At 44.1% G+C, this 72,089-nt stretch overlaps 1 protein-coding gene across 1 annotated transcript; it reads left to right on the top strand.

The window, feature by feature from the left end:
* Nucleotides 1–27,197: 27,197 nt before the first annotated feature.
* tmem174 (transmembrane protein 174) lies at nucleotides 27,198–39,978 on the top strand. The gene is made up of 2 exons (XM_068029548.1): nucleotides 27,198–27,890; nucleotides 34,190–39,978. Exons 1-2 carry the CDS (start codon nucleotides 27,247–27,249, stop codon nucleotides 34,311–34,313), a joined length of 768 nt encoding a protein of 255 aa, XP_067885649.1. The 5' UTR covers nucleotides 27,198–27,246; the 3' UTR covers nucleotides 34,314–39,978.
* The last annotated feature ends 32,111 nt before the right edge of the window (nucleotides 39,979–72,089 follow it).

Raw genomic sequence — 72,089 nt, 5'->3', positions numbered from 1 at the left:
TATACTGCATTCTTGCCATCTCGTCTCGATTGCTGGCCAAGTCCTCCAATACTCTAGCCACTCCTTTGGCGAGGTTCACTGCACCTTGACCCTTGCGATTGCTAGACGGCTTTGCTCCATAAATGTCCTGATGGTGGCTAGGGCCCTTTTCACCACTTCCCCGGCTATTCTTTCCGGGACATTGTCAATGTTTAGTGAACCATCCCACCATGGGCTGAATACATACGCACGAGGACCCTACCCGCAAGGTGAAAATCCCCCACCGTAAAGGAGTCACTTCAGTAGGCAGAAGGTATGGTTATTATCATACTCCAATCCTCTGTATAAGAACCTTGTCCAGTCCGTTAAAAGCACCACTGTGTTGGAGAGGTTTGCACTGCCTTAAAGGCTTTCTCGAGAGGGCTGATCGATACCACTGTGACAGAATCATTACTGATGGGTCTTAGAGTATTACCAGAGCAGATGATGTAATGCTGTGACTCAGTACAACATTCCCATGTTGTCATCAAAAGAGTACCATTTAAACCTGTAGTTATATACCCCTAGGATCCCACCAGATACACTAGCTCGTCCCTCACCACTCCCAGGGATATGAATTTGTATCCCCCTGTGGTAGCAGTTTTGCTGACATTGGGGTCTACAGCTCTTTGCTTTAATGACTCGTTTGTCTTCAGCAACCTGCTAAGCAAAACCGCAACCCACACAGACTGAGAGTAAAATTTATACATATTGGACATTGTTAAATTTTAAATTTCTAAATTGACAGATATAAGTGGACAAATTAACCCGTTGGGCTCAGGGGCAGAGCCACAATGGATTCTTTGTGTTTTTTTTAAGCAGGTGACGGCAGGTTCCAAGGCCATGTGAGAACTGATGCCACAGCAAGAGATCCAGCAGCTTTGAGAATTTAAAAATTTAATTGCAGACATTAAATGCCATAGCATCTTTATCAATGAGACAAAATGCTTGAGAAGGAGAGATAGTTGCAAGCACTTCTGTCTTTAACGTACAAAAAGTACAACCAAGTCTGGGCATAAGAAAATGGAATCTATCAACAAAATTTAATTGATATGAGTGGTTATTTAAAGCACTCAAAGGGAAATTTATCTGATATTTAAGAGGACAATCAAAGTTTTAGAAAATAAAAAAAACCAAACAGTCTAAGTGTGTTGGATATTAGCATTGGGATCTTTAAGTTTACGTTCCAGGGACAACAGTTCACCTGGACGTGTCTCTCCCAGGGATTTTATAATAATTGATCGATATTCCACCTTCCTCCAGAAGGTCAGAGTGAAGGTTAAGCTGAAAAAGGCACAGATAATGAAGGAAAAGGTTTCTTATTTGGGAATAGTAGTAACACAGGGAAAGCATGAGATAGAGCAAAAGTGAGTGCAGACAATCCTCAAACTCCCCCTAGCGCAAGATATTAAAGCTAAAAAAAAAGGACAGTTCCTATTCCAGGTTGTGAGATTAAACAGACAAAAAGCACCAACCCCCACGATTACCCCCACATCCGAATTACCGACGAGTAAGGTTACGACCCAGCAGTCACAAGTGACTGGTCTCCCTTGCCCTGCCTTAACTGCAGGACCAGAAACTGGACTTGCGATAATAAAAACTAATAAAATTGTATATGATAATATAAAGCTTGAGTTGGTACCAGTATTATTGAATATCTCAGATTGGAGGCAAATTGATGCAGGACAGGTGATCAATGACACCCAGTTGGAGGACTTAGCTAGTCACACAAATGATAAAATTACCAGGTGCCAACTCAGAAAACTTAAGGTATGGAAAGGTCAGGAGTGTGTAAATACAGGATCTATGAGTATTGGAGTAGTGTTGGGAATACCTGTAATTCTGAGATAAGTTAGGGATGCAATTATACAAAGTAGAAAATATAGGGGTGATGAGGGGAAAAGATTACATAAAATACCATGATATATTACCCTATGTTATGGAAATGTTATGGAAATTGGAAAAGAGGTAATTGGAACAACATTGTCCATTGTCTGAGTGTAGTCTGGAAAACCAGGTGGTGATATGTCCTCATCCTATAAATAAAATGGCAGAATCAAAATGTGGACCTACTTAATTTGTCAACTTTAGAAATTAATTAGGCGATGTAAGAGGATGTATGAACACATGTTGGACAGCAACACGAAAAGCAATTAGTGTTCGAACTTGCTCTGTCAAAGGAGGGACAATTAGTTATGCCATAAAAGGGTAATTGTATAACCTTTTCATATATACTTAAAATGAATTAATGAATGATCAATATACTCTAAGAATGGAATTGTATTATGTTTGTACAATCGATTATGTAACAGTGATGCTTAAATGAAATTGTAATTGTACAAGTGTACCACCTTTTATGTTGTAAACAAGTAATTGAAGCCCCTACAAAACTTATGCCTTTACAGAGTTCCCGCAGGCCCCTCTTGTGGCACAAGCAGGCAACGTATTGAGTGCGATCCCTCCGGGTGTTGAAGGCTGTTTCTAGACAAATAGAGACCATCAAAGGCACCTAGGTGGGATCAAGGGAAGGATTCTTAAAAGTGTTTTGAAGAATCAAAGGGGGGACTGTGAGAACAGAATTTTAAGAACAGAATTTTATGGGGACATTTAAGATGAAATAATTAATCAATCATGTATTGCTAACAAGCTAGCTTCAGTGCTGCAGGGAGGGACAGCTTATCAGAAATGACTTCATAACTTCAGGGCTGCAGAGGCAACTTTGCCTTGCAGCTGGTACAGCGCAATAGCAGAGAGAGACATTGTGCTTCAGCAACACTCTTCTTATCTCATCATCCAGACATGACACATTCCTAAGGAACAGTTAGTGTGAGACACATACTGACCAGGCAAACCCACGCCCCTTGTCCGAGGGTGGCTCAGCCTAACGTTCCCAGGGAGATAGGGGAATAAGAAACTACTTGAGGAGAGGATGACAAGGCAGTGCCCCAATCAGACCCTGAGGACTACCCTTCTGATTCTGAGCCTCCACCGCCGGATAATCCCCCAGGACCTGCTCCTTTGATCTTATGATCAAAAAGGAGGGATTGTGGTAGCAGTTTTGCTGACATTGGGGTCTACAGCTCTTTGCTTTAATGACTCGTTTGTCTGCAGCAACCTGCTTAGCAAAACCGCAACCCACACAGACGTTATGATTAGATTTAGATTAGAGATACAGCACTGAAACAGGCCCTTCGGCCCACCGAGTCTGTGCCGACCATCAACCACCCATTTATACTAATCCTACACTAATTCCATATTCCTACCACATCCCCACCTGTCTATATTTCCCTACCCCCTATCTATACTAGGGGTAATTGCTAATGGCCAATTTACCTATCAACCTGCAAGTCTTTGGCTTGTGGGAGGAAACCGGAGCACCCGGAGGAAACCCACGCAGACACAGGGAGAACTTGCAAACTCCACACAGGCAATATCCAGAACTGAACCTGGGTCGCTGGAGCTGAGAGGCTGCGGTGCTAACCACTGCGCCACTGTGCCGCCCGTTATCAACGGGCGAATGTGGTATCTGGAGTATGCATTAACTTAAGGAAAATAATAACTTGTTATGTACAGCCTTATGCGAAGCTGACCTCGGATTCTACATGGTGTATAGTCACGAAGGCCGGCCTGTGTCTATCTTGTAGTTTTGTAACTAATTGGGAAACTTTCAGCTTGGCATCTGTTGTACTATATAAATCCGCGGAGATCTGGAGAGCTTTGGAGTAGCACCGGACCGTGATTATGAAAGGTGTGCTCCCCATGATATCATGCAATAAAATTTGTTAATGCTCAAGGTCTGAGTCCGGAGAATTTCTTTGACAATCAAATTTCTTCAACATCTCCTGTATAAGTTCCATTGACAAGTTCTTAAGGTATAATCATCAGAAATTTGATTGTACTCCTCAATCCTCCCGTTATGGGCTGGGTGACTATCAGCTCCTGTCTTTCCTCATGCAAATTAATAAGGTCTACTCATTTCACAGCCTGATGTACGTGTCGGGGGGCCGTACCAAATCTTATATCTTCAATGTCTTTTCCACTCCCCTCGCGCCCCCACCCCACCCCCCGCCCCACAATGTTTGTTTTTGAGCCTATATCACCAAAATTAACATAATTCCCAAACCGAACTTTCTCCCCAACCTCGTTACATTTGCCCTTCAACCCTTTCCCACCATCCCCACAGCCAACACAAAGTGTTTTCCCTGCCCCCTCCCCTCCCCTCCCTCCCTGATAATTTCACTCCTCCTCCCCTCCGCACCAGTGTCACACCTTGGAACTCCGAATGGAGTTCCAAAGGCATGGGAGTTCTGGCCAGTGGCCAAAATATTGATGTGGGATGGCTGCCAGGACAAGGTAAGTTCATTTGCATTCATTTCAATTAATTTTAATATTAAAATGAAGGCCTCGCTGCACCGAGGCATTGCCGCCGCTGGCGTCGGGGGTTGTGGCAGACCTCTCCCGGAAGAATTTTCCAGGCCCCCCTGCCATGACCCCCGTTGTTGGAGGGCTAGTAAAATTCAGCCCCATTTCTCTGTAATGGCTATCATATCATACCCATTTATTTCTATTTGTGGCATCAATTCATCCTTCTTGTTACAAATGTTGTGTGCATTCAGATAAAGATCCTTTAATTCTGTCCTGTTACCATTTTTCCCTACTCTGATCTTATTTGCTGGTGCACTCTGTCCCTTCCTGTCCCTTCCTGTCACATTATGGTTATCATTATCCATCTCGCTACCCTCAACTACTGCCTTGTCCTTTCTCGTTAACTTTCTAAAATTCCCCTCACCTGAACCCTCCCCGCTACTATTTAGCTTAAAGCCCTCTCTACTGCCCTAGTTACACGATTCGCCAGGACACTGTTCGCATCGCAGTACAGGTGAAGGCTGTGCCAATGGCACAGCTCCCTGTTTCCCATGTACTGGTGCCAGTGCCCATGAATTGAAACCCATTTCTCCCACACCAATCTTTTAGCCAAGCATTTAACTCGCTGATCTTATTTACCTTATGCCAATTTGCTTGTGGCTTAGATAGTAATCCAGAGATTATTACCTTTGTGTTTACCTTTATTCTGATGAAAGGTCACGGACCTGAAACGTTAACTCTGCTTCTCTGTCTCCACAGATGCTGCCAGATCTGCTGAATATTTCCAGAATTTTTTGTTTTTGTTTCAGATTTCCAGCATCTGCAGTATTTTGCTTTCATTTTATTAGCTTTGTGGTTCTGCTTTTTTAATTTGGTTCCTAGTAGCTGCTCATACTCACTCAGCAGAACCTCTTTCTTAGTCCTACCTATGTCATTGGAACCCACATGGACCATCACAACTGGATCCTCCCCCTTCCACTCCAAGTTCTCTCCAGCCCTGAAAAGATGTCCTTTACCCTGGCACCAGGCAGGTAACACAGCCTCGGGACACACATTCTCAGCTGCAGAAAACAGTATCTATCCCCTTAACTATACTGTTCTCTACTACTACTACTCCATTCCTTTTTACTCCCCCCCCCCTCCGCATTTGAATGGCCACCAGCACGGTGTTGTGGTCAGTTTGCTCATCCTCTCTACAGTCCCTGCTCTCGTCCACACAGCTGTAAGAACCTTGAACATGTTGGACAAGTGCGAGGGGTTGAAGCTCCTCCATTGGTACCTTCTGGATTCCCATACCTGCCTCACTCATAGTCATGCCCTCTGTCCCTTCAGTTCTGAAGTACCTAGCCTAAGGGGTGTGAATGCCTCCTGGAACAAAGTAGCCATATAATTTCCCCCTCCCTGATGCATCGCTGTGTCAGAAACTCAGACCCCAGCTCATCAACCCTGAGCAGATGTTCCTCAAGCTGCATATGTGGTTCTCTGGAACACGTTGATGTCCATCAGTTCTCACATGCTACAGCTGCAACCCATCACCTGCCCTACCATCTTTATTGTGTTTTATTTAACTAATTAGGTTTTAAGTTTAGAAATATCACTGAATGATAATTTGTGGTTGTTTTAAGTAGTTTAGTTAAGCTACAAATTTAATACAATGCTTAATATTAAATACTAACACTTAAACTACTGCCCCAGTTTAAAAAGGAAAAAAAACTTAAAACTCATCAATCAGTCACCTACCTGCTCACTTAATTAGTGCCTCTCTTCAGCCCTCAGATCTCACTGTCACAGGCTTCCCCTCTGGACCACTCCTTGTTCTGTAAATGACTAGAGCAGCACCTCCTCCCTCACTGCACCGAATTCCCACACTAACCAAATTCCCAAGTTAACCACTTTGGCTGGAAGGACTCATTCAAGCTGAACTTCGTGCTACAAGGGCAGTCTTTCTTGCTGGAATTCAGCTGTTTTGTCCCTGTTCAGACCAAGACTGGACCGAGATCATGGGATAGGGGCATTGTTGGCAAGGCCAGCATTTGTTGCCCACCTTAATTGCCCTCAAGAAAATGGTGGTGAGCTGCCTTCTTGAACAGTGCAGTCAGGGAGGGAGTTCCAGGATTTTGTTCCAGCGACAGGGGAGGAATAGCGAATGTTACTTGCCAGTTAGCAGACCAGGTCTGAATATTGTCCAGATCTTGCTGCATATGGACACAGTCTGCTTCAGTATCTGAGGAGTTGCGAATGGTACTGAACATCATACAACCATCAGTGAACATCCTCACTTCTGACCTTATGATGGAGGGAAGGTCATTGATGGAGCAGCTGGGCCTAGGACACTACCCTGAGGAATTCCTGTAGCAATGTCCTGCTTGGCCTCCAACAACCACAACCATCTTCTGTTGTGCCAGGTTTTTTTTATTCATTCGTGGGATGTGGGCATTGCTGGCTAGGCCAGCATTTATTGTCCATTGCTAATTGTCCTTGAGAAGGTGGTGGTGAGCTGCCTTCTTGAACTGCTGCAGTCCTTGGGGTGTTAGTACAGCAACAGTGCTGTTAGGAAGGGAGTTACAGGATTTTGACCAGCAACAGTGAAGGAACAGCTCTGTAGTTCCAGGTCAGGATGGTGTGTGGCTTGGAGGGGAACTTGCAGGTGGTGTTCCCATGCAACTGCTGCCCTTGTTCTTCTAGGTGGTAGAGGTCACAAGTTTGAAAGGTGCTGTCTAAGGAGCCTTGGTGTTTTGCTGCAGTGCATTTTGTAGACGGTATGTACTGCTGCCATTATGCATCAGTGGTGAAGGGAGTGAATGTTGAGGGTGTTGGATGGGGTGCCAATCAAGTGGCTGCTTTGTCTTGGATGGTGTTGAGCTTCTTGAGTGTTGTTGGAGCGGCACCCATCCAGACAAGTGGAGAGTATTCCATCACACTCCTGCCTTGTGTCTTGTAGTTGGTGGACAGGCATTGGGGAGTCAGGAGGTGAGTTAGTCGCTGCAGAATTCCCAGCCTCTGACCTGCTCTTGTAGCCACAACATTTATGTGGCTGGTTCAGTTAGGTTTTTGGTCAATGGTAACCCCCCAGGATGTTGATAGTGGGGGATTCAGCGAATGTCAAGGGGAGATGGTTAGATTCTCTCTTGTTGCAAATGGTCATTGCCTGGCACTTGTATGGAACGAAGTTACTTGCCACTTATCAGCCCAAGCCTGGATGTTGTCCAGGTCTTGCTGCATATGGACATGGACTGCTTCAGTATCTGAGGAATCGCGAATGGTGCTGAACATTGTGCAATCATCAGAGAACATCCCCACTTGTAATATAATGTAACAAACATATCATACTGTGTACTTGAGGTTACAGAGGCCTTGCTGAAAATAGCACCTCAGTACATACACTTCTTAAAATTACACAGTGCTAACTGAAAATAAAGTAGAAATGTGCTTTTGCTGGGTTATTAAAGATAATGCATAAAAGCTGCCCCACAGTGGCACAGTGGTTAGCACCGCAGCCTCACAGCTCCAGCGACCCGGGTTCAATTCCGGGTACTGCCTGTGTGGAGTTTGCAAGTTCTCCCTGTGTCTGCGTGGGTTTCCTCCGGGTGCTCCGGTTTCCTCCCACATGCCAAAGACTTGCAGGTTGATAGGTTAATTGGCCATTATAAATTGCCCCTAGTATAGGTAGGTGGTAGGGAAAATATAGGGACAGGTGGGGATGTGGTAGGAATATGGAATTAGTGTAGGATTAGTATAAATGGGTGGTTGATAGTCGGCACAGACTCGGTGGGCCGAAGGGCCTGTTTCAGTGCTGTATCTCTAAACTAAACTAAACATCCCCACTTCTAACCTTATGATAGAGGGAAGGTCATTGATGAAGCAACTGAAGATGGTTGGGCCTAGGACATGTTGGCCAGGGGCTGCAAGAAGTATAGAGTCTCTAACAAACTGCTGGATAGTTCATGAACTAAAGTAACCGGAGCTCAGACACTAATGGATTGTTTGTGAACTATAGTAACCGGAGCTCAGACACTGGCCTGTGCTGGTAAAAACCAGTTTGAACTAATTAATTTATGTGACAAGACAAGGAGAGAGATCACAGGAATAGAGCCTTATTTGGACACAGTGTGATACCAGGGTCTTTGGGCCTGGGCCAATAAGGAGAAGATCATAAGATCATAAGAACTAGGAGCAGGAGTAGGCCGTCCAGCCCCTCGAGCCTGCTTCACCATTCAATAAGATCATGGCGGATCTTTTCGTGGACTCAGACTTACCCGCGCTCCCACCGTATCCCTTAATTCCTTTATTGTTCAAAAAGATATCTACCTTAGCTTTAAAGACGTTTACTGAAGAAGCGTCAACTACTTCACTGGGCAAGGAATTCCATAGATTAACAACCCTCTGGGTGAAGAAGTTCCTTCTTAATTCAGTCCTAAATCTGCTCCCTCTATACGAACGAGGTGAGCAAGCCTAAACCAACTGGAAAGAAACAGCACAGTTTTGAAGAGATAAGAAAGAGAATAAGTATGGAGAATCTCGGGCATAGAGCCAGCGAGAAACTCCGGAGACCAACCATCGCGGAAGTGGAAGACCCTGCGTGAGCAACGCGGCGACGACGTAAAAGATAGAGAGAACGGAACGCCTGGCCAGCGTCAGCTCTCCCCTTTTTCGGGTATTATCCTTTGTTTTCTGTGACTAGGTCAGGGATAGGTCAGAGGAACCTAGTGGGTGTGCTTATCGATTCTAGTTAGCTTTGTTATTAACTGTATAACCCAGTTTGAGTTGCATGCTTTTGTCTAACCAAGTGTATAAGCCTTATTCTTACATTGTACAACAACGTGAATAAAGTAAATTGATAGTTAAAGAAAGGACTGAGTTTCCTCCTCTTTGTACGAAGCCATTAACCGTAGCCGGTGGATTAAGTAGAGGGTGGCTCTCCTGTAACCCCAATATCCCAAACACCCAGCCTGAGCCTGAATTAAGAGGACTTAGTCCCACGTGATGGCCAGGATCAAGTGGGTGAAGGGAATAAAGGGGCCAAGGGGGAGTTGACTCCGTGCCACGGTTTACATAATTGGCGTCCCTGGGTGGGCACGAGGATCAATCTCACTGTTGAATCAGCGGGAGACTCGAGCTGAACCAAATTGGCAAAGTACAGAGAGAACAGGAACTTAGGGGTTAATTTGTAGCTACTAACATAAGATGACGAAACAAAGGGAATCTCCAAGCCCCGGAGACTCGGAATGATTTGATTGGAAGGGATTCCTCCAACAATACGTCATAGGGAAGTGGCCACAATACGGGGAGTATGCAGGTCACACTAGCAACAAGGGAAAACCCGTAGGAGAAGCCCTTTGGAAGATTGCACAAGCAAAGATGTCAGCTAGGAAATTTTTAAAAATACAGAAGTCAGTAGCTATCGGCTGTTTACTTGAGGAATGGATAGAATGCCAACAGCAGACTAAAAATGAGCAGAACAGACTAGAGGAAGAGATTTAAAAACTCCGTGAGGAGGCAGCCCGCCTTAGTGAACAAGTAACTGATTTGCAGGGACAGGGAAGTACGGATTTGATGCATATGAACCAATATCAGTTACAGTGTGAAAAACTAGTTACGGAAAAAAGTAGGCAAGAGGGAGAAGCCCAAGCAACTAAAGCTGAGGTGGAAGGATGGAAACAGCAATGTAGTGATTTAAAAATTGCCATGAATGTGATTCAGAGAGGAACTCAGGAAAAGAGAAGTAATACAGCTGATCACACAAAGTGTCAAAAATACATAGCGAGACTGCAAGAGCAGCTAGCCGCGCACAGAGGTATAATCTGTGCTTTTGCACCCGAAGGAAGTGAGGAGAAATGTGAAGGGGACATAGATTGGAATGAGTTAGCAGACAAAGCGGCTAGATCCGGCTATGATGACGGAGACTCTCTACCCGAGGATCCTCCGCCAGCATATGAGCCAGAGCCAAAGGAGCCGTCGGTCCCCATGGCCCCCCTTGTGACCACTAGGGCAGCAATAGGGGCAGATGGCCAGGTGGCAGCTGGCCCGCGTATGACATATTCCACTCCAATGGGGGTACAGCAATTGAGGGATATTGTGAAAGACATTGGGACGTGCGCACCCAGGGATGATCCTAGGGAGCTGTTCCAAGCAGTCAGTCAACAGAGAGGAACACACGGCTTAGATGATGCTGAAGAAAGAAAATTAATTATAAAGTGCCTACACCCTGCCCTACCAGAGGAGCAAAAACTCGGTAGAGGCACAAATGAGGCTTTAAAAGAACAAGTATTAAACGTCATGGGCGCTAACAGAGGGGACCCAGTGGAGGCGCTAACGAAATGCTATCAAAGAAAAGGTGAACACCCTGTCGCGTTTGCAGCCCGCATCTGGGCGGTGTTTCAAGGGGTATATGGCGCAAACCTAGTTAGAGCAAATCCAACGCCAGAGATTAGAAATCGATGGCTGAGAACTCTGGTGTCGCATGGCACTGAGGAGTCAAGAAGGGCACTAGATCAATTTGATCCCTCTGATGACACGCACACAGAGGCTTGGGTACTCAGGAGGATGGTTAGAGCATGGGAGAAGGAAATAACAAAATTCTCCAAGGCCCCTGGGGGAAAGGCAATGCCTGTAAAAGATCAGACAATAACCTGGAGAAATGAAGGGAGTGGAACTACACAGGGGCACCCCACCCAGCCTTTCAGACAGGAGGAAGGAGTAGAGGCATCGGGAGAGGAACCGTCCCAGGAACAGGGAGAACTCCGGGCGGGCCGATCCACTGCTATAACTGTGGCCAGGAGGGACATTTCAAAAGAGAATGCCCAAACCCGAGATGAGAAAATGTAGGTCGGGGAGGAGGCCAGAACAAACGCCAGAGTCTACCCATGGAAGGACCGAATAGGTCAAATCCTCAATGTAATATACTAGAGATAGCACCGTCTTCGAAGTCGTACCCCAAACTACAATGACGTTCGCAGGCCTCTCCTTTATGGGTGTGTGACACGCGGTGGGATAACACAGGGAGACCCCTAGTGAATGGTAGGGTTGGAGGCCGCCCTGTCATGTTCTTTTGGAATACTGGAGGATCCCGAACCACCGTAAACACCACCAATGTTAGTAAAGTAGACTGGAAAATTCAAAGTAAACTTGTATTAAGCGGATTCACAGGACATTCACAAGTGAGATATGTGAGTGTACCGTTGGAAGTCAGTGTGGGGGACGTAGCAAAAGTGCACTCAGTGGTTCTCATTAAGTTACCCAGAGAACAAGAACATATATTAGGGTGTGATTATATGGCTAAAGCGGGACTCTGTTTTAACCCTGTTAATTGCTCGATTTGGCAAATGCCCTTGGGCATGGGTAGTATAGATCACATATCTGTCCCGGTGGGGGAATACCAGGATAGGATATGCATGTTCGGGGAAATGTGAACAAGACCAGAAGAAATGTGTAGCGATCGTGAAGTACAACAAATTATCACACGGAATTCAGTAGTATTTGCTCGTCATAAACATGATTGTGGGAAAATGACTGGGAGTGTGTGTATACAGGGCCCAGACCCCAAACCACAGAAGCAGTATGGTTTTCCGAAACAGGCAGAAGAGGAGGTGGGAAAGATGATACAGAGTTTGCTGCTACAAAGGATACTAAGACCAGTGGCCTCCACTAACAACTCGCCTATTTGGCCGGTGAGGAAACTGGACGGTAGCTGGCGACTAATGATAGACTACCGAGAGTTAAATAAGGTAACCCCGTTAACGGCCCCCACCGTAGCAACTAGCCCAGAGACGGTAGTTAAACAAAATGAGGTTGCACAGTGGTTCACGGTTTTAGACATAAGTAATGGCTTTTGGTCTCTTCCACTGGAGAAAGAATGCCAATATAAATTTGCGTTTATCTTCCAAGGACAACAATATACGTGGACCGCCCTGCTGCAGGGATTTCATAATTCCCCGTCTATTCTTTTGGGCCTCCTTATCTCGAGAGACAATGGATACGCGCCTGGAGGTGGTCAGTGGTTTGTGAAGCAGCGCCTGGAGTGGCTATAAAGGCCAATTCTGGAGTGACAGGCTCTTCCACAGGTGCTGCAGAGAAATTTGTTTGTTGGGGCTGTTGCACAGTTGGCTCTCCCCTTGCGCCTCTGTCTTTTTTCCTGCCAACTACTAAGTCTCTTCGACTCGCCACAATTTAGCCCTGTCTTTATGGCTGCCCGCCAGCTCTGGCGAATGCTGGCAACTGACTCCCACGACTTGTGATCAATGTCACACGATTTCATGTCGCGTTTGCAGACGTCTTTATAACGGAGACATGGACGGCCGGTGGGTCTGATACCAGTGGCGAGCTCGCTGTACAATGTGTCTTTGGGGATCCTGCCATCTTCCATGCGGCTCACATGGCCAAGCCATCTCAAGCGCCGCTGACTCAGTAGTGTGTATAAGCTGGGGGTGTTGGCCGCTTCAAGGACTTCTGTGTTGGAGATATAGTCCTGCCACCTGATGCCAAGTATTCTCCGAAGGCAGCGAAGATGGAATGAATTGAGACGTCGCTCTTGGCTGGCATACGTTGTCCAGGCCTCGCTGCCGTAGAGCAAGGTACTGAGGACACAGGCCTGATACACTCGGACTTTTGTGTTCCGTGTCAGTGCGCCATTTTCCCACACTCTCTTGGCCAGTCTGGACATAGCAGTGGAAGCCTTACCCCGTCTATATTTCACCAACATCTAAGGGAAGGGTTAAAAGGGTTCTCAAAGCCTGAATGCCTGGTGCAGTATGTAGATGACTTACTTCTACAAACTGAAACGGAACAGGAACATTATCAGCTACTAAGTGACTTACTACAATTGTTACACGAATTGGGACTAAAAGTAAACCCTAAAAAAGCGCAGGTTATGAAACAGAAGGTTACTTACTTGGGAATGATCTTGACACCGGGAAAGAGAGAAATTGACCAACGACGGGTAGTAGCGGTTGGCAGACTCCCTCTTCTGAGGGATGTAAAAGTGTTGAGATCTTTCCTGGGTTTGGTGGGATATTGCAGGGACCACATTGATGGATTCGCTACAAAAGCGGCCCCATTAATGGAGCTATTGAAACAGAATGTGGCGTGGGAGTGGAAAACTGAACACACACAGGCCATTTCAGATTTAAAGCAGGCACTAGCTGCTGCGCCTGCTCTGAAAACCCCAAATCCAACTGAGCCGTTTTCATTGGAGGCAGTTACCACAGACACCACCCTCTTAGCAGTTCTGTTACAGGAGACACACGGGAAATTGAGACCAGTAGCATATGCCTCGCGTATGCTTTCACCGGTAGAGCAGGGGTATACGACGTGCGAGAAACATTTGTTAGCAGTTTTTTGGGCAGTACAGTATTTTACTTACATAGTGGGACTGAACCCACTTACAATACTGACAGAACATACCCCTGAACAGTTACTATTAGACGGTAGGCTCAAAGATGGGTCAGTAAGTCAGAACCAAATTGCTCGGTGGACACTATTGTTGCAAGGAAGAAACATAAGCGTAAAAGGGGTAAAAACTACCACTATGTTGGCAGACAACCTAGTGTATCAAGGAGAGAAACATGAGTGTCAAGTCATGATAACAAATGATCCCAAGGGACCATTTGTATCAAAACAAAGAGGAGGGGGTAGGAGTGGATTGGAGAAAGCAACGGGGCCCGAAAGCAAAGATGCAAAGGAAAAAGAACCCCACTTAAAAATGTTTGTGGATGGCTCCTCATCAGTACAGGATAGTGAGAGGCAAACTGGGTGCGGGATATATGTAGAAGACGAACACAGTCAGGAAAAATTTAGCGCAGCCTTAAAATTGCCTAAAACCATGAGCGCGCAGGCGGCAGAATTAGCAGCCGTCGCATATGTGGTTGGCCACCCAGAATACTTCCCTCCCAGATCAGTTATATATTCTGATAGCGTGTATGTCTGTAATAGCCTCACGGAACATTTGCCCTTACGGGAGGCAAGAGGTTTTGTCTCAGCGGATGGGAAGCCCCTTCCATCGGCCCCATTATTAAGTTACATCTTTGTAGGAGCACAGGGGAAAGGATATGGGATCACGAAGGTAAAAGCTCATTCAAAACTTACTCCAGAAGGGAACAGGAAAGCGGATGAGCTAGCCAAACAAGGTGCTGTTAGTGGGCAGGAATGGCAGCCACCGATTGAGGACATTGGGGAACAGAAAGGAAAACAGGTTAAGGTAATGGATTTAACAGAGGAGCAGAAGAAAGATGGAGAATTGAAAAAACTGATAGAAGGATTAGAGTCAGACACATACAAAGAGTACAAGGGGGTCTATATTCAGGACGGAGTGGTTTTGTGTGAAGGAAAATTCGTAGTGCCGGAGGGGGGACGAAACCAAATAATCCACTGGTACCATGACTTATGGGGACATAAAGGGAATGAGAGTACCCTGGAAAGGATAAAGGAGGTGTGCTGGTGGCCTGGGATGAAAGATGACGTGGAACACTACGTCAAGAATTGTTTGATCTGTGCGCAACACAACCCAGATAGGAATGTCAAGAAAGGGACCCTCCGACATACTAGACCAGTAGAAGGGCCTTGGACTAATTTACAGATAGACTATGTAGGACTCCTACCCCCCATTCCAGGAGGGTTTAAGTACATTCTAGTAATAGTAGATAAGTTTACCAAATGGGTGGAAGCTTTCCCAACCAGAACAAATACAGCCAAAATCACCGCGAAAATTCTGTTAGAAAGGGTATTCACTCGGTGGGGTTTACCCCGAAGCATAGAATCAGATCAGGGAACACATTTTACAGCCCAAGTAATGCAAAATGTAATGACCCTCTTTGGGGTCAAACAGAAATTCCACATACCCTATAGACCACAGTCTAGTGGAATTGTGGAAAGGATGAATCGGACATTGAAAAACATGATAGCTAAAATGGTACAGCAGCACAAGATGACCTGGCAGGTCGTTCTGCCCTATGTGTTGATGGTAATCAGGAATACCGCAGCTTCATCAACAGGCTATACTACCTATAAACTCATGACGGGAAGGGACATGAGAGGGATAGAGGGGTTGGTAGGTTTGGACTTGTCCGAACCCGAGGTGGACAGTATTATATCAGAAAAATGGGTGCAACAACTAGTAGAAACAGTGAGAGAAGCAAATTACGTAGCAGCTCACCAACAAGGAAAGAAGAGACAGCAAAGCAAGGCTTATTTCGATGCGAAAGCCAGCCCGATAGAGTTGGACCCCGGACAAAGGGTAATGATCAGAATATACCAGCCCACCTCATTCTTGAGTCCAAAGTTCACCGGTCCCTATGAGATAGTAGATAAAGCTAGTCCATCTATATACAAAGTATTGACGGCACTAGATAAGAGTGGCTGGTATCACAATAATCAGTTAAAGTTAGTAGGAGAAAAACAAGATAATCACAGTTGGCATGTGATGCTTGATGCTACCAATGTTTCAACCGAAGGTCAGGGAGATCAAAAACAGGATCAACTGCGGATCCAAGCGGAAGTGTTTGAAAGACAACCTGATGTTGTACATCCACATACAAAGAGAAATCGAGGGAAAAAACGAAAGAAAAATAAAGAAAATAGGGGAAGTAAGTGGGCTAGAAGAAATGGAAGGTTAGAATCAGAAACAAATTGGGAACAAGATATAGCCAGTCTGGCTCAGTGTATGTAGAGACTGGACTTAAAATAGGATAAGAAAGAAACTGTAAATAAGAGCAGAAATTACATTTATTTATTACAGGTCCAGTCCACAATGAAGAGGGTGATACATTTCATTGCTATTGGAATGACCATATTTGGGACTATGGGTGAACCCGCATCGGAGCTGTCAGGACGAATGAACGCGCCTGAAGCAGTGTCGACGTGGGAAGACTATCCCGTGGCCAGAAACAACTTTGCTCGGCAGATCAAGATAGTTCGAACCAACAAAGGAGAGCGAGAAGATTTAAATTAGTATTATGCGAGAGTGGATGGGTTGGCGTGCGCGGGAAAAACATTCGGTATACCAGAGGAACAGAAGTTTGACTTTAACTAACAGAGTGTTAGGCACCTGTGACGAGGATAAAGGAAGATATTATGTTGGAGCAGTGTTTCATATTCTCCGACACGGGAGTAATTTGACCTACCCTTTAAAGAGAGTCCATAACGTGGGCAAGTACCAGGAGGGTATTTGGATATCTTTAAGTAACCCACCATCTCATGCCATTGTAATGGATGGTGTTGAGAAAGGGGTAGATTTGTCAAAATGTCATCAAGGGGGGAATCACTGGGCCTGAACGGAAGAGACAACGAGACAGAAACTTACAAATTGTGGGCTCAGCACCTATGAAAATTGTTCATTGTCCATTCTGCCTGTAAATAACCAGACCTTTTTACAATATGCCCTTGTGGGGCAAACGTATTACATAGCCACGGCTGCTATGAACTACAACAAGGGATGGAAACAGTGCCCTCTGGAGGGACACAATGTAGCCATTCACAATGTAACCTCGGACTTGGTTGTTGGTGGACAAGTCCTGCCTAAGCCAATAACGAGGATAGTGATGAAGGAGAATCTCACGATCCAACGTACTGATACAGATCAAGAGGTACGGGAATGTATTGCCACTGAATTACCACCCATCTCACACCTAACAACAGATTGGGCACAAATAGCAGAAGAGGCAAAAGAGATAATTCATCAATGGAATAATCACACTAAAACAATCAGAACTCATGCCGACAAGGGAAATGAACTGTTGCGTGACCAGGGTTTTGGAGTAAGTTTTGGAATTGGGGATCTAATGTTCAAATACATCCATGGGTCAGAATTGTAGCACATATTGCTGTCATAGTGATTCTATGTGCGCTAATAATTGTTGTATTCAATGTATATCAGCTTAGAAGGTGGAAAAATGAAATTTTGCGAAGATTGGATGATGGGGCTATAATGAAACAGAAGGAACGGTTATCAATATAAACAAAAACTGTAAAACACAAAAAACCAACTGTATATACTAAGTTTTATAAACGTATCTTTTTGTATGTAAAGGTATTGCACATCCATTAGGGGACAATGACGTTCTCAGGAATGGTTCACAGAGAAGGGAAACTTGATGATCCTAAGATAAGTATCTTTGGATCATGAGGGGGGAGATGTTGGCCAGGGGCTGCAAGAAGTATAAAGTCTGTTACAAACTGCTGGATAGTTCATGAACTAAAGTAACCGGAGCTCAGACACTGTTGGATTGTTTGTGAACTATAGTAACCGGAGCTCAGACACTGTTGGATTGTTTGTGAACTATAGTAACCGGAGCTCAGACACTGTTGGATTGTTTGTGAACTATAGTAACCGGAGCTCAGACACTGGCCTGTGCTGGCAAAAACCAGTTTGAACTAATTAATTTATGTGACAAGACAAGGAGAGAGATCACAGGAATAGAGCCTTATTTGGACACGGTGTGATACCGGGGTCTTTGGGCCTGGGCCAATAAGGAGAAGATACGAACGAGGTGATCAAGCCTAAACCAACCGGAAAGAAACAGCACAGTTTTGAAGAGATAAGAAAGAGAATAAGTATGGAGAATCTCGGGCATAGAGCCAGCGAGAAACTCCGGAGACCAACCATCGTGGAAGTGGAAGACCCTGCGTGAGCAACGCGGCGATGACGTAAAAGAGAGAGAGAGCGGAACGCCTGGCCAGCGTCAGCTCTCCCCTTTTCGGGTATTATCCTTTGTTTTCTGTGACTAGGTCAGGGATAGGTCAGAGGAACCTAGTGGGTGTGCTTATCGATTCTAGTTAGCTTTGTTATTAACTGTATAACCCAGTTTGAATTGCATGCTTTTGTCTAACCAAGTGTATAAGCCTTATTCTTACATTGTACAACAACGTGAATAAAGTAAATCGATAGTTAAAGAAAGGACTGAGTTTCCTCCTCTTTGTACTAAGCCATTAACTGTAGCCAGTGGATTAGGTAGAGGGTGGCTCTCCTGTAACCCCAATATCCCAAACACCCAGCCTGAGCCTGAATTAAGAGGACTTAGTCCCACGTGACGGCCAGGATCAAGTGGGTGAAGGGAATAAAGGGGCCAAGGGGGAGTTGACTCCACGCCACAGTTTACGGACACTACCCTGAGCAACCCCTGCAGTGATGTCCTGGGACTCAGATGATTGACCTCCAACAACCACAACTATCTTCCTTTGTGCTAGGTTTGACTCCAACCAGTGGAGAGTCTACCCCTGATTCTCATTGACACCAGTTTTTCTGGGGCTCTTTGATGTCATACTCGGTCAAATGCTGCCATGATGTCAAGGGCAGTCACTCTCACCTCACCTCTTGAGTTCAGCTCTTTTGTCCATGTGGCCCTGGCGGAACCCAAACTGACCGTCAGTAAGCAGTAAGCAAGTGCCGCTTGATAGCAGTGTCAACAAAACCTTCCATCACTTTGCTGATGATCGAGAATAGACTGATAGGGCATCAATTGGCCAGATTGGATTTGTCCTGATTTTTTGCACAGGACATACCTGGGCAATTTCCCACATTGCTGGGTCGATGCCAGTGTTGTAGCTGTACTGGAACAGCTTGGCCAGGGGCACGGATAGTTCTGGAGCACAAGTCTTCAGTACTGTTGCTGGAATGTTGTCAGGGCCCATAACCTTTGCAGTATCCAGTGCCTTCAGTCATTTCTTGATATCAGTGGAGTGAATCGAATTGGCTGAAGACTGGCATCTGTGATGCTGGGGACCTCAGGAGGAGGCCAAGATGGATCATCCACTCAGCACGTCTGGCTAAAGATGGATGCAAATGCTTCAGCCTTTTCTTTTGCACTGATGTGCTGGGCCCCTCATCATTAAGGATGGGGATATTTGTGGAGCCTCCTCCTCCTGTTAGTTGTTTAATTGTCAACCACCATTCACAACTGGATGTGACAGGACTGCAGAGCTTAGATCTGATCCATTGGTTGTGGGTTTGCTTAGCTCTGTCTATTGCATGCTGCTTGGCATGCAAGTAATCCTGTGTTGTGGCTTCCCAGGTTGATACCTCATTTTTAGGTATGCCTGGCATTGCACCTGGCATGCTCTCCTGCACTCTTCATTGAACCAGAGTTAATCTCCTGTCTTCATGATAATGATAGAGTGAAGGATATGCTGGGCCATGAGATTACAGATTTTGGTTGAATACAATTCTGCTGCTGATGGTCCACAGCACATCATGGATGCCCAGTTTTGAGGTGCCAGATCTGTTCTGAATCTATCCCATTTAGCATGGCAGTAGTGCTACACAACACAATGGAAGGTATTCCTCAGTATGCAGATGGGATTTAGTTTTTACAAGGATTGTGTGGTGGTCATTCCTACCAATACTGTCATAGACAGATGCATCAGGTAGATTGGTGCGGACAAGGTCTAATAGGCTTTTTACCCTCTTGTTGGTTCCCTCACAACCTGCTGCTGGCCCAGTCTGGCAGATATGTCCTTCAGCTGATGGAGGCTGGTAGGTGGTAATCAGCAGGAGGTTTCCTTGCTCATGTTTGACCTGGTGCCATGAGACTTCATGGGGTCCGGAATAAAGCCTGGCTACCCGACCCGAACACGACCAGACCCGACTACGAGTCGGGTTCCGGTCAGGTCGGGTCGAAATTACGAGTCCAGAATTTGGGCTTGGATCGGATCGGGCTTCTGAGAAATCATGGGATCAGGCTTACCCATGATTCCCCACAACTCCAGCTGCAGGAATAGCCTGCTGCCGGAATAGATGAAGGAGATTCGTGTCGGGTTGGGCCCGGGTTGGGTTTTAATTTTATACCTGAGCCAGGCTTAGTCCGGAATCAATGTTGAGGATTCCCAGGGCAACTTCCTCTTGACTGTATACCACTGTCCTCCACCTCTGGTGTGTCGGTCCTGGTGGTGGGACAAGACATAGCCAGAAGGCTGATGCCTGGAACATGGGATGTAAGATATGGTTCTGTGAGTATGACTATGTCAAGCTGTCACTTAACTAGCCTGTGGGCCAACTCTCCCAGTGTTGGTACAAGCCCCCAAATGTTAGTAAGGAGGCCTTTGCAGGGTCGATGGGCCTGGGTTTGCCATTGTTTCCAGTACCTTGGTTGATGCCACATGTTCCATCCAGTTTTAATCCTTTTCAGCTTTTGTGTAGCAGTTTTGCACAACTCAATAGCTTGCTAGGTCATTTCAGAGGGCAGTTAAGAGTCAACCACATTGTTGTGGGTCTGGAGTCACATGTAGGCCAGACCAGGTAAGGACAGCAAAATAAAAGCAAAATACTGCAGATGCTGGAAATCTGAAATAAAAACAGAAAGTGCTGGATACTCAGCAGGTCAGGCAGCATCTGTGGAGAGAGAAGCAGAGTTAATGTTTCAGGTCTGTGACCTTTCATCAGAACTGGCAAAGGTTAGAAAAGAATTAGGCTTTAAGCAAGTGAAAGGGGTGGGGGCGGGGGGTGGTGGGAATGGTGGGGAAGAGAACAAAAGGGGAGGTGTGTGATAGGGCAGAGGGCAGGAGAGATTAAATAACAAAGCTGTCCTGGGACAAAGGCAAGGAGTGTGTTTATGCTTGTGGTGAAAGGCAAAGCATTAGTCCAGAGAGAGTGTTAATTGCGGAATAATGAGCAGCTTTGACTACATGCAAAACAGATACATGGTTAAAAAATAGAATAAAATAAAATAAAATAAAAAATATAAAAATATTTTTAAAAGACCAGTAATGCTCTGAAGTTATTGAATTCAACGTTCAGTCCGCAAGGCTGTAGAGTGCCTAAACGACAGATCAGGTGCTGCTCCTCAAGCTTGCATTGATGTTCACTGGAACACTGGACTAAAGGCTGGCTACTCAACCTGAACCTGACCAAACCCGACTACATGTGTCGGGCTGGGGTCGGGTTGGGTCTATATTCTGTGTCCAGCATTCAGGTTCGGGACGGGTCGGGCTCGGATTGGCTATGGTCAGGTTTTGTTTTGTATTGTTTTCTTTTTAATCTATGTTTTGATGTGATTTTTTTTCTGTACTAATAACATGTTTCATATTTGCGGGTCAGTGCTTGATATTTTCGGGTAGGGATGGGCATGAAAATAAATTGAAGGACTCGGGCCCGGATTGGGGTTGGGTTGGCTGTGGTCGGGTCGGGCCCGGGTCGGGTTTTAAAATTTTATACCCAAGTCAGGCTTTACACTGGAGCAGGCCAAAGACAGAAATGTCGGCATGAGAGCAGGGGTGGTGGGGGGGTGGCTGTTGAAATGGCAAGTGACCGGAATATCGGGGTCATCCTTTCCGACTGAGCGGAGGTGTTCTGCGAAGCGGTCACCCAAGCTGGATTTGGTCTCCCCAATATAGAGGAGACCACATTGTGAGCAGCGAATACAGTATACTAAATTGAAAGAAGTACAAGTAAATCACTGCTTCACCTGAAAGGAGTGTTTGGGAACTTGGATAGTGAGGAGAGAGGAGGTAAATGGGCAGGTATTACATCTCCTGAGATTACAGGTGAAGGTGCTGTGGGAAGGGGACGAGGTGGTGGGGGTAATGGAGGAGTGAACGAGGGTGTTGTGGAGGGAATGATCGCTTCGGAATGCTGAAGGGGAAGTAAGGGGAAGATGCATTTGGTAGTGGCATCACGCTGGATGTGGTGGAAGTGGCGGAGGATGATCCTTTGGATCTGGAGGCTGGTGGGGTGGAAAGTGAGGACAAGGGGAACCCTGTCGCGGTTCTGGGAGGGAGGGGTAGGGGTGAGGGCAGAAGTGCGGGAAATGGGCTAGACACGGTTGAGGGGCCTGTCAACCACAATGGGGGGAATTCTTGGTTGAGGAAAAAGGAAGGCATATCAGAAGCACTGTTGTAGAAGGTAGCATCATCAGAGCAGATGCGTCAGAGATGGTGAAACTGGGAGAATGGAATAGAGCCCTTACAGGAGGCAGGGTGTGAAGAAGTGTAGTCGAGGTAGCTGTGGGAGTTGGTGGGCTTATAATGAATATTAGTAGACAGCCTATCCCCAGAGATGGAGACCAAGAAGTCGAGGAAGGGAAGGGAAGTGTTGGAGATGGACCATGTAAAGGTGAGAGAAGGGTGCAAATTAGAAGCAAAGTTGAGAAATGTTTCTCGCTCTGGGCGGGAGAAGGGAATTGCACCGATACAGTCATCAATCAAAGAGTTGGGGCGGGGGCCTGAGTAAGACTGGAACAAGAAATGTTCGACATACCCCACAAAAAGACAGGTATAACTAGGACCCATACGGGTACCCATAGCAACACCTTTTATTTGAAGGAAGTGAGTGGAGTTGAAGGAGAAGTTGTTCAATGTGAGAACAAGTTCAGCCAGGTGGAGGAGGGTGGTGGTGGATGAGACTGGTTGGGCTTCTGTCCAAGGAAGAAGCGGAGAGCCCTCAAACCATCCTGGTGGGGGATGGAGGTGTAGCGAGATTAGACATCCATAGTGAAGAGAAGGCGGTTAGGGCCAGGAAACTGGAAATTGTCAAAATGACGTAGGACGTCAGAAGAGTCACGGATGTAGGTGGGAAGAGACTGGACCAGGGGAGAAAAGATAGAGTCAAGATAGGAAGAAATAGGTTCAGTGGGGCAGGAACAGGCTGAAACAATGGGTCTGCTGGGATTTTTTTTTTAATTAATTTTTTTAACAAATATTAGTGCTTGGAGTGCTTTGTCCTTTACAATCTATTCACACCCTCTCTGTACTAATGCTTTGTCTTTCTGCACACCATTAACATACTGTTTGTCTTTGTTCCATGACCTTCTGGTCAGCTATTCTGTGACCTTAACCTATCAACACCTTCTCTTTTGTTATCTCTTGCTTCACCCCCGCTTTACTTGCTTAAAGTCTTTTACATTTCTAATATTTGTCAGTTCTGATGAAGGGTCACTGACCTGAAACGTTAACTCTGCTTCTCTCTCCACAGATGCTGCCAGACCTGCTGAGCATTTCCAGAATTTCTTGTTTTTATTTCAGATTTCCAGCATCTGCAGTATTTTGCTTTTATCATAAACTTGCATCTCCGGATTTTTAATCCAGGCCTCTGGATTAACATAACCACTATGTTATTATACCCAATTGTGTTCTCGCCAGGTGTCTGACACATTTGCAGGGAGTGTTATCACCTTGGGTTTGTGCACAAGCAGGGAGTGTCATCAACAGGAGTCAGTCACATGTGTAGGGAATCCTTGACCCCCCCCCCCTCCTCTTTTTCATCTACATGCTGCCCTCGGCGACATCATCTGAAAACACGTTTTCACATGTACGCTGATAACACCCAGCTCTACCTCTCTTAATTCCTCCACTGTGGCTTAATTATTGGACTGCTTATCCAATATCCAATTCTGGATAGGCAGAAACTTCCTTCAGTTAAATATCGGGAAGACTGAAGCTATTGTCTTCAGTCTCCGCTTCAAACTTCACTCCCTAGCTACCGATTCCATCCCTCTCCTTGGAAACTGTCTGAGAATAAACAAATCTGTTCACAACTTTGATGTCATATTTGACCACAAATCTGCGTCAAGACCAGGATCGACTTTTTCCAACTTTGTAACATCGCCTGACTTCCCCCCGCTTCTGCTCATCTGCTGCTGAACCACTCATTCATGCCTTTATTACCTCTAGACTTGAATATTTCATTGCGCTCCTGGCTGGTCTCCCACATTCTGCTCCCAGTAACTTGAGGTTATCCAAAACTCTGCTGCCTGTGTCTTAAATCATACCAAGCCCTGTTAACTTATCACCCCTGTACTCGCTCCTTGTCAAGCAATGCTTTGATTTTAAAATTCTCATCCTTGTTTTCAAATTCCTCCATGCCTCAACCCTCCCTATCTCTATAATCTCCTCCAGCCCCACTATCCTCCAAGATATCTGCACTCATCTAATTGTAGCCTATTGAGCATCCCCAATTTTAATTGCTCCACCATTGGTGGCTGCACCTTCAGCTGCCTCGGCGCTAAACACTGGAATTCCCTCCCTAAACCTCTCAGCCTGTCTTTCCTCCTTTAAGACGCTGCTTAAAACCTATCTCTTTGACCAAGCTTTTGGCCATCTGCCCTAATATCACCTTATGTGGCTCGGTGTCTAATTTTGCTTTATAATGCTTCTGCGAAGTGCCTTGGAACGTTTTATTAAAGGCCCTACATAAATATAAGTTATTGTTGAGTGTTGTCACCAGGGCTCTGATACGTGCTCAGGGAGCGTCATCACCATTAGTTGGTCACATGTGCAGGGAATGTAGTTCAAAGGGGTCTGACACACTCACAGGGAATGTCGTTGCAAGGGGTCTGACAGAAGCGTAGGTAATTAAATCATTGGAGGACAAGTAAACTCGTCAGGAGACAGTTACACATCCTGCATTGCTTAAGAAAATCAGGCTGGTCTTAAAACAGGCTGCTAATTCATTATTGCTCGTTTTGCGCTACTGCTGAAGACTAGTTTCACACCATATTTCTGAACAGATTTTCATTTTCTGTTCTTGACATCTATATAAACACACGTTCCAAGGGGGTATTTCTGCACAGGGGTCAGGAATGTTCTGATTTCTTTTACCCTCCCCACTCTGGGGCATTGAGATAATTTTTGTGCCTCCTAAATTGTGCCTCCTAACATCACCATAATTTGCTAACTCAGCACAAACCAGGGCTCAAACTCAGCTCAGTATCTCACCCGGTGATGCATTTAACTATTAAGCTATTGGGGCAACTCTCCAAATTCCTTTTTAATTTTTGGATATGGATCATCAGATTTTAAGGACTTCAAATGAAGATTGGCAAAGATTTTAAGCTACTTAGTTACATGATTGCTACAGTGAGAGTTAATATTCAAACCAGTGTGTCAATGAACAACAAGAAATAATTCACGGCCACAGGGAACACAGTTATAATTTAATTTTAGTCTATATATATAAAGTCAGGGGTTCAAACCCTACTTCATTTTGAGTGCAGCGTCTAGGCTGATACTTCCGTGCTGCACTGCCAGACGTGCTGCTTTCAGACAAGATGTTATAATGAAAGTTTCCTCCCCTGATGGACACTATTAAAGCAGTTGAGTTTTTACAACAATTGGTAGCTGTAATTTCCTGCTACTGACAAATTAGCAGATTTATTAAATTCAGGATTCTGAAATTGCTTCTGTAGGTTGCACATTGAGTGCTGTAAACCATGGATTCCATCTTCCACACCCCATGGAGTTTCAGCAGTGTCCATCTAATAAGTGCTAAACTTAAATCCATTCGTCACCTGAGTGCAAATTCCTTTTCTCTTCATGGACATCATGGTGTGGATCTGTGGGAGCTTCGGCAGCAGTTGAGGCTGATTCTGCAATCCATGCTGCTTTCTCATGAGGCTCTAAGTCAGAATTGGGGCCTTTCAAATGTACCTCTGTGAGTAAAAGGCTGGGACTCCAGCATGAATTCCCAGGGGATAGCACTTCTCACTGCCTGTTTTATTTATTCATATTATTCCTTTTTAAATCATTTGAGAATTCATTATGTACAGAAATACATTTCTTTCACAAACACTCCCATAATACTCCTCCTGTAATATTTATAGAGCTCCTGATCAATAGTGTCAACTTGGTTCAGTTGCTAGCACACTTGCCTCTGAGTCAGAGGGTTGTGGGATCAAGCACTTGAGTACCTAATTCCAACTGACACTGCAGTGCAGTATTGAGGGAGCTATTAAATGGAGTCCATATTCTTTCATTAGCAGGTAGTTTTGTTTTTGATGGCATATCTCTGTCATGTCCCATTCTTTCAACACTTGCATTATGGGCCATTTTCACCCATGCAGTTCATTTATAATTTTTGTCTTCCTCAGTATCTCGAATGTGGTTAATTTCTTGGCTATTTTAAAAACCACTAATTGCTGATAATTTGGTTTCAAAGAACATAATTTTCTCTTTGTTTATAATAAATTGTTTCAAACAAAGCCATCTAAAGCTTTTGCTTGCTGAAGCATGGTTTCTGTGCTAATCGGATTTCATAAACTATTTACCTCTAATTACTTCCAATGCAGAGTAAGATAATCTAGTTAACAAAGACCAAATTGGTAATTTGTAATTTAACTTGCATTCTTTTATGTTCTGTTCTGTTACATGGCAACTTACCATTGACAGTAAATAATCATGCGAGAATGTGGAAAATGGTGCTGGCTTGATCATAATTATATGTATGATATTTCCACAGGGCCCCCTCTGTTATAGTCAACACGAGCTATTATTTGACAATCAACGCTAACATAAAGTAACAGTTAAAGAAAAGAAATCTTTGTTGAACTGTAATGCCTGTGAGTGGATAACAACTGACTCTAGTTGTTGTTCCAGGTATCTGTGATGGGCTGGGTGTATAACTTGCCTACAAAACCAGCGACGTAATAGAAAAGAAAAATATTGCGGATACTGGAAATCTGAAATAAAACGAGAACATGCTGGAAATACTCAGCAGGTCAGGCAGCATCTGAGGAGAGAGAAGCTGAGTTGATGTTTCAGGTCTGTGACCTTTCATCAGGTGAAAGGTCACAGATATAATGGAAAACTTAACCAGGATGCCCCAATCCTTCAAAACGTAGGGAGCTTTATTGTTGCCTTATGTGCAAATTGTGTGAGTTTGTGGGCAGTAAGTCTTCACTACAGATAAACAAAGTGAAAGGTTATGCTGGAGTAGATCTTATAGATTTAATGCCTCATTAAATGCTTTACTCATCAAAATGGAAAATGCAAAGAAGACACAATCCAGTTCTGCAACTTCCCAGAATTTTAGTATTCTGACATCAATTATTAACTTCCAACAAAGTGCTTTTTTGTAACTAGACTGAACTTTAAACACTATATACTGCTCCAACTGACTTAGCAATTCCCTTTTCTTCCAAGGAACTGTCATACAGCACAGACTGTGAAATGCAAATGGAACAACGCAGCAGCAATGTGGAAGATTTCCCTGTTAATGTATTTTCTGTGACTCCTTGTCAACCTCGATCCCCTGGAGTCCAGGTGTCAGATGGTGACAAGGCTGGGGCCACCTTGCTATTCTCTGGTGTCTTTTTGGTTCTAGTGGGCATAACCTTCACAGTAATGGGCTGGATTAAATATTATGGTACTACTGATTTAGAATGGACACAGTTACTGGGACCCATTCTACTTTCCGTGGGAGTCACTTTTGTTCTGATTGCTGTTTGCAAGTTCCGAATGTTAACTTGCAAAACTTGCAAGCAAATTAACGAGAGTGCATTGGAGACCGAGCAGACTCCATGTGGACAATCATTTGTTTTTACTGGGATTAATCAACCTATTACTTTCCATGGAGCTACTGTTGTTCAGTATATTCCTCCTCCTTATGCATCTCCTGCCCAGGATGGCATTGTCATGAACACCACCTGCTTGCCATCACTGAACAATTCCCATAGCACTAATCCACCTAATTGTGCTACAGGAACAACTCCATGCCCTCCCCAGTATTATACAATCTACCCTCTGGATAGCACAGCTTTTACAGGAGATGAGAATTGCCCTCCTTACCAAGGACCAGAGAATGAAATAATCAGGTAGGTTCTGTATTTCATTGCTTATATTTAACTCCATTAGAAGTCTTTGAAATTTCATGAACTAATGCTGAAAGAGAACCAAAATGATACATAGAGCTAAATTATTTCAAAATTATTTTTAAATTACTGAGATTAGTTGAGCTATTTTTTTCCTTATAGCATTTGATGGCTTAATGTCAATAATTTGTTTGTGGTGGTTTATTTAAAAATCAGGACCACTTTCTGAGGCTCACACGCCACTAGCTACAATAGCTAGGAAACCCTGGTATAGAAATGTAACAAAAGCAATTCCATTTTTTATCATGTGATCAGAAAGCTTTGAAGATATAACAGATACTATTAAGACATCTTATTCAACTGCCATGTTATCTGTCTTTCAACTGTGGAGGAAGTGTAATAGTTTTTATTACCTTACGCATGTCAATGATCTAATATGTGCACCAATTAGCCTGTAGATATTGAGCTGGATAGACAAGGAGAAAAGATAAATCAATATATTTAGTTGTTCATCACAGCATTTTACTAAGAGTATACGGTATTATGTGAGATTACACTGCATGTATTGGTGTTCAAGCCAGTGAAAATATATATTTTTTTGACAATCACATTTGCAGATTTTATTTAGATAAGTGCAGAATGGATGATACATGTGAGCATCACAATGTAATGCATGTCTCTGGCACTATTCATTTTTTGCTAATCATGGGACAAATTCTGCCTTTTCTTGAGAATCCTCATTAAAAATCTTGCATAGAGTATACGTTTACTGTCTACAAACCTTACTTCCTGTGCCATGATGTAGTTTCACATCTTTAAGTTGGCATTGAAAATTCATACATAAACATTACAAGGAAAAACCATGTAAACATTTATAATCACAAAATTTTATTTAAACAGATCAACATTTCACAGTTTATTCCCAGACCAATCAAATCAAAATGTTTTTGGGGAAAAAAAATCACCTTCCATTTTTATCTTGGCAAGGGACATTTCTGAAGTCCAAAATAAGGTTTTAAACAAAATAAAATCAAAGATTATATATTGCACAAAAACATGATTTAAATTTATTCATTGATTTTAATGTGTTTGAAATACATTTATTCAAATTTTTACTTGTTCCTCTCAAAAGCTTTGAGCTTGAATGGAATATTTTACCAAAATATACCAATATTTTACTGTAAGTTCAAGGCAGATGCTACAGTTCTGCCAATATAGTAAATGAGATTTTGCCTGTGCTCCCTAAAATGATTTTTATGATGATAGAATCAGTTTATGTGATAACCTCAAAGCAGCAGAATTTGTTTTAGACTAAATTAGCAGCCTAAAGTTTGTCTTTGCTATATTGTTGATGAGCTATTCTATGGAAGGCTCATTATGTATAATCTCAAACTGTTACTGGACTAGCAATCCACAGGCCTGGACTAATACTCCAGAGAATATGGCCTGGCCCGCCTGACATTAGGCTCCGCTGGGGTGGGTGCCGGATGACCATTCCGGCAGTGGTCAGCCACAGAGCCCGACGACGGGAGGGCCAGGACCAATCTTTCTGGCGCCTGCAAGGCTCTGTGGCGGCCCCACCACCACTGGGCGACAAGACCCGGAGTAAAATATTAAAATTAGCCGAATGCATATATTTAAATAAAATTGACTCCAGTCTTACCATCGGGTGATCTTCAGAGTGGCGGCCAGCACCCATGCGCCTTCACTTTACTATCTGGGGAAAGCAGGTGCCGCAGTGGTGGGGAAGGGGGGATCTTAATATTTTTAGTTCTGGGGGGGTGGGTGGGTGGGTGGGGGGAAGGGGTAAAATTTATATCATTAGTGTAGGGGATGGTGGGAAAGGGTGACCTGTGCACTTTGTTCACTTTGGGGGAGGGAAGGTCAAGTGTGGAAGGCAAGTGCTGTGGGGGGAGAGAGGGCAAACAATCAATTTTATTGTGATTGGGAAGGGGGTGGAAAAGAGGCAGCAGATTTTTCATCAGTACAGTGGGGTGGGGGTATAACGTTAAAAATTTAAATTAGCCAGCAGGGCTTTAAAAATGGCGTCAGCGCCTATGCAGAAGCAGCTGGCGCCATTGCCAGCTTTGGAGATGGGGGGTGGGGGAAGGGTGTGGCCTGACTGACATATTATTGTGGGCTGCTGAGAGGAAGATCGTGGTGGCCTGGCGGCCAGCCACCATTTTTTTTCGTTCACCGCCATTCCTGTCGGCGGGGGTATAAAATACAGCCCTATGAGTTCAAAGCCCACCATGGCAGTTTGAGCATTCAGTTGAAAAAAAACTGGAAGAAAAAAGCTGGTATCAGTAAAAAAATGACAATGAAGCTTTCAAATTGTCAAAAAAGCCCAACTGGTTCACTTCACTACTGTCCTTTGGGGAAGGAAACCTGCTGTCCTTACTTGGCCCAGCCCATATGTGACTCCAGTCTCACACCAGCATGGCTGCCTCTTAACTGCCCTCTTAAGTCAGCCATTGAGTTGTATGACATCACTACCATTGGCTCAAGAAGGTAGCCCATCACCATCTTCTCAGGGCAACTAGGAATGGGCAATAAACGGCAGCGTGGTCAGCAATATCCAGATTCCAAGAATTAATTTTTAAAAACTGCATACCAAAATGAGAAAATTATAATGCATGAGAAGCCAGCCATTCATTCAGTTCAATTCATCCAAAAGGGGGCTTAGTTAAGATACAAAAGCAAAATACTGTGAATGCTGGAAATCTGAAGTAAAAATAATAAAAATAGAAAATACTGGAAATAGTCAGCAGGTTAGGCAGCATCTGTAGAAAGAGAAACAGAGTTAACAGCTGGAATTTAATGATGGATGGAGGGGAGTTGAGGCCGAAAATGCCTCCGCAGGGCCTGGGGATCCAGACCGAATTTTATGGTCCCCAGGTCCTAAATTAGTATTAGGCGGGACTTCCACCTCATTAAGGCAGGAAGTCCCGCCTAATGGAGCTGCTGGCCAATCAGTGGGCTGGCACCTCTTAGGCCCAGCAGCGCCACCAGGAGCGGTGGCCACTGCTGGGACTGCAACCCAGCTGAAGAATGAAGATGTTGGGGAGCAACGGAAAACAGGTAAGTTTTTGGGGCCTCGCCGGGGCGATCGGTCAGGCTCTGGCAAGGCAAGGGGGTCAGTTAGGGGGACGAGGGGTGTGTTGGGCGTTCGGGGCAGTTGGGGCATCGGGGGTGGCTCTCCATCGCGCACAGTGTTCCCGATCAGGAAGGCCCCCCCCGCCAACCAGGCTGTCAGAAGGCTGCCTACTTTTATTAGGCAACTTTTCTGAGGCCTTGGCCATCTGCCTGCCAGCCGTAAAATCCCTGTGGCGGTGGGCGGAGGCCCTTAAGTGGCCATTAATTGGCCACTTAAGGGCCTTGATTGGCCTGGGGTGGGAGGGCTGTTTCTTACCACCAGCGCCCCATGTAAATTGGCAGCAGAGGCGGGAGCGGGTTGGGAAGGGACCCCTGAGCCTTCCACTCCAATTTATGCCGTCCCTCCCTCACCACCAGCCCCCTCTTTGGTGGGGGCGTAAAATTCCAGCCAATGTTTCTGCTCGTGACCTTTCATCAGAACTCAGTTAAGATGGATGTGGGAGCCTTCAGAGATTAGGAGTGCAACTAAGGGCAATAACTTTGATTGATAGCTAGTACAGGAGGCAAACTCCCATCTCACACACATAGGAAAGGTGATAGAGAAGTCTAATCTCTGTCACACTCAAAAAAGGCTGAAAATTAACAGTCCTTCCAGCAAAACCCCACCTTAACTCCAAGAGAAGCATGGTGGAAGTGCCATATGTTAGACCAGGCCCCAGATATGCTCGGTTTCAACCTCTTTGCTAGATTCTGAATTGCTGTCCAATCCAAACAAGGTTACATGCATTAGTGGGGTGTGGCCTAGGTGTAATGGACTCCCAGACCAGGATTTTCCTTGGCAGCAGCCACGAATCTGCCAATATGCCCAATTAGGAGAGACAAACAAGCCTGCCAGCCGATAGAAAGTGAAGCATTCCTGGAGGCCCAGGCCTGAGCTTGGCCTGAGTCCCAGGGGATTTCAAAAATGTGTAAGTTACTTTCAGGCCCCTTATAAAGGGGAGCCTCCACTAAATTTTGTGGCCATCCAAATGGCAGGCAGCCAAAATACACCCTTATTGTGAGCACCTGCCAGACTATTAAAATTAGGAAACCTTCCCCTGATTATGGAGTCAGCTGTGAAAGTTCCCACTGGGATATCACCCGAGCAGATTATCGGGGACAGTTGTGAGCTGTGCTTTAATAGACTGAAATGGAACTTATATTGTACTTTAAAAGGCTTAAACAGTTTAGCTTTGAATAACTTAGCTAGAAAGGTGAACCTAGATTTCCAGAAATATAAAGTTGATTCTTTATTGTATTGCGTAACTGAGAATAATAGGGAGCTTGGTCTCACTGTGAAACTGTTTATTCATATGACTGTTCATTCATTAAACCAGATGTTGGTTTGAACCTGTGTCCATAGCCATAGAATTTGCTTTAAAAAAAAAAGAAGAGAATGCATACAGTGGTAGACACAAAAGGGCCAAATTTTAACCTAGCCTGTCCTGTGGGAAAGGATGAACGAGGAGGGGGAGGGGTTAAAATCATGCCTGGGGGCTCATTGCACCTTACCCATACATTCGGCTGTCCTCCCCCCTCATTTTGAATGACCACTTTGTGGCTGCATGTCAGGTGCCCACCCTAGGCAAGCAGGGGTCCTAATTTAAAGGTCAAAGTTGTGCTTTGATGGCATCATACCCACCCCACTGCAGTTTATCTCCAAATTGCTGATGCCCTGCCCAGTCTCAGACCTGCCAGCAAAACCCAGCAGGATTGGTGTCTGAGAACTCCTGAAGCTGTGTAAAAAGAAGCTCTAAGCTGCAGCTCACTGGATCACAGGATCTTTTACCATCTGGATTGCCAGGAGTGCTTCCAGTTTCCAGATCAGTTAACTCCACAGTTATTCTGAATAACAAAAGGGAAAAATTTACAGGACAATGGGGAAGAGAGCACAGTTCAAATTCAACTCATTGAATCACAGTTCTGTGTAAAAATAATCACAACTCCAAGTCTATTTATTTATAGAAGCAAATGAAGTCTTCAACTGAAAACATTAACAAAGGCATTAAAAGACACATGTATCAACTCAGTGGATAAATTTTAACTATGTCATCATGGTATATATAATGCTTGATTTGTTAAATCATTATTTTGAACATTAGAATTTTCAGTTGCTGAGGATCAAAGGAAAATACCTGAAAGAGGTTTTCAGGAAACATTCTGAGAAAACTTTGTTAATCTGGCAGCAAGATTGCAAAACCTGAGAACCAGATTTCACAATCAGAGTGATGAGGCTATATATGAAATACCTATGATAAATATGGTATAGAAATTTATTTTGGACAAAATAATGTGATTATAACATGACAACAGGAAGTTAACTGGCACAGATGGGAAGTGCATACAGATGCAAGAGATTTAGTAAATTATACACAGAAATAATATAAAATCAAAGTACTACAGAAAATTAAGGTCAGATTTAAAATGGCATCTGCATTACTTTTGCACACCCTGGTCCAACTATCATGTGGCTTTTAACCTCACTTCAACTGAAGCCTACACTTGGTCCTTATTTCCCTTAATCACTGGGCAGCTAACTTCAGACAGAGGGAGCCAGAGGTAATTTTTCTGCCTGCACCACTCTCTCCCCAGATTGTGGGAGAGTGGTGTAGGGGGTGGCACAGGGTTGGTGGTGCCACTCCCAGACTCACTTGGGAATCCTGCAGGCTACTCCAGTAATGGAGCTAGCAGTATGTGTGCCTGCAGGAAGTGGTAGGTGCTGTTCTCTGCTGTATGTGGGGCTTACTAAGAGAGTTGCCTTGGGAAATTGACTGGTATATATAATATAAACAGGCCACTCATTTACAATCCTCACAAAATAAAGGACAGAGTCATGGAATTCAATCCTCCAAAGCACCAGCAAAAATGTAAGCATACCATTTAATAAAAATGGAATATGACTTATTCACACTAAATCAAAGGTCCTGATGTCAGCCTTTACATGGCTTATTGTTACAAAGCGGCATATCTTCTAATAACCATGAGCAAAGACACAGAAGATGTGCTAGTCTTCATTATTCCTATGCTTTTGACCTCAATAATCTCCTTCCAATGTCTAAAGCTGATAATCAGTTTGGTCTATACTGGGAATTTAGTATAAAGTGAAACCTTATAATTAGTTGAATATTTTTGTTTATTCATGTAATATTGGTAATATATCTCCACAGGTCAGAGGAAAACCAAGATGAACCACAAGTCACGTTAACAATTGATGAAGTTCCCGATAGCATTCCGCCACCTTCATATGATGAAATCTTTCCCGTAGAAAGTGAGGATACGACAGAACGTTAGCTCTGCTGAGTTTATCAAGCTACATTATGTGACTCGAACAAAGTCATGGCTATTGTTCCCTCACTCCAACTTTATCACCATCTATCTTTCTATTCAGTTACTCAGTGTTTTATCACATTGTTAATGGCAACCATGCAAAAAGTGATTTTTTATAGCATAACAGAGTAATGGATACATTTCCAGATGAGCTATTTTGTCATTATGGGCTATATTTTGCTCATTTCACTAAGTAATTGTCTGTATATTATAGAAAATAACAAATCCAAATGACAGATGTGCAGCATTTTGCTTCCACCATACCTGAAGCAATCTGAATTCCTTTGGTTGAGTGAAAGAAAAACATCCAATCAGAACCCAGCTATAACAATGCTGCTTTCATGCTACTCAAGCATTTAAATTGGTAGATTATGCGCAAAATATGCATTTTGCAAGTTAAGTTATGCAGTATACAAAACATAGTCAAAATGAGTCAGTTAATCAAGATGTTATGAATTCTCTTTTACAGATTGACACATGGAAGTTCTGTTAGAAATTGTGATTGAAGTGTTTGATGAACTGGTTTCATTTTTACCATTTGTTCATGGGATGTAGGCTGTCGCTGGCAAGGCCAGTGTTTATTACCCATCTCTAATTGCCCTTGAGAAGGTGGTGGTAAGCTGCCTTCTTACACCATTGCAATCTGTGTGGTGCAGATACATCCATAGTCCTGTTAGGAAGAGAGTTCCAGGAATTTAACCCGGCAATGATTTGGAAGGGAACTTGCAGGCGGTGGTGTTCCCATGTGCCTGCTGACTTGTCCTTCTAGTTGGCAGATGTCACTGGTTTAGATGGAAGGTGCTGTCAAAGAAGCCTTGGTGAGTTGCTGCAATGCAACTTGCAGATGGTATAGATTATTGGCACTGTGTGCTGATGACCAAGGGAGTGAATGCTTAAGGTGGTGGATAGCTGTCAATTAAGCAGGTTTCTTTGTCGTGGATGGTGTCGGGCTTCTTGAATATTATTGGAGTTGCACTCATCCAGGCAAATGGGAGTATTCCATTCTACTCCTGATTTGTGCTTTGCAGATGGTAGAAAGGATCTGAGGAGTAAAGAGGCGAGTTACTTATTTCAGAATTCCCAGCCTCTGACCTGCTCTTCTAGCCACAGTACTTATGTGGCTGGTCCAGTTAAGTTTCTGTTCAATGGTAACTCCCACAATGTTGATAGTGGGAGTTTCAGCAATGGTAATGTTTTTGAATGCCAAAGGGAGGTGGTTAGCCTCTCTCTAGTTGGAGATGGTCATTGACTGGCACTTGTGTGGCATGAATGTTACTTGCCCTTTATCAGCCCAAACCTGAATGTTGTCCAGGTCTTGCTGCAGCTAGGCACGGATTGCTTCATTGACTGAGGATTTATGAATAGCACTGAACACTGTGCAATCAGCGAACATCTCCACTTCTGACCTTATGGTGGCGGGAAGGTCATTGACAAAGCAGATGAAGATGTTTGGGCCTAGGACACTACCCTGAGGAACCCCTGCAGTGATATCTCTGGGGCTGAAATGACTGGCCTCAAACAATGACAATGATCTCCCTTTGTGCTAGGCAGTGGAGAGTTTCCCCCATGATTCCCATTGACCAATTTTACTTGTGATCCTTGGTGCCACATTTGGTCAAATCAAAAGCAGTCACTCTCACGTCACCTCTGTCCATGTTTGGACCAAGGCTGTAATGAGGTCTGGAGTCGAGCAGCCCTGGCGGGACATAAACTGAGCGTCAGTGAGCAGGTTGTTGGTGAGTAAGTGCCACCTGATAACACTGTTGATGACACCTTCCAACACTTTGCTGCTGACTGACAGGAGGCTGATGGGGCAGTAATTGGCTGAATTGGATTCATCCTGCTCTTCGTGGACCTGTCATACCTGGGCAATTTTCCACTTTGTTGGGTAGATGCTGGTGTTGTATCTGTACTGGAACAGTTTAGCTAGAGGATACTTCTGAAGCACAAGTTTTCAGTGGGATCTTGTCTGCGCTCATAGCCTTTGCTGTATCCAGTGCCCTCAGCATTTCTTGACATCACGAGAAATGAATCCTATTGGCTGAAGGCTGGCTTCTGTGATGCTGGGGACCTCAGGAGGAGGCTGAGATGGATCATCCACTTGACACTTCTAGCTGAAGACAGTAACAAACACTTCAACATTGTCTTTTGCATTCACGAGTTGGGTTCTGCCATCATTGAGGACGTACATGGAGCCTCCTTCTCCTGTTAGTTACGAAACTGTCCTCCACCATTCTTGACTGAGTGCAATCAAGACTACAGAGCTTTGATTTGAACTGTTGGTTGTGGGATAGCTTAGCTCTGTCTATAGTATGTTGCTTCCGCAATTTAACATGCTGGGACCTGTCCACAAAACACCGTCGATTCAGCAGCAAACAATTGTGGACTTCGGCATCCCTCATCCCCCAAACTTATCCTGACTTTCAACTTTAATGTATTGCCCTTCCTTTGTAAAACTAACTCACAGGTATGATGGTTACTCTATCCTAAGCAAAACTGCAGTTTTTGTCTTGATTGTGCTTTAACAAGGACTTAACAAGCAGATCAATTGGTGAATTAACTTCCCAAAACACATTTAAATACAAGGGCAACACTCAAGTACTGTAGCAATAAAAATGGAAAAAATGTTGTACTGCTTTCTGCTAGTTACGTTCATCTGTTAACTCGCATCTACATTTTGATAAACTTCATTCGCACAGAAGATAATATAACCCATAATAGTAGGGCACATGTCAGGATTCATATTAATATCAATTATTATTGACTACAATTTAGCACTGATGATCATAAAGAGATTTTTTTCTAAAATTACGTGTTTAATCAGAAACTATATAAACATATTTATAAAATTGTAATTATTTGGCAAAAACTCAACATACCAAAAAATAACTGTTATTAAACTGGGACTGGCATTGCGTTATCTGGTAATCGCTGATCTAATTCTTAGTTTTTTAAAAATTAATTCATGGGATGTGGCTGTCTGAGGCTAGGCCAGCATTTGTCGCCCTAATTGCCCTTGAGCAGATAGTGGTAAGCCTCCTTGAACTTTTTTTAAATTTTTTTTTTAATTTTTATGTTTTTTTTTCTTGACTGCTGCAGTCCATGTGGCTGCTGTTAGGAAGGGAGTTCCAGGACTTTGACCTAGCAATGGTAAAGGAATGGCAATATAACTCCAAGTCAGGATGGTGTGTAACTTGGAGTGGAATTTGCAGATGGTGGTGTTCCCATGCGCCTGTGCATAAATCACAGAAGATTGGTATGCAGATACAGCAAGTGATTAGGAAGGCAAATGGAATGTTGGCGTAAATTGCACGGGAATAAAATATAAAAGTAGGGATATTTTGCTACAGTTGTATAGGGTATTAGTGAGACCACATCTGGAGTACTGTGTACAGTTTTGTACTCCTTATTTAAGAAAGGATATAAATGTGTTAGAGGCAGTGCAGAGAAGGTTCACTTGACTGAAACCTGGGATGGGGTCGTTATCTTATGTGGAAAGGTTGGACAGGTTGGAACTGTATCCATTTGAGTTTAGAAGAATGAGAGGTGATCTTATTGAAACATGTAAGATCCTGACAGGGTTGATGCTGAAAGGATGTTTCCCCGTGTGGGTGAGACTAGAACTAGGGAACACGGTTCAAAAATAGGTGGTCTTCCATTTAAGACGAAGATGTGGAGACATTTTTTCTCTGAGAGGGTTGTGAGTCTTTGGAACTCTCTTTCCCAGAGAGCAGTGGAGGCAGTGTTATTGAATATTTTTAAGACAGAGGTAGATAAATTCTTGACTAACAAGGGAGTCAAAGGCTATCGCAGATAGGCGGGAAAGTGGAGTTGAGGCCACAATCAGATTAGCCATGATCTTGTTAAATGGCGGAGTAGGCACGAAGGCGCTGAATGGCCTACTCTTGCTCCTAATTCGTATGTTTGTATTTGTTCATATGCCTGCTGCCCTTGTCCTTCTAGGTGGTAGAGGTCATGGGTTTGGAAGGTGTTGTCGAAGGAGGCTTGGCGAGTTGCTGCAGTGCATATTGTAGATGGTACACACTGTTGCCACTGTGTGCCAGTGGTGTAGGGAGTGAATGTTTAAGGTGGTGGTTAGGGTGCCAATCAAGCGGGCTGCTTTGTCCTGGATAGTGTCGAGCTTCTTGAGTGTTGTTGGAGATGCACTCATTTAGGCAAGTGGTGAATATTCCATCACACTACCAATTTGTGCTTTGTAGATGGTGGACAGGCTTTGGGAAGTCAGGAGGTGAGTTAACCATCACTGAATTCCCAACCTCTGCTTTTGTAGCTAGAGTATTTAAATGGCTAGTCCAGTTAAGTTTCTGGTCAAGAAGTGTTAAGAAATTTAAAAGTAGAAAAATAGCTCTATTAGACGGAGCCAAGGGGAAATCTGCATGGAAAGAAACTCTTTAGATGGGTTTGCTTGGGCCTTTTTGCCTTTTCCTGTCTCCAAAATCTTTTTAAAAATAAATTATTGAGAAACATCTGAAAGGTCAGAGGGAGGCTAAAGCAGAGAAGAAATTTTAGGAGAACTTAGGGAGCTGCAAGTATAACAGAATAGACAAAAATGTGGAACAGTGAAGAAACTGGCAAAAAAATCCATGGATACAGAAGTGTTTCAAGGCTTCTGCATACTTTACTACAAACCTATTGTCATGATCCTTTTTTTTCGGGAAATATGCAGTATGCCTTTAAGACTGTAAGAGCTGTACTGCTTTAAGAACCAGGAAGCCTCAGGAGTTGGAGAAAGTGCATTTTGGTTTCCATTGGATACAGCTATTCAGAGACTATGATTCAAAGGGTGCATTCTTGTTACCTTGGATACAGCCACTTGGACAGAGCATCAAGCGATACATTTGTTACAATTCAATTTTGAACTGGCTTTTTAATTGAAGACAGTCTGTTCTAACAGAACACAGACAGACAGCTGGTGTTAGCACCTGAAAGAAGAGCTCTCAGCCATTTAAACTGAAGAAAGAGAATTTAGACAGTTTAATTATTATTTCTCAAAACTCTAAAAAAAGTAAGCCAAAACAGAGATCTCTAATAATTTAAACTGAAGGAAGGGAAGTTAGACTGTGACAATCTTTTATCCCTCAAAAACTCCAAAGTCAGATTGATTCTATTGAAAGTGTTTGCAAGTTATTAATTTGTTTAAATCCATCACTGGAGAAGGAAAGCATCACTTACTGCTGGAATTAGACTACGGACTGTTCTACTGTTGAAGAACCTTTTTCCCCCATCAGATGGCTGTGAGGACTTCAAGCAACAGTGGACTGTAAATTTGCAAGGACTCCAATTTTTTCTATTTTAAATGTTGTTTATATCTTCATAGTGTTTAAGAATTTAGTGTTTCTAATTGAACAGTCAATTTGTTGATTTAAAGATGCCTGGTTTGGTTAGCCTCATTCGGGGGTTAATAGATGGTACAATTTGGCTGGGTTTTTCTTTAATTTGGAAAGTTTTAAATGATATGTTAGGCGATCTGTGGAGGATCGAATTAACAGTGCGTTTCTCCCACCACAATGAGAATTGTATATTTTGATTGGGGACTTTGATTGGAGCGGTCGGTCGTAACACTATATGAAGAAATGCTGTTTCAATAAATGTTCATTTTTTTCTTTTTCTTTTCTGTTTATTTCTGTCATTAATAATGTGATCAGATCACCAAGTTTCAGAAACATTAAGATTATAACCTTTGGATTGCTAACCTAACAAGGTCTGACATTTTTTTTTTGGTTTTTCAGTAGATTTGTTGGGAATTTAGAATAGAGGGAATGGAAGTTAAGGCAGTTGTATGTTCCTCCTGCAGAATGTGGGAAGTAAGGGTCGCCAAGAGTGTCCCTGCTGACTGCATCTGCGGGAAGTGCACCCAACTCCAGCTCCTCGAGAACCGCGTTAGGGAACTGGAGCTGGAGCTGGATGAACTTCGGATCATTCGGGAGGCGGAGGGGGTTATTGAGAGGAGTTATGGGGAGGTAGTCACACCTCAGGTAAAAGAAGTAGGTAGATGGGTTACCGTCAGGGGAAGGAGAGGGAACCAGCAGGCAGTGCAGGGATCCCCTGTGGCCGTTTCCCTCAACAACAGGTATACCGTTTTGGATACTGTTGCGGGGGACGACTTACCAGGGGTAAGCAATGGGGTACAGGTATCTGGCACAGAGTCTGTCCCTGTTGCTCAGAAGGGAAAGGGGAAGAGGAGCAGAGCATTAGTCATTGGGGACTCCATAGTTAGGGGAACAGATAGGAGGTTCTGTGGGAACGAGAGAGACTCACGGTTGGTATGTTGCCTCCCAGGTGCCAGGGTTCGTGATGTCTCGGATCGTGTTTTTGGGATCCTTAAGGGGGAGGGGGAGCAGCCCCAAGTCGTGGTCCACATAGGCACCAACGACATAGGTAGGAAGAGAGATGGGGATTTAAGACAGAAATTCAGGGAGCTAGGGTGGAAGCTTACAGCGAGAACAAACAGAGTTGTTATCTCTGGGTTGTTGCCCGTGCCACGTGATAGCGAAGCGAGGAACAGGGAGAGAGAGGAGTTGAACACGTGGCTGCAGGGATGGTGCAGGAGGGAGGATTTTGGTTTCCTGGATAACTGGGGCTCTTTCTGGGGTTGATGGGACCTCTACAAACAGGATGGTCTTCACCTGAACCAGAGGGGTACCAATATCCTGGGGGGGAGATTTGCTAGTGCTCTTCGGGGGGGTTTAAACTAATTCAGCAGGGGGATGGGAACCTAAATTGTATTTCCAGTGTACAGGATGTTGAGAGTAGTGAGGTCAGGGATAAGGTTACAAGGACGCAAGAGGGCACTGGCAAGCAAGAACCTGGTTTAAAGTGTGTCTACTTCAACGCCAGGAGCATCCGGAATAAGGTGGGTGAACTTGCAGCATGGGTTGGTACCTGGGATCTCGATGTAGTGGCCATTTCGGAGACATGGGTAGAGCAGGGGCAGGAATGGATGTTGCAGGTTCCGGGATTTAGATGTTTCAGTAAGAACAGAGAAGATGGTAAAAGAGGGGGGGGTGTGGCATTGTTAATCAAAGAGAGTATTACAGCGACAGAAAGGACGTTTGAGGACTCGTCCACTGAGGTAGTATGGGCCGAGGTTAGAAACAGGAGAGGTGAGGTCACCCTGTTGGGAGTCTTTTATAGACCTCCAAATAGTTCCAGAGATATAGAGGAAAGGATAGCGAAGGTGATTCTCGACAGGGGCGAGAGTAACAGGGTAGTTGTTATGGGGGACTTTAACTTTCCAAATATCGACTGGAAATACTATAGTTCGAGTACTTTAGATGGGTCAGTTTTTGTCCAGTGTGTGCAGGAAGGTTTTCTGACACAGTATGTAGAGAGGCCAACCAGGGGCGATGCCACATTGGATTTGGTACTGGGTAATGAACCCGGCCAGGTGTTAGATTCACCGAGGAGAGGGACATGACGGATGTTGAGGTTAGGGACAGATGTTTGATTACTCTAGGTCAAGTTGGCATAAGGAGGGAGGAAGTGTTGGGTATTCTAAAAGGCATTAAGGTGGACAAGTCCCCAGGTCCGGATGGGATCTATCCCAGGTTACTGTGGGAAGCGAGAGAGGAAATAGTTGGGGCCTTAACAGATATCTTTGCAACATCCTTAAACACGGGTGAGGTCCCGGAGGACTGGAGAATTGCTAATGTTGTCCCCTTGCTTAAGAAGGGTAGCAGGGATAATCCAGGTAATTATAGACCGGTGAGCCTGACGTCAGTGGTAGGGAAGCTGCTGGAGAAGATACTGAGGGATAGGATCTATTCCCATCTGGAAGAAAATGGGCTCATCAGTGATAGGCAACATGGTTTTGTGCAGGGAAGGTCATGTCTTACCAACTTAATAGAATTCTTTGAGGAAGTGACAAAGTTGATTGATGAGGGAAGGGCTGTCGATGTCATATACATGGACTTCAGTAAGGCGTTTGATAAGGTTCCCCATGGTAGGCTGATGGAGAAAGTGAAGGCGCATGGGGTCCAAGGTGTACTAGCTAGATGGATAAAGAACTGGCTGGGCAACAGGAGACAGAGAGTAGCAGTGGAAGGGAGTTTCTCAAAATGGAGAGGTGTGACCAGTGGTGTTCCACAGGGATCCGTGCTGGGACCACTGTTGTTTGTGATATACATAAATGATTTGGAGGAAAGTATAGGTGGTCTGACTAGCAAGTTTGCAGACGACACTAAGATTGGTGGAGTAGCAGATAGTGAAGGGGACTGTCAGAGAATACAGCAGAATATAGATAGACTGGAGAGTTGGGCTGAGAGATGGCAAATGGAGTTTAATGCGGAAAAGTGCGAGGTGATTCACTTTGGAAGGAATAACAGGAATGCAGAGTACTGGGCTAATGGGAAGATTCTTGGTAGTGTAGATGAACAGAGAGATCTTGGTGTCCAGGTGCATAAATCCCTGAAGGTTGCTACCCAGGTTAATAGGGCTGTTAAGAAAGCATATGGTGTGTTAGCTTTTATTAGTAGGGGGATCGAGTTTCGGAGCCACGATGTCATGCTGCAGCTGTACAAAACTCTGGTGAGACCGCACCTGGAGTATTGCGTGCAGTTCTGGTCACCGCATTATAGGAAGGATGTGGAAGCTATGGAAAGGGTGCAGAGGAGATTTACTAGGATGTTGCCTGGTATGGAGGGAAGGTCTTACGAGGAAAGGCTGAGGGACTTGAGGTTGTTTTCGTTGGAGAGAAGGAGGAGGAGAGGTGACTTAATAGAGACATATAAGATAATCAGAGGGTTAGATAGGGTGGATAGTGAGAGTCTTTTTCCTCGGATGGTGATGGCAAACACGAGGGGACACCATCCATCACTTAGCTGATGATTGAGAGTAGACTGTTGGGGCGGTAGCTGGCCGGGTTGGATTTGTCCTGATTTTTGTGGAAAGGACATACCTGGGCAATTTTCCACATTGCTGGGTAGATGCCAGTGTTGTAGCTGTAGTGGAACAGCTTGGCTAGGGGCGTGGTTAGTTCTGGAGCACAAATCTATTGCTGGAATGTTGTCAGGGATCATAGTCTTTGCAGTATCCAGTGCCTTCAGCCGTTTCTTGATATCACATGGAGTGAATCGAATTGGCTGAAGACTGGCATCTGTGATGCTGGAGATCTCAGGAGGAGGCCAAGATGGATCATCCACACTGCACTTCAGATAGTTGCAAATGTTTCAGCCTTTTCTTTTGCACTGATGTGCTGGGCTCCCCCATCATTGAGGATGGGGATATTTGTGGAGCCACCTCCTTCTGTCAGTTGTTTAATTGTCCACAACTGGATGTGGCAGGAATGCAGCGCTTAGATCTGATCCATTGGTCGTGGGATCGCTTAACTCTGTCTGTAGCACACTGCTTCTGATGTTTAGCATGCATGTAGTCCAGTGTTGTAGCTTCACCGGGTTGATACCTCATTTTTAGGTATGCCTGGTGCTGCTTCCGGCATGCCCTCCTACACTCTTCATCCAGTATGACCGGATCTCCTCACTTTTCATATAGAAAGCACAATGTTAGTGGACTGGTGGAGTGATTGGAAGAAGATCTCACCTGAAACTGGATGACGTTTATAATACACAAATAATCTAGGATCATCATTAAGACACATTCTTTTTCTGGTTTCTGTGTCAGGTCTATTCCATTGTCAAAGAACACCCATATAAATAATGGCCAGGATTGCTAGGTGTTGTGCAATTCATAGAAGTAAGCTTAAAGGGCCAGAAATAAGCAGCTGGCCCATTTTCTTCATTTTTTGTTCAAAGTGTCACTGACTGGGATCAATGCTAATATTCATCATATGATTAAGTTGGCCCAAATAATTGCACACTTTCCTGTCATCCCCGTAGCACAGACAAATGTTCTGTTGACAATAGTGGAGAAAAAAGACAGCACACTGCATATTGGCTACCAGATCATGGTGTTAGCGATGCATGCTGCTGTTTCTCAAGGATTTTAGGATCTGACGGAAGGCAGTACCAGGCAAGTTGATTCCAGTCATCATCTTTCCACTGGACCCTGGAACTGTGGCCCCACTGAACAGCAGTCTAGCTGGTCCAATGGCACCTATCAATCTTAATCCAGTGTCTAAAATCTCATTAATCCATTTCTTCGGATTATTCTACTAGCTATATGGTTTGTTGATACTTGTAGTCTTAAAGAGAAAGTTCTGACTGAAGATTGTAGCAGTCTGGGGGAGCAATAGGGAAGTAAGAAACAGTGATTGGCTCCTTGGCTTTCTGTCAGCTAACTTGACTGAATATCACATGACGCTTGTAAGGTGGCACAAAAACAATGCCTAACACAGGAGAACTGGGGCAGATCCATCATGCAGGGCAAGACAATGGCGCAGAGGCAGAGGAGAAATTTTAGAGGATTTTATTCTTAGCTGCTTTTCTTCTTGTAGAGTGACGACAGGCCTAATAATTTTAAAATTTTAATTCTTTCATGGAATGCGGGCATCGCTGACAAGGCCAGCATTTGGTGCCCATCCCTAATTGCCCTTGATAATTGAGTGGCTTGCGAGGCAATTTCAGAGGGCAGTTAAGAGTCAACCACGTTGCCATGAGTCTGGAGTCACATGTAGGCCAGACCAGGTAAGGATGGCAGATTTCTTTCCCTATAGGATATTAGTGAACCAGATGGGTTTTTACAACAATTGATGATAGTTTCATGGCATCATTACTGAGACTAGCTTTCAATTCCAGATTGTTTTAGTAATTCTCTTTGGCCTCCTTGTCTCAGGAGACAATGGGTAAGTGCCTGGAGGTGGTCAGTGGTTTGTGGAGCAGCACCTGGAGTGGCTATAAAGGCCAATACTAGAGTCTCAGACTCTTCCACAGGTGCTGCAGAAAAAATTGGTTGTCAGGGCGGTTTCGCAGTTAGCTCTCCCCTTGCGCTTCTGTCTTTTTTCCTGCCAACTGCTAAGTCTCTTCGACTCGCCACACTTTAGCCCTGCCTTTATGGCTGCCCGCCAGCTCTGGCGATCGCTGGCAACTGACTCCCACGACTTGTGATCAATGTCACAGGCCTTCATGAATTGAATTAAAATTCTACCAGCCGCCGTGGTGAGATTTGAACCCATATCCCCAGGGCATTAACCTGGGCCTCTGGGTTACCAGTTCAGTGACATTACCACTACACCACGATCCCCAATAATTGTGAATGGATCATTCCACTTGACCCATATATCAATACTTCATGCGTGAACCTCAATTTGAGGTTTTTTTCAGACACAAGAAAATGATTTGGTTAAGTCACAGAAGACTTAACCTTTTTCTATGAAATAAGATAGCCACAATGAACAACAAATATAAAGAACTTAACTTTTATTAATGAACAGTGGAACACATCTCTGTATTCACCTCAACATGTAGTGAAAGCTGACTCACTATCTCCCTCTGCAGAACATAATCTGAAATGTAAAGATTAGTAGCCCCAGAAGGCAATTTTTCAATAAACTAATGGTTGTTGCACAATTAAAAGGTTGTTGGCTTTGGTTGCTGACTAATTAATTTAGAAATATTTTTAATATACTATAATGCATCCGATAGGTTGCTTATTACACGCCAGTCTTACATTTTTTATATTAAAAACAGCCTTGCATTTGGTAATGGTATAAGTGACCAATAAATATTTTTCAGTATTATAAGTTTGAAAGGATTGCCTTTAGAAACATTCTGTTATGTGATCATATCTGCATTTATTTTGCAAGTCATTAAAGATATTTCATCCTCAAAAGGTTAACAATTCATTCAGTGCTCTCAGTTCCTTCTGAAGACAGTTGTGATACTGATAACGTTCCTGGTATTATGCTTCTATAAAAGGTATTATGCAGAAATTTTCACTTTAAAATCAAATAACTTAAATTGAGTTTGAGGTTAGTAAGGACAACAAGAAATAACTGTTGCCAGTGAATAGTTTACACCTGAAACATTAAAATAACCTTTCCATTTTAAAATGTTGACTGCCCTGCTGTACATTTCCAGTTTTTTCTGTTATTTGAGCTGTTCAGAGGAGGTGTTAAGAATATATAGTAGGCTATATTAAGGGCTTAGGCTGGGAACACAATTAAGAAAAGTAATGTCAAAACTGAGAGAAGACCATTTCCCTTTATTCCATTCTCTGCCCCCCAAACTATCTGTCGCTTTTGCTCCTAATAGCAAATCACTGTTTCATTTACCCTTACCACAAAGGTAACTACCCAGAAATCTCAACATTGAATCTCCTTTCACCACAATCTCCCTATCTCTAATAGGAACAAGAGTATGTCATTCAGTTCCTCGAGCCTTTCTCATCATGCAATTAGATCATGGTTGATTTGTATCTTAACTCAATCTTGCTTCTGTAACCCCTAGTACCCTTGCCTAACAAAAATCCATCAATCACAGTTCTGAATTTTTCAATTGATCTAGTCTCAACAGATTCAAGAGGGATGGAGTTCCAGATTTCCACTACCCTTTGTGTGAAGAAGGGCTTACTGACATCAAGGCAGACTTTTCATTCTGGGGCTGGGAACCCGACACCCAGAATATTTCCAGGTCTCGTGTTAGCAATGTGACACAATTTTCCGTGTGCCATCCACTAATTGGCCCGGAGATGAGTTCAGGGCCCAATTAGGGGCATCGGCATGGGCATGAGGCAGGAGTTAGGCTTGGAGGGAGAATTTAAAAGGCAAACAGCTGCCATGGCTAGGCTTGCCGTTACCTTTGCAAATGGAAGAGCAGAAGGTCAGTGGTGGTTTAGGTAGCTGCCCCAGGTGGCCCCACGTTTTTCTGATGCCTCCCTGGAGGCCCTGATCAAGGCTCTGGGGGACGGGAGAGCTTACTCTTCCCACCATCTGGAAGAAGAGCTCCAGTGAGTCAGACCAGGCAGATATAGCTAGAGGTGGCTGTAGTGCCAGCAACCTCATGTTCCTCTCAAGAGTCCAAACACTGTCGCCTCACAAAATCAAGCCTCAAGCCTCTCAGCTTTATCAATGGCAATTCTGCCACTGTATGAACAACTGAGTTTAAATGTCCCATTTTATGCAACTTTTCCACCCTGCAGTCATGAGCATTAGCGGCTTCCCACTGTGTGCCCAGCAGCAATGCTGAAACGTGTCCCAGACCATCAGTGTTCCCCATACTTGTCATTTGAAAATTCCTAACTGTTGCTCTGCATACTCTTAACAAGCTCAGAAATGAGCTCAACAAGCAATTGACTGCAGGCATGTGAGTTGCTGGCTCCCACCCTCCCTTTGAAAATCTCATTGTGTCACTGAGGCTTTGGGAACCAGTGACGCCTTCCAAGTGCGCAATTTTTTGGGCCTGCCTGCACCCGAACTTGCTCCCGGGGCAATTGAAAATTCAGTCCCTTAGCTCTAATTTTAAGGGAATGTTCCTCTCCAGAAGAATTAGTTTCTCTCTTTCTACTTGGTCAAATCCTTTAATCGTCTTAAAATACTTTAATTTTGTTAATTACTGCAGCCTTTTCTATTGTCTCTCTATTCCTTTCTTCAATTTTCTTCTCATCCTCAGGAATAATACATAGTTTTGTCCTATTTGATAACTTTGCTTCCTGTGATTCTCTTCTGCTTTTCCTGACTTTCTTACCATCCTTTATGGCCCGTGTATACCACCTATTCTGACAGTCTGTTTCACCGTTGATGATTTTAAGACTACTGTTGCTGCTGTTTTTTCTTCCCTTACGTTATTTAGTGAGAGTATAGTTGCAGGAAGAGTGCTATGTGTTTTTGCTGATTATATTACAAATACTGTAACTTAAAGCACATCATCGATCTGTTTCTAGCTTCGATAATGCTCGGTAATAGAGGAAATGTTGTTACGATCAGGTGAGGAGAGGTCGAAAGGCTCCCCTTTTGTCCCTCTCCTTTTTTGACCGCAACAGGGTTTATTTCATTTAAACAGTAAATGTGCTTACAAATTCAGTGAGTGTTTAATCCTTTATGTACTATGAACACAATAGGAGCAATCGTATAGGTCTTCTTAAGTTTAAACAAGAGGTTAGTTTATTGTACTTAAAATCAAAACCCGATCGAAGTAAAATAATAAACTACGTTCCAACTTTTACGCACACACACACACATGAGAATCACACACACACACAAATAGGTTATACAGCAAAGAAGGATCGATTGGTTGGATTAGAGTCCAGAACAAATAAAAGAATATACAGTCTTTTAGTTTTTAGAGATACAGCACTGAAACAGGCCCTTTGGCCCACCGAGTCTGTGCTGACCATCAACCACCCATTTATACTAATCCTATACTAATCCCATATTCCTACCACATCCCCACCTGTCCCTATATTTCCCTACCACCTACCTATACTAGGGGCAATTTATAATGGCCAATTAACCTATCAACCTGCAAGTCTTTGGCATGTGGGAGGAAACTGGAGCACCCGGAGGAAACCCACGCAGACACAGGGAGAACTTGCAAACTCCACACAGGCAGTACCCAGAATTGAACCCGGGTTGCTGGAGCTGTGAGGCTGCGGTGCTAACCACTGCGCCACTGTGCCACCCAGTTCTGTGGAGTCTGATAATTCAGTGGTCTTCAGGATGAACTCATGGTCCTGAAGTTTCTGGCTCGTAGAGGTGGCCACCTGGTTCAGGGTTTTCTTGGAGACAGTGATGTAGATGACTTTCTTCCTGGGGTCTCTGTCTGCAGCAATGATAGACTTGGATGTTTTGCAGCCCACAGGCAGGGTTCAAAACTTGCAGTGTTGTCTGGAGAAACAGAGAGAGAAAGACCGCTTGGGCCCTGCACTGGTTAAAATTCAGATGCTTATCTGATGTATCCAAAAGAAACTCTAAGTTCTCACACAGATGGAGAGACTGTTACATGATTGTCCCAGTGCATTCTCTTTCACACTTTAATGAGATCCAAGGCTAAGAATTCCAGTCTCTCTCAGGCCTCAATGTTTCAGTGTTTACTCTTTGAGGTTCATCTCCACTAGTGTCAATGTTCAAAGATGGCTTTGATTGCCTTGCTAATGAAGGTGATAACAGGTAGCTCATTCAAACTGCTCAATCCATTGTTCTGGATGAGGGCTATGCAGACATGTGTCTGCATCTTGATACCTTGGAATGTGAGGTATTTCAATGCGAATTGCGGTGGCCATCCTAGCTGCTTTCTTTTTATAAGTTGAATTTAGGTTTCCAGCTTTCTTTTTAAAAGTTTAGTTTAGGTTTCCAACTGTTGAATTAATAATCATCCTTCAGCATAGCATGTTCATGCCAATGTGTATGAGAAAGAGTACACGTTCTGTGGAATTTGCTATTATCATTAGTATTGAGGGAATGGGGGAAAGAAAAGTTGTCAATTTCATTATGGTGAATAAGTATTTTTTGATAATAAAGCTGATCATAAAGTGAATTTATTAGCAGTCATTGTATTTTGGCAGCATTATGATAATTTACTAACAATTAAATCACAATCATACTTCTTTTTCTATTTACAAAACAAACAGAAGCCAGTGGGGAGCCATCTTTGGAAGAGCATAAACATGTTACGTAGTCACTATCCCTACCAAAGAAATGCCAATGCAAAGACATACACCACAAAATATTGAGATAATGAGAAATAGAAGCCAATGCCAGGTTATTCACAGGTAATATGTGACAGAAGGCCACTGATTGATGTAGAGGAATGTTTGGCACATACTGCATAAAGGTTCTATATGTCTATGGATCGTACAGAATTGCTGCATGATTCTGACATGTTAAAACCTGTTTCCATGAATTCTCCACATGGATGAATGCGAGCACAAAACATGTGCCTCCATGAACAGTAATCTGCAGGGATTCGGAGTGGTATGGATGAGTCCAGCACTCATCTTGTTTCTGGTGTATCAGGTGAAAAGTGGCAGAATGGATAGTTAGCTGGCTCTAAGACAGAAAACAGAGGGTAGCTACTCAGAGTGACAGAGGGTGGAAAGTGAGGTCCCACCTGTGAACGTTATTCGAGGTGAAACTGAATCATTTGCCAGTTATATGCATCTTTATGATGTGGTCATCCTTTCTCAGTTTCATATAGATGGTGGCTCTATGTCCCATGGTCATCCAGCCGGAAAGATGAAGACAAGAGATGCAAGTTAGGGAGATTTAAATCACTGGGACAAAATGTAAAAGGGAAAAATGGGATGGAAAAGCCTGTGCTCCAGCCAGCAGGGAGAACACGATACGTACTGGATATGAACATAACTGAGACCTATCAGTTTGCCCGTTTAATAATTGGTAGGAGGGAGTTTCCCAACAGGTAGGCAACATATAGCCAGGCCATTTTATAACAAAACTTTGACCTTGGTCTTCACCAGCATTTGGACTTTGATCTTAGATGTTAAAAGTCTGGAAAAGTAGTACATGCAGTGCCTTATTACTTTGCTTCTTACAGCAAAATAAGATGATTTATTATAAAAAATGGAAATGTAAACTTTATTTTCTGAAGCAGTTTATCGTTAGTGATTATCTGTCTTAAAATGTTTTTCTATGTCAGTTATCGATTCCTCCCCCCCCTTTCTTTTCATGTATCTTCAGAAAGAAAGGATCTAAACTATGGAAGAAGAAGGGTCACTGATCCGAAACGTTAACTCTGCTTCTCTTTTCACAGATGCTGCCAGACCTGCTGAGTGGTTCCAGCATTTCTTGTTTTTATTTCAGATTTCCAGCATCCGCAGTATTTTGCTTTTATCTAAACTATAGGGATGATTTTAGCCCTGCCTGCTCAGTGGAAACCAGGCAGGTGTGCAGTTAAAATCACCAGGTGCACTTTCTGCAGGCTTTGATTTTAACCAGCTCATCTGAGCAAGTGAGATGGTCACCCATCAAAAACGGTGAGGCGGAGTAAACATGCAGATTGGGCACTGATGATGTCATTGAAGTCTGACTACTACGGGCAATTTATAATGGCCAATTTACCTATCAACCTGCAAGTCTTTGGCTGTGGGAGGAAACCGGAGCACCCAGCGGAAACCCACGCAGTCACAGGGAGAACTTGCAAACTCTGCTCAGGCAGTACCCAGAATTGAACCCGGGTTGCTGGAGCTGTGAGGCTACGGTGTGGAGTTGGGGCCAGACGCAAGTCTTTTAAAGTATTATTTTACTTTGCTTGTGGGACTAGGAGTGCTCTTCTGGAGATTATAAGGAAGGTTTAGCCCTCTGCCCTGGGTTCTGCACTGTTCCCCTATCCCTCAATTCACAATTGTAGGGCCTTCCTGAAGCCCCCACCCATGACTTACCCAACTGCCGGGTCCGCCCTGAATTAACGGCTGAATTTTAAAGACCCCCGACATCGAGGTCGTTGCGGGTGGGGTGGGTGCAGGGGGCAGTGGAAAATGCCTCCAGGAGAGGGCCGTCACGCATCCCGACACCAGGAGGGTTGGCCCAATACTGCCGATGGCAGTGAGGCCTCATGGCAGCCACCCCCCGCCGCTTGGCAACAGGGGCGGCACAGTGGCGCAGTGGTTAGCACCGCAGCTTCGCAGCTCCAGGGACCCGGGTTTGATTCCGGGTACTGCCTGTGTGGAGTTTGCAAGTTCTCCCTGTGTCTGCGTGGGTTTTCTCCGGGTGCTCCGGTTTCCTCCCACAAGCCAAAAGACTTGCAGGTTGATAGGTAAATTGGCCATTATAAATTGTCACTAGTATAGGTAGGTGGTAGGGAAATATAGGGACTGGTGGGGATGTTTGGTAGGAATATGGAATTAGTGTAGGATTAGTATAAATGGGTGGTTGATGTTCGGCACAGACTCGGTGGGCCGAAGGGCCTGTTTCAGTGCTGTATCTCTAATCTAATCTAATCTAAAAAGGACCATCATTTAAATATTTAAATAATTTAAAATCAATTAATTAATTACAAATATGCTCCCGCCATCTGTCCTGCTGCAATTTTCATGCCGCTGGCCGGCACTCCCGTGCTTTCAGATCCCCATACGGGGAAACAAGGCGGAACAAGGTTAGTGGGGAGGAGGTAACTATCTCAGTATGGGAGGTGGGGAAACGGGGTCAAAGAAGCATCATTGGCGAAGGGGATGATGGGAAGGATTTTAGCTTAAAGTTTATGGACGTTGAGAGCGGGAGAAGGTCAGGTGTTCAAGGTAAGTGATTTTGGGGGGGAGAGGGCAAGTAATTAATTTGATGGTTGTTAGGCGGGTGGGAGAGGGGCAAAATAAATGTATTTAATTTTTTTATTAAGTGCTTCTTGAAATATTTAAATTGAACTGTAGAGTTCGAAGCCCTTTCAAAATGGCATCAGTGCCTGCGCACAGGCAGCTGATGTCATTGCCTGGGACGGACAGCCCACCCCCTCCACATCAGCAGGGGTGCGGTCCGCCCCAACTATTTAAATGAGTTACCGCGCTTAGGATCATGATGGCTCCACGACATGCGGACCGCAAGGGCAGGCCGCGATTGTTTTCGCTCGCCACCGATTTCAGCGGCGGGAGTATAAATTTCAGCCCCAAAATCGGGTTATAGATAAGAAGTATAGAAAGAATGCATAAATTGCAGAGGTTCTGGGAAATTATGGGCTGAATCCTCTGTGTCCGTCACCAACAGTGACCTGCCCACGCCGGCCGCATGTTGCAGAGCCGCCGCAATCTTCTGTATAGCAGCTCATTTCAATGGCTGGGGCAGGCTGCCCCCCACCACCCCCCACCGATCACATGGATCGCCTGTGCGCAGGCACTGATGCCATTTTTAAAGGGCTTTGAGCCCTTCTGTTAAGTTTAAAGACTTAAAGATGCAGTTATTAAGAAAAATACATTAATTTTGCCCCTCTACCAACCCCCAATAACCATCAAATTAATTACTTGCCCTCTCCCCCACAAAACACTTACCTTGTCCACCTGACCTTCCCCCCACAAAATACCTAAACTTTAACTTAAAACCCTTCCACCATCCCCTACACCAATGATGTCACTTTGACCCCATTCCCCCCTCCCGCACTGAAGCTTACTTCCTCCCCCCTCTCCACCAGTGTGGTGCCTTGTTTCTTTGGACGGGGATCCGATGGCGCAGGAATGCCAGCCAGCGACAGGAAGATCACAGCGGGACAGTCAGCGGGAATGTAAGCATAATTAATTCATTAATTTTAATGGCAATCCTGTCACTGAGCGGCAGTTGGTGGGGGGGGGGGCATCACGAGGCCTCGCTGCCGCCAGCAACATCAGGCCGGGCCCCCCCCCCGCCCGGCATCAAGGTGTGTGGCGGCCCTCTCCCGGAGGCGTTTTCAGGCCCCCCCCCCACCCCATCATGGACCGCGACGCCTGGGGGAGAACTAAATCCAGACCTATGTTTCGGAAAGCATAACCACCACAAATTTAAAAATGTGTACAATTTTGGTAATTGCACATTGCTGTTCCAGATGTATATAATTACATTATAAATTGCTTTGTGGAGAACAGTTTCTCACTCTTAAAGTTCTGTTTGGGAAGTAAACCTCTAAAAGCAAATTGTACAATCTTTATTCAAAGTGGTAGCACATTCTGTAATTTACAAGTACAGATATCGCCTAGATTTCTGTGCTAGGCCTGAAGGCAATTATTACTTTGAATGCAAAACATGGTTCAGAATGAAAATTAAAGTTGGAATTTTACATCACCCCAATGAGCTGGATTGTGACCGTGGGGTGGGGGGGGTGGAGGGGGGTGGCGTAAAATGATGCAGGAGGATCCGGGAGGCTTTCCCGACCCGCTTCCGCCTCCGCCCCCCCCCTTTACGTAGGGCGGTGGGGGGGGATGCGAAATGCAGCCCGCCTGTCCGAGGCCAATCAAGGCCCTTAAGTAGCCACTTAATGGCTACTTAAGGGCTTTCGCCCGTCTCCACGCGGATTTTACACATGGCAAGCGGGAAGCCTGGAGCTGGGAAAAGCCACCTGTGAAAACCAGGTGGCTGCGATCGTCTCGGGGACAGGAGGCCTGCTCATCGGGCACAGGTTGCCCATCGGAGGGCCACATCTACTACCCCAACCACCCCCAGCACCCAACACACACCCACTTCCCTTCAACTGACCACCCTTGCCTCGCCGGGGCCCGACCGATTACCCCCAGCGAGGCAACCAAAACCTACCTGTTTTCCCGGCTCCCAGGCATCTACTCTTCATGCTGCGCTGCAGTCCCAGCAGCGGTCACCACTCCCGGTGGCACTGCTGGGACTAAAAGCTGCCGGCCCACTGATTGGCCGGCAGCTCAATGAGGCAGGCCTTCCTCCCTCAAGCGGGTGGAAGTCCCGCCTCGGAACACTTAAAGTCTGGGAATTTGTAAAATACGGAACGGATCCCCAGGCGAGGTGGAAGCAGTTTCGCCACCGACTTTTACGTCGGAGGCTGGCTCCCATCCGCCTACTGTAAAATTCTGGCCTAAGGGTGAGAAGTGAGCAAAGATTGGCAATTTAGAAGAAAAAAATCCAACACTTGTCTTCAAGTCAAATGCGTATGTGTTTGCCTCTCTCAAATGCAGTGTAATTACTTGGTTAATACCTCATAATTTTATGCTGCATGCAAGAGTTTCACACTACAGCTGGTCATACTTTTGTATTCTATGGAGGAGAGATCACATGAATAATAAAAAACCTTACAGATTCAGTATAGTCAGCTGTTGTGCTATTTATGTTTTGCAACTGTAAACAAAATTGGAGTGAGAGGAGAAAATAAATAGGACACAGGCACTGTCAACATGACTTACATTCTCATCAAAGCTGAGTTGTGAACTGTTGGCAGCACCATCTGTGATGTCACCAGAGCATCAAATTTCTCCATGTCTGTTTTTAGGCCGTGAGGTTTAAACCATAAAATAGTAGCAGGAGCCACCTAATGGAACATTTTAAGAAGGAGTTTTGCAATACGGCAAACGCAGGTTCTGTGGAAACCCTACTATTTTTTTTATTGTGGATGGGACTCCATAGTGACACAAGAAATATAAAACCAGCTGCATCATCTGAATTCCTCAGGAGACAGAAAAACAAACTTACATTTATTTAGTGCATTTCACATTTTCCAAAATGTCCCAAGGTGTTTCACATACAATAAGTTGCTTTGAAGCATTATTAAGTAGCCAATTGTGTACTATTTTGGAACCCCTTCCTAATTATCCATGTTCCATGTGTTTAATAACAAGTTATAACAATTGATTGAAAACCTTTATACAGGATAGTGTAATATAGCATAGAACAGCTAGTTTGCAACCCGGTCCTATAGCCAAGATGAGAATATCAATTTATAACCACCCCCATAGGCCATTTTAGAACAGGAGCTAGGCCTAAAGCATGAAAATTGAAGAATTCTTGCAGTAAAACTAAAAAGTAGAAATAACTATAAATATTCTACATCAGAGAAAAATGCATGAACGAAAACTAGTCCATATATTCATCCACTTCTATAATATCACATTCTAATGAATTGGAAACAAACAGCAGCTGCCTTTTTGTAGCAGCTTCTGAAAGGGAATAATAACTGGAAAACTGAAGGGACAACTTTGCTTGACAAACTTCAATTCTTTTGAGGAAATAACACACATGGTAGATAGGGGAAATGCAGTGGATGTAGTTGTTACGATCAGGTGAGGAGGGGTCAGATGGTTCCCCTTTTTTCCCTCTCCTTGTTTGACTGCAAAAGGTTAATTTTTTTTAAAAGGATATACTTGCCAATTCAGTGAGTGTTTAACTGTTTACGTGCTGTGATCATAAAAGAACCAATCAGTCAGGTTTTCTTGAGTTTAACAAAGAAAGAGTTAAGCTTTATTATACTTAAATCAATCTAAGCAAAATAATAAAATACACTCTTTCACACACACGCACACACACACATATAGGTTACAGAGTGAGGGGGAGGATGGATTGGTCAAATTAGAGTACAGAGAAATAAAAGGGGTGTACCATTTGTGGAGGTCGGTGACTCGGCTGGCTTCAGGCTGAACTCAGTGGTCGTGCAACCTTTCCTCAGTGATCCCGATGCTTCCCATTTACAGATGTAGATGGCTGATTTTGCTGTTCTCCTGGGAGACAGTAGTGCAGGGTTGACTTCCTTCAAGGAGTCTCTGTCTGCAGCAGGGGCTTCCTTGGGTGGTCCCGGTCAGCAAACAGGGTTCGAAGCTTGCAAGGTGAGTTGGAAAGAGGGAAGAAGGAAGGACTCCACTCGAGTTTTCTCTTGTCAGCATCTCAGCTGCCTGTCCACTTACTGCAGAGAAAGCAGAAGCTTAAACACACAAAGGGAGGGCCGGTCACATGACTGTCACCCAGTGATTCAAACATGGTCGTTACTAGTGTATTTTCCCTTGTAACTTAATCAGTTCATGTCTGGGAATGCCCCTCTCACAGCTAGGATCCCATTGTTCAAGTGATTGGGTTTAAGACATTCCCATTATAGCTTGATAAGTTCATGTCTGGGAACCCCCTCCCCCCCATCATCTTGGCTAGGGTCCCACTGCCCAAGCGATTACGTTTAATGGTTTGTATCCATCAGTTGCATACCTCAGGTGATTGCCTTGATGTGCTGCCAATGCGGACAGGCTATGTGGTTCACTCATATTCCCCAGGTCATTGTCCTTGATGGGTCTTTGCAGATGTGTTATCCATCTTAATCCATTTTAATGGATGGGAATGTGGAAGGTAGAGTGATGCAAATTGGAGTAGCCATCTTTAGCTGCAAGCTCAAGTCACTGTTAGTCTCTGCTTTTAAAATTCAATTCGGGTTACTAGCTGGTGGATTAAAAATCATCATTTAACATAAAGCATGTTTTGTGACATAGTTTACATGAACTTTAGGAAAGTCGTTAACAAGGTATAACATGGGAGATTACTGTTGAGGATTAAGGGGTTGGAATTAGGGGAGGATAGGAAACTGGATTAAAAATTGGATAGAAGGGAGAAAACAGAGAATTGGAGTGACAGGCAGTTTTTCAGAGTGGTTGGAAATTAGTAGTGTTGTCCCTCTTCTGTTCACTGTGTATTTCAATAATTTGAATATAGACCTAGAGGAAATAGCGTAGACATTTGCAGATGATAACAAAATCGGGGGTATAGTTAATTCTTTAGGAGAGCAAAGGGATTTTGATAAGATGGGGGGGGGGGGAAATGGGCAAAAAAGTGGCAGATGGATTTCAATGGTGAGTTTTTAACTCACTCAAAACCCATTCACTTACACAGAGTTAAAATCGGGCCTCAAGTGTCATCGTGAGATGACGCATTTTAATAAAAAAGTAACAGCAGTAATTCTACTCTGAATGCAAGCGGGGTCTGTGTTGTGGAAGAGCATAAGTATTTTTTCAGATTGATAACACTTAAAACCTAGAAGTCTGTTAGGTTTTTTAATATTAAGAACTGCAGATCATAAAAACCAAGAGGTAATGATGAGCCCATATAAAGCCTTCAGACCTCAGAATACCTGCGCGCAGTATTGGGCTCCAGTTTATAGGAAAGATATTAAGACTTCAGAAAGGTTACAATACAAGTTCACTGGGAGCCTGCCTACTATGAATAAATGCAAATATGAAGAGTGACTTGAAATTGGATCTTTCTTTGTCAAAACATCACAGATTATGGGGCAATATAATGGATTTTTTAAATTATAAAAGGCAGGGTTGGGGTAGATAGAAGCAGACTGTTTACAATAGTTGAGGGATCAAGAAGCAAGGGGACATATATACAAGATTAAATGTACAGAGGGTAGGAATTTCTTCACATATAGGGTACTGAGGCTGTGGAATTCACTTCCAGGATTAGTGGTTGCAGTGGAAACTATTTCAATAATCAAGATTAAATTGGATAGATGGATGAAGGAAAAGGGATTAATGGGATATGGGAAGAGGGTGGGTAAACATGATTGGAACTATTTGCAAACATGGAGAGTAAATGCTGACATGGACTGATTGGGCTGAATGGCCTGTTTCCATGTTTTCGGTATGGGGAGGTTAAGCTAGGACTATACTGTAAACAGGAAATTACTCAGCTGCACTGCACGATCTCTGCAGTCACAAGACAGAGATGGGCGTGTATTTGTACTTAGTCAATTTATTCAAGCTGCCTGACGATGGCGTAAGTTTCCTAACAGAATAACAAATATACTCAAAGGTCGGATTAGCAAGTGCATGTGACTTTTTTATATACTGAGTGTATTTGATTGGAAGTAATAGCACCCAAGTCAGTTTATGTGAACAGTTGAATTATTTAATGTGAATTATTTCAATTGTTGAGAACCCTGCCAATATTAGATGTCAATGCTATTTGCTATAATATTTACACTTAGTAAACTGTAAGTAGTTAAGACATCTTAACATGGTGTTTATTGCATTGTAGGCAGTACCGTCAGCTGAACAGAACTATAGTGACACTGCTTCACATACAGACTGAATAGGGTCATTGTGTCTCCAGTAAACTCGTCAGAAGCCTGTTTTGAAAGCCTCACAGATGGTTAATGTCAATTCAATAGGACACTGATTTTGAAGGGAGAGGAGCCAGCAGAGCTATGCATCAATTTAAATGGCATCGCATGTAAGATGATGCTTTTTGGTAGGATTTACATCATTATTTCATTTTTAAAAAATTCATTCATGGGATGTGGGCCTCGCTGGCTAGGCCAACATTCATTGCCCATCCCTAATTGTCCTTGAGAAATGGTGGTGAGCTGCCTTCTTGAATCGCTACAGTCCATGTGTTAGGAAACAAAGGAACAAAGGTTTATCATTAAGATACTACCCAATCAATATACTTTATTAGCTGGAACTTCCAAAACTCACTAAAATATCATAACAATATTAATCTATATGTACATACTGGTTAATAGTCAACCCATAATAATGGGAAGCTTTTTTCAAAGGGAGCCTTTGCTGGGCCATTGATTTGATCTCCTTAATTGGTGGTGCTTGTTAATTAGAAACAATTGGATAAAGGGAACGTTTTTCCCAATACTGGATCATTTCCAATAAGAGCTCATGGAATTAGACACAAGTGATTTGTAAGTTGACACAAACACACAGCACCCAGAGGACAAATTATTGGCTGCTCTAAGAATGATCACAGCAAATTCGCACTAGCAAATGCTAACGGACAAAACACACCGGGATCGGAAGCAAACTCTATGGCCTAGTTTTGTTAAGGATTATATTGATCTTCCTCATAGGTGTTTGTACACTTGCAAGACAGAAACTTCAAGGGTATTAATGATGTAATAACATGATATGTTCTATGTGTTTTTTTGTTAAAGATGGTGCAGAAAATACAAATCTTACAAAAGTTTTACAAATGTGGCCAATGTCTAAGGCATATTCTGTATTCACGAGAGAATTATACATTTAGAACTAGTTTACACCAACATAATCTTTATTCTAAAAATCACAACCTGAGTTGTGTCCTGTGGCTGACACCGTTGCCATGGTAATAAGCTCATAATATCAGAGAGACACAGAGCAGAATAGCTAAGCTTCGTGATTTGACCCCTCCTCTCCCCTCTCACGATCCTGGATCAACTGTTTGGCAGAAGATATTGGAGAAGAAATTGGTGAGCATGTGGCAGTTCCATGTATGTACCCAGATGATACTTTTCTTCCATCTGAAACTTTAAGAGGTAAGGTTTCTGCTCAGTAGCACTTAACCCTAAAGTATGATATTCTTGATGAATTAATGTTAATTGCGCCATGGCACACATATAAAATATATCAAGTGTGTACTCCATTCAGCCAATTCCCAACCAGTTATACAATTGCAATTTGAAAATGGAGCTAACTCACGCTGGCTGACGCCCTGCCATCACCATAATCCAACGCTATCATTCATTCAATCACTTCAAAGTGAACACTTCGACAGTGGCAGGTTAATGATCAGGAAGGTAGATCACATGGTGAGGCACAATCAGAAGTGGTTAGGAAGAACAGGACTGGATGAAGAGGATGATGATGTTGGATTGAAGGATACAGAAAAACTCACCCTTGGCTGAGGAGTTTCTGGACCCAGATCTCACCTGCCCTGTTTTCAAACGAAGGATGCGGAAACAGCATCACTCCCTTGGATATGCACCGTAAACTGACTCCTCGGTTGTGCAGTATCTGACTGATCAGTAGGAGAAGGCCACCTTTACCATGTGCAGCACTGTCAGAACAAAGAACAAAGATCAAAGAACAGTACAGCACAGGAACAGGCCATTCGGCCCTCCAAGCCTGCGCCAATCTTGATACCTGCCTAAACTAAAACCTTCTGCACTTCCGGGGTCCGTATCCCTCTATTCCCATCCTATTCATGTATTTGTCAAGATGCCTCTTAAACGTCTCTATGGTACCTGCTTCCACCACCTCCCCCGGCAACAGGTTCCAGGCACTCACCACCCTCTGTGTAAAGAACTTGCCTCACACATCCCCTCTAAACTTTGCCCCTCTCACCTTAAACCTATGTCCCCTAGTAACTGACTCTTCCACCCTGGGAAAAAGCTTCTGACTATCCACTCTGTCCATGCCGCTTATAACTTTGTAAACCTCTATCATGTCGCCCCTCCACCTCCATCGTTCCAGTGAAAACAATCCGAGTTTATCCAAACTCTCCTCATAGCTAATGCCCTCCAGACCAGGCAACATCCTGGTAAACCTCTTCTGTACCCTCTCCAAAGCCTCAACATCTTTCTGGTAGTGTGGCGACCAGAATTGCACGCAATATTCTAAGTGTGGCCTAACTAAAGTTCTGTACAGCTGCAGCATGACTTGCCTATTTTTATACTCTATGCCTCGACCGATGAAGGCAAGCATGCCGTATGCCTTCTTGACTACCTTATCCACCTGCGTTGCCACTTTCAGTGACCTGTGGACCTGTACGCCCAGATCTCTCTGCCTGTCAATACTCATAAGGGTTCTGCCATTTACTTTATACTTCCCGCCTGCATTAGACCTTCCAAAATGCATTACCTCACATTTGTCCGGATTAAACTCCATCTGCCATTTCTCCACCCAAGTCTCCAACCGATCTATATCCTGCTGTATCCTCTGACAATCCTCATCACTGTCTGCAACTCCACCAATCTTTGTGTCGTCCGCAAACTTACTAATCAGACCAGCTACATTTTCCTCCAAATCATTTATATATACTCCAAACAGCAAAGGTCCCAGCGCTGATCCCTGCGAAACACCACTAGTCACATCCCTCCATTCAGAAAAGCACCCTTCCACTGCTACCCTCTGTCTTCTATGACAGAGCCAGTTCTGTATCCATCTTGCCAGCTCCCCTCTGATCCCATGTGACTTCACCTTTTGTACCAGTCTGCCATGAGGGTCCTTGTCAAAGGCTTTACTGAAGTCCACATAGATAACATCCACTGCCCTTCCTTCATCAATCATCTTCGTCACTTCCTCAAAAAACTCAATCAAATTAGTGAGACACGACCTCCCCTTCACAAAACCATGCTGCCTCTCGCTAATAAGGCCATTTGTTTCCAAATGGGAGTAAATCCTGTCCCGAAGAATCCTCTCTAATAATTTCCCTACCACTGACGTAAGGCTCATCGGCCTATAATTTCCTGGATTATGCTTGCTACCCTTCTTAAACAAAGGCTAAGGAAGGCTTCTCTTCATTGCAGCCTTCTTAGGATAATTTAGCAGTTCCAGAAAAACCTGCAAATCCTGGAATTATGACTGAGGTCTCTAAGCCTGTCACCTTCCCTCATTACACCTCATGCAGCTGTCATGAATGTCTTGCATGTTTATCTTGATAGGTGATTCTTTGGCTTTGATAGACACCATTTGGTTCTTGTTCTGCTAATCAGTGGCTTTCCAGGGAATTTGCCTAGCATGAGCACCCTGGTAGTCAGATCTTCTCTCAGGAGTGCGGGTTCAGCAAGGCTTTCTTTCAAGATGTCCAGATAAAGGTTGGTGTACATCAGCAGAAGTAGGTTGTGTAGCAGACTCATGGAAATGCAATCTGCATCCTTCCTAACACAGCTGCTGCCGAGACAACAATCATCTCAGTCCCACGAAAATGCAATGTGACAGTGAGCAGCCAGCCACCTCCTGCATGTCAGACTCTCAGTTGGCACTTAGAAGCTCATGACCAGTTATAAGCACTACAGCACATAGAAGCACATGTATTCTAGGGATGACTTGAGTGTCATGTCAATTGTCAAGTAAGTTTATTACTTTAAACTTATTTATTTCTCTTTATTCTGGGGCATTAACAAGGGTACTGGGAATTGGAGCATTTAAGACTAATGTGTGCTTATTGGAAGCATGATTAAACTAATTCTAAGATGATAATATTATGTGAAGCATTATGGGTGCCAATACTTGCAATTCCAAGAGAATGTGTCCCTTACGAGTGCAATCCTAATGTTCCTTGGGCCAGGCACAGGATGACCATCTGATTCATCCCAATGCTCTTGCTGATCTTGATCTCCATTCCCATCCTCCTCTCTTGTCTGTGATGACTCTCTCCAGATCATAATTCTATAATATGCAGCTGAACATTTATATGAAAAAAAATCTTATTTCTCCTTGCACAAATGGGGTCGATTTTAACGCCCAGTCAGGCACGCAGCCGAGCATGTGGCTGCCCTGTCTGGGAGCACTAGTGAGGTGGCCCAGACCAGCCTAAGGACCGGGCCTTGACCACATTCTTCAGTCCTGCCCAAACCCAGTAGGAATAATAAGGGGATTACAGCAGGATTTTGGACAGCAAGAGTCCACCAGAGGCCCAAAGAAAGGTGGTCAAAATTCCCAAGATTTATAAAATTTAGCACCATTGCATTCTCTCCTTATACTTAAGAGTGATGTTCTTTTACTGCAGGCAGGGGGAGGAGCCTTGCAATTGGGGACAGAACAACGGGAAATGTAACAGATAAAAAGGGTGGAAGGATAAACCCAGAAACTACAGGCCACTCAGTCTAAACCCCGTGCAGGGAAAGCTTTTAGAAATGATAATTTGAGACAAAAGTAACAGTCACTTAGACAAATGTGGATTAATTAAGGAAAGTCAGCATGGATTTGTTAAGGGCAAATCATGTTTAACTAATTCGACTGAGTTTTTTCATGAGTTAACAGAGAGAGCTGATGAGGGCAATGTGATTGGTGTAGTGTACATGGACTTCCAAAAGGCATTTAATAAAGTGCCACACAACAGGCTTGTCAGCAGTGTTGAATAAAAGGAACAGTGACAGCATAGATATGAAGTTGGCTGAGTGACAGGAAACAGAGCGTAGTGGTGCACAGTTGTTTTTCAGACCGGAGGAAGGGATATAATGGGGTTCCCCAGGGGTTGGTACTAGGACCACTGCTTTTCTTTTTTTTTATTCATGGGAGGTGGGCGTCGCTGGCTAGGCCAGCAATTATTGCCCATCCCTAATTGCCCTTGAGAAGATGGTGGTGAGCTGCCTTCTTGCACTGTTGCAGTCCTTGGGGTGTAGGTACACCAACAATGCTGTTAGGAAGGATATTCCAGCATTTTGACCCAGGACAGTGACGGAATAGCGATGTAGTTACAAGTCAGGATTGTGTGTGGCTTGGAGGTGGTGGTGTTCCCTTAAATCTGCTGCCTTTGCCCTGCTAGGTGGTAGAGGTCACAGGTTTGGAAGGTGCTGTCGAAGGAGTCTTGGTGAGCTGCTGCAGTGTATCTTGTAGATAGTACACACTGCTGCCACTGTGTGTCAGTGGTGAAGGTAGTGAATGTCGAAGGTTTTGGATGGGGTGCCAATCAAGCTTCGTCCTGAATGGTGTCGAGTTTCTTGTGTGTTGTTGGAGCTGCATCCATCCAGACAAGTGGAGAGTATTCCATCATGCTCCTGACTTGTGCCTTGCAGATGGTGGACAGACACTGGGGAGTCGAGTCAGGAGGTGAGTTACTCACCACAGAATTCCTAGCCTCTGACCTGCTCTTATAGGCACAGCATTTATGTGGCTGGTCCAGTTAAGTTTCTGGTCAATGGTAAACCCCCCCCCCCCAGGATGTTGATAGTGGGGGATTCAGCAATGGTAATGCCATTGAACTTCAAGGGGAGCTGGTTAGATTCTCTCTTGTTTGGGATGGTCATTGCCTGGCATTTGTGTGGCACAATGTTACCTGCTACTTATCTACCCAAGCCTAGTTATTGTCCAGGTCTTGCTGCATCTGAACACGGGCTGCTTCAATGTCTGAGGAGTAGCGAATGGTGCTGAACATTGTGCAATCATCAGCAAACATCCCCACTTCTGACCTTATGATGAAGGAGCTGAAGATGGTTGGGCCTCGGATACCACCCTGCAGTGACGTCCTGGGACTGAGATGATTGACCTCCAACAACCATAATCATTTTCCTTTGTGCTAGGTATAACTCCAACCAGTGGAAAGTTTTCCCCCTGATTGCCATTGACTCCAGTTTTGCTAGGGCTCCTTGATGCCATACTCAGTCAAATGCTGCCTTGATGTCAACGGCAGTCACTCTCACCTCACCTCTTGGGTTCAGCTCTTTTGTCCATGTTTGAACCAAGGCTGTAATGAGGTCAGGAGCTGAGCTCTGTGCTCTGGTGCAACCCAAACTGAGAATCAGTGAGCAGGTTATTGCTGAGCAAGTGCCACTTGATAGCACTTGAGACGACCCCTTCCATCACTTTGTGGATGATCAAGAGTAGACTGGTAGGGTGGTAATTGGCCGGGTTGGATTTGTCCTGCTTTTTGTGTACAGGACATACCTGGGCAATTTTCCACATTGCCGGGAAGATGCCAGTGTTGTAGCTGTACTGGAACAGCTTGGCTAGGGGTGCGGCAAGTTCTTTAGCACAAGTCTTCAGTACTATTTATGGAATGTTGTTAGAGCCCATAGCCTTTGCAGTATCCAGTGCCTTCCGTTGTTTCTTGATATCACATGGAGTGAATCGGATTGGCTGAAGACTGACATCTGTGATGCTGGGGACCTCAGGAGGAGGCTGAGATGGATGATCCATTTGGCACGTCCGGCTGAAGATAAATGCAAATGCTTCAGCCTTGTCTTTTTGACCTATATTAATGACCTAGACTTGGGTGTGCAGAGCACAATTTCAAAATTTTCAAATGACACAAAACTTGGAAGTATTGTGAACTTGGAAGTGTTGTGAAGAGGACAGTAATAACTTTCAAGAGGACATATGCTGGTGGAATGGGCGGACATGAGACAGATGAAATTTAATGCAGAGAAGTGTGAATTGATACATTTTAGTAGGAAGAACAAGGAAAGGCAATATAAAATAAAGGATACAGTTCTAAAATGGGTGCAGGAGCAGAGGTACCTGGAGATATATGTGTACAAATCATTTAAGGTAGCAGGGCAGGTTGAGAAAGTGGTTAATAAGGCATACGCGATCCTGGTAGAGGCATAGAGTACAAAAGTATGGAAGTTATGGTGAACCTTTATAAAGCACTGGTATGCCTTCAACTGGAGTATTGTGTCCAATTCTGGATACCACACTTTAGGAAGGTTGTGAAGGTTCTGGAGAGGGTGCATAAATGGTTCTGGGGATGAGAGACTTCAGGTATTTGGATAGATTGGTGAAGCTGAGGTTGTTCTCTTTAGAGAAGAGTAAGGTTGAAAGGAGATTTGATAGAAGTCATGAGGGGTCTGGACAGAGTAGATAGAGAGATACTATTCCCATTGGTGGAAGGATCGAGAACAACAGGACACAGATTTAAGGTGACTGGCAAAAGAATCAGAAGAGACATGAGGAAGAACTTTTTTATGCAGCGAGTGGTTAAGATCTGGAATGCACTGCCTGCGGACATGGTGGAGGCAGATTCAATTGCAGCTTTCAAAAGGGAATTGGATAATTATCCGACGAGAAACAATTTGCAGAGCTACAGGGAAAAAGCTGGGAGTGGGGCTAGCTTAGATGCTCTGACAGAGAGCCAGCATGGACAGAAGGGGCCTCCATTTGTGCTGTATTCTGGGCCTCCATTCTACGATTATGTCATCTCACCCAAATTTACATGCAGCAACTTAGTTGCTGGTGTGCACTTTTAAACTTGGTGGTAAGATCTGTAATAGGCAAATGGGCAGAACGTGATCCTGAGCCAATTGCACACATACTCACCACTAATACACTGATTTTCAGGGAGCTGGAAGGGGCGAAGGATGGGTGGGGTGTTGTGAGGACCAGAATGTTCAGGTTAAGGGTCTCTAACTGTTTTTCCTGATCTCAGTGGGTTACTGATTAGCATACTGCCCACTATGGAAGTGAGCCTTATGAATCTGGAAACTCCAAGATTTGAGCCATGATCTGTAATGAGTTAGCTGCCTGGAAGAGCGATGGTGACAACATAATTTTCCACCTCTGGTCTAGGGGAGGGGGAAAGAAATCAGCTGTAGTTCGCACTCCTGTTAGCTATCAAGTGATCCTTGCTGGAAATCAGCATAGGCTGTCAGGTGAGGATAGGATCAGACTGAGCTGTGATGTCTGGAAAAATGAAGAATGTTCAAGGTACCGATAGGGGAGCTGGTGCCTTTGGACTCTTTCCCCAGCATGACTCAGAAGAGAGGAGAAAATCGGAACACAGGGGAAAGAATTACAAGGGTCAATGTAAAGAATTTAGGAAATCTTCATTTCCTATTAGCCTTTTCACCTTCACCGTACAGGCAGTTGATTTCAATGGGATGAATATTGGCCAGGTTTTACAATGAGCAGGTGATCCACTCCGCTTGGTTTACCACCCAAGTGGTGATGGTGAAAATTACTCCCCCATATATTTGGAGTAATTACTTTGGAGGTATTTGTCCTCATACATTTACATTATAAGATCCCACAGCTGTTCACTTATTCCGAAGCGCGTGCCCCATTGTGTCTGTGTGTTACTTTACTGTTTGCCCCCTTCACTATGAATTTGTGATCTAATCCATTACCATCAATATTCTCTTTGCACAGCTCCAGTGCTGACATCGTATAGCATTTTCCTGGGATGCTAAATGACCTATATTAACATCTTCAAATAAAGTACACGCATTTTCCCCAAAAAATAAATTTCAGAAGTTTATATATAAAATTATACATGGATATTAAAATGCATATAAAATATTACTTTTGTCCTAAAATTCCAAGCCCAAAGTGAATCTGTACATATACATATATATATATTAAGTGATATGCCTGTTAGACTCACAAGTTTATTTTAATTCAGATTTGAAATGAATCAAACTTCATGTAAGTTATGCTTTGGGAATAAACTAGTTGAAATGAGAAGCAACATTGAAATGGTTACAATCTGTATTTTAGCTCATTGACCTAGGATGGGTTGAATGACCTTCCTCGTCCCTATGTACTTTGTGATTTTGTGATCCTTTCTATTCAATATGTTAGCATTGGAATAAAATGCTTAGGACCACTAGCTTTGAACACCAAAAATGTACATAGCAGATGCCTGCAATTAGGAAGCAAATGACCTTCTTTCCGAAATAACTGAAAGAGTATCCAGCTAACATCAAGGTCATGACTATATACAAACACACCCTTAATAGCCTCATTATATTAGACAGTCATAAAGCTGCATGTGAAATGAATGTAAAGGTGATGTTTTTACAGTTTGACCTAGAATAAAGAGCAGCTTTAAACCCATTTGACTAATCTACGCTGAGCTCGACACATTCGTGTAAACATGCATGTACAAAGCTAGAAAGTGATCAAATTACTTAGTGATGCTGAGTCACATTGCTTTAAAGCAGGTATTAATATGAGACCTACTACCTGTAGTGTAAATGCAGCACTAATGAAGTCTGATGCAAAGCTATTTCACTGAAAATTGTCCAGACCACAATATATTCAGATCTTGTTCAGCATTGCGAAATACCCTGATACACAGGAAACACCTCAATTGACAGTAATGAATTTTAATCCCCAGCAACTGATCACATTTTACCTCTGAACTTACGATTGTAAAGGTTTAAAGTTACTAGTGTTTAGAAATGTCCTGATGATAGAGAAAATAAAAGCCCTGGAGGAGCAACCAGAGTTTAGGAAAAAAAAGTCAGTACCTTAACAAAGGATTCTTAGATTTCCCAAAGAAGCTTTGTACCCTGGGCCCCAGGAAGGTCTGCAGTGTGTGAAGCAGCAAATACTGAGGTCTCCTAGTTTCCTCTGAAGTCCAGGGAACGAGCTATAAAACAGAGACTCTGTCAACACTGTACAACCTGCAATAAACTATTAAAGCAGGAATTTATTGTTGTGGTTATCTGCCTACTGAAATAATGTTGTGACAAGGCTGCCCTTGCAAGTCATCAGCAGATATTGCGTGATAAAAATCAAAGATGCTGAGATCTCAGTAATGAGTTCCACAGACGACCGTTAGTAACAAAGTCAGATAATCACCTGCATAAGGTGGTTAATATACTTTACTTAACAAGGTATCTTCAGAGACCCTCTTAAGGTGCTGGATTATGTCACTTCAGCCACATTCTGCTTTATATGTCATGTACCATTTAGGGCAATCATTGACAGCTTTCCTTTTATAACCTTAATTAACACTTTTCAAATGCACTTGAATGACTCCATGCGCCACTCCTAAAAAACAATAACAAGAACTTTGGCCAGTGAAAATTGTAACTCAATCAAGGAGCATTAAGTTTTTTTTTTAAAAATTCAATAATTATTGTTTATGATTGCATCTCCCATGGTGTTGCTCAGTCAGAAACAAAGGTCTGACTTGAACAAGCCATGAAGGCGCACGAAAGTCTAGGGTTGGGTTCCACAGATGCAAAGCAGCATTGATGACTCACTCAAACACGTAGGCATCAATGTAGGCATCAAGGAACACTGAGCTTGCTCACATGCAGACTCCAAGAAATATGGGAGCAAAAGCAGAGGTGAAGAATGCTGGATTTGTGAACAACATAGAAATAAAGGGCTGGATTTTACCAGCCCCCCAACGTCGGGGGTCATGGCAGGGGGTGGGGGAGAGTGGAAAATGTCAAAATGTCTCCGGGAGAGGCCCACCGTGGGCTTCAATGCCGGAAAGGCCCCGCCCCATATTACCACCAGCGGCGAGGGCTTGTGGCAGCAACTTTCCCCCCCCCACCCATCGCTCAGCGTCGGGACAACTATTTGAATATGTTAAAACATTAAAATGAAGGAACAATTACATACCTCATCCCGACAGCTGTCCCACTTCGATATTATGGTCAGTGGCTGGCATTCCCACGCCGTCAGATCACCGACTGGAGATCCAATGTGGGACACTGGTGGGAGGGGGGAGGAGGTATTTCAGTGTGGGAGGGGGGGAAACGGGGTCAAACTTACCTGATTGGTTGAGGGGGTGATGGGAAGGGCTAAAGGTAAAAGTTTCTGAACTTTGGGGGGGGAGGTCAGGTACTGAAGGTAAGTATTTTTGGGGGGAAGAGTGCAGGAATGAGATGTAAGGCTATTGGGGGGGGGCAGTGGGAGAGGAGCTGGAAAGATTTTTAAAATTATTTTTAATGCTTTTAAATCCACTGCTTCTTTAAAAATTTTAATTGCTATTTAGGGCTCTGAGCCCTTTAAAAATGGCGGCGGCGCCTGCACAGTGGCGCCGAACACCAATGCCAGGGACAGAGTGCCCACCCCTCCACGTCATCGGGGGCGGGGGTAGGGGCAGTATGCCCCGGCCATGTGAATCAGCCGCCAAGCAAATCCTGTGTGTGCGCCCCGCCATCTCGGCCACGAGCGTGGAAAATTCAGCCTAAAACCACAGGCCTGAGGGTCTGAGGCAGGAATGCAATAGCAAATTTGATGGAGGAGGTTCCAACCTACAATGGATATGTTTAGTGATTCTTTTTGAACAGTATTATGTAATTTGGGATACTTTTGTTAGAAATTTTATTCTTAGCTATAGATAGCTCTTGCAAGTTGGGAAGTACCATGGCTACGAGAAATAACTTCAGAAAATCTTTTACACAGTTTGGTAAATTCACTTTGTACTGCTTCTTGATGGATGGCTCTTCCTTCCTGTCCATTGATTGCTTCCATTTAGTTAATGACATATTTCAGCCAATCATCATGATCATTTAAGAGACACTGGTTATTGGAACCAATTGTAATATTCTAATGCTGATTAGTCTCATAACAGAATATCTAAGACTTTGATGGTTACAGGAACAGGAATTTATTCTCATGCTTCAGACTTCTATGGCCTCTAGTTTCACTCTACACCAGGTTCTAAACAAGTTCTGTTACATCACTTCTTGTGATGACACTCACAGACTATTTACATTTTCTACCCAGTAACAACCCGACATTATACTACACCAATCAACACTTCATGCCCCGCATTCATTTTGAAGTTTTGATCCCTTATGAATACAGACTATATGAAAGTTGGCTCCCATGATATTGCACACAGGAGAGGTAGACTTTTGTCTGAGCCCCTTTTCAGATCCAGACTCTGCTGCAGAGGCAACCTGCACCCAAAGCAAGAGGCATGAGGAGAGCCAGTAATTGGTCCTTGGGCCTCATCTACATATTTAGTTCCATTGTCAGTGCCAGTCACGTCTCCATAGGCAGCTCACTGCATGAAAAAAACCTTACCTGTCATACGCAGCTGCTATTGCATGATCGCTTCATGAGTGAAGGAACTAGAATCCACGTCTCTCATTGCATTACTTAAGCTTACACAAAGAACACATGACAGCTGCAAGGGCTGCCAAAGTATCCTGAGTGAACCAGGCTCAATTCCTGCCCTGTACATCGGTAACAAATTTTACACAGGTGTAAATAGGCGTTGTAATGTTATGTTTTATAAACAGGCCTATTGGTGGATCATTGAAGGGAGAGCAAATCAGAGTCACAGCTCTCTTACTGTCTGGAATCACAAAAAAAAAGGAGACATGAGAAGTCATTTAAGGCTTTATTGAGGAGACTGGAGCAGAATTTAATATGTGTTTAGTGTTAAAGTTATCTAGGAAAGAAAAATAAAGCCAAAACAAGTAAGTAGAAATTGATTTGACTGTTGCTCTGTTTGCTCGTTTACTGTTTGTAAATAAAGCAACTTGATAGTTTGCATCTGACTTTATCTCAGTATGTGTTGTTCATGCTACTTTTGAAAAGAATGGAAAAATGCACATGTGGGCTGGATTTTGTATTGGAGGCAGGGCAGGCGCTGGGCTGAAAAGGTGGGGGGAAGCCCGCCTCAGCCTTTGCGTGCCCACCTCACTGCTGCGCCCCCCCCCCCCCACCCCAACCCGGAGCAATCCTCCACTGTCCTCTACCAGGAGCAGTGGCCACTGCTGGTACTGCAGAGGCCTCGGATCCAGGCCCAGCGTTGGAACCCCGGAGCTCAGGTAAATGAGCCAGGGTCACCAGGGCCAGTCCAGAAGGCCCTAGCAAGGGGGTGTGGGGGTTGAGTGTGAAGTCCAAGGGTCGGGGGTCCCAGGGGCAAACTGGTTCTGGTCGGGGTCCTCCATGTGCCACAGATTGCCCACGGAGGAGGAGCCGCCCCCCCACCCCCCCCACCCAAGCCCACAGGGAGAGAGCCTTGTGTTATGAGGTGACCTCCCTGATTGGCGGAGGTCCCTTCGCCGCTGGTAAGATCTCAGCGGCAGTGGGAAGAGGCCTTTAATTAGCTGTTAATAGGCCACTTAAGGGCCTCAATTGGCCTCTGGGCAGGAAGCCCGTCGTTGGCCCATCCCGCACCCAGGAAAATTGCTTGGCGACGGGCCCTCCACCCTCCCGTCTCACGTGGCGATACTCCATGCCACACCCCTCCCCCCCCCCCAACCCCCACCCCCCACTTTCGACCTCACCTCAGGGGGCCATATAAAATCCTGGATGCAGAAAACACAATCAAGTTCAGATGAAAAGGTGACCTCT

The sequence above is a fragment of the Heterodontus francisci genome, chromosome 4 (genome assembly GCF_036365525.1).
Source record: "Heterodontus francisci isolate sHetFra1 chromosome 4, sHetFra1.hap1, whole genome shotgun sequence".
Classification (NCBI taxonomy): Eukaryota; Metazoa; Chordata; class Chondrichthyes; order Heterodontiformes; family Heterodontidae; genus Heterodontus; species Heterodontus francisci.
The sequence above is the reverse complement of the archived record's forward strand: the minus strand, read 5'-3'. Positions and strand labels throughout refer to the sequence as shown.

Excerpts from the sequence above, each read along its gene's own strand:
- tmem174 (XM_068029548.1), top strand. The coding sequence starts at position 27,247 with ATGCAAATGGAACAACGCAGCAGCAATGTGGAAGATTTCCCTGTTAAT. Across the intron at positions 27,891-34,189 it reads CCAGAGAATGAAATAATCAG|GTCAGAGGAAAACCAAGATG; the intron begins GTAGGTTCTGTA and ends ATATCTCCACAG.